This window comes from Lampris incognitus, chromosome 1 (genome assembly GCF_029633865.1).
Source record: "Lampris incognitus isolate fLamInc1 chromosome 1, fLamInc1.hap2, whole genome shotgun sequence".
NCBI classification, from domain to species: domain Eukaryota; kingdom Metazoa; phylum Chordata; class Actinopteri; order Lampriformes; family Lampridae; genus Lampris; species Lampris incognitus.
In genome coordinates, this window is record NC_079211.1 from 93446491 (window position 1) to 93518579 (window position 72089).

The 72089-nt window shown below is 43.9% G+C and overlaps 2 protein-coding genes across 2 annotated transcripts in view; both read left to right on the forward strand.

Moving 5' to 3' along the window:
* The first annotated feature begins 28448 nt into the window (after positions 1-28448).
* LOC130111223 (coiled-coil domain-containing protein 112-like) lies at positions 28449-45959 on the forward strand. Its single transcript, XM_056278324.1, has 14 exons — positions 28449-28493; positions 29657-29769; positions 30264-30388; positions 31205-31294; positions 31543-31618; positions 32732-32858; positions 34478-34597; positions 38404-38541; positions 42208-42329; positions 42585-42711; positions 43020-43187; positions 43308-43406; positions 45441-45559; positions 45929-45959. Exons 1-14 carry the CDS (start codon positions 28449-28451, stop codon positions 45957-45959), a joined length of 1500 nt encoding a protein of 499 aa, XP_056134299.1.
* A 1821-nt stretch (positions 45960-47780) lies between these two features.
* pggt1b (protein geranylgeranyltransferase type I, beta subunit) overlaps positions 47781-72089 on the forward strand; it is a 66860-nt gene continuing 42551 nt past the window's right edge. Inside the window, exons 1-5 of the mRNA XM_056292072.1 lie at positions 47781-47908; positions 48545-48663; positions 54156-54220; positions 54555-54706; positions 55234-55366. Of these exons, the coding sequence (XP_056148047.1) occupies positions 47781-47908; positions 48545-48663; positions 54156-54220; positions 54555-54706; positions 55234-55366 (597 nt within the window). The remainder of the gene's footprint in view (positions 47909-48544; positions 48664-54155; positions 54221-54554; positions 54707-55233; positions 55367-72089) is intronic.

The following is a 72089-nucleotide window of genomic DNA, read 5'->3' on the forward strand; positions in this document are numbered from 1 at the left end:
TCCGCCCCTGGTCCTGCAATGTCTACTGCGTGCACAGATTCTGTCTCTTAGGGTGTTGGGCTTTCACTATGAAGTGTATACAACCGGCACGGATATGGAGATGGTGTACGGGATTCAGATTAGACTACATTGGTTGTCTGGCTGATACTCTATCTACTACTACTTTCGGCTGCTCCCGTTAGGGGTTGCCACAGCAGATCATCCGTCTAGCTGATACTCTATACGTGTGGCAAAACGAGGATCCCGTTTGGGGTGGCCGGGAAGGTTTAGCTACCATTCATATTACTATGGACCAGCTGGGGTTACTTCACTATTTGCCAGACCAGGTGGAACGTATTTTGGTGGAGACATACACAACTGTGTTTCAAACAGTAAGGGGACGGCAAGAGAGGAAACACGCCCGGCCCGACCTAAATCAAATATGTTCTACGGCTGACGAGTACTTACTCCACAATGTGTACAACCTGTGCAGTTTCACAGAGCAAGACACAGCTACCGAACGTTATATATGGACACTATACTGGGTGGCGGACAGTACGAGGACATCACGGTTGTGCACTATGGAGGCACTCCTTCATCCTTATGGTCCAATGTTTCAGGTTGTGTTGCAAGTGTGCCTGCTTGGGATAGACATACTGTACATCCTGCTCAGGGGACTTCCCACAACCCAGCTGTATCTGCCCACAGTTTGTGTTATGACGTGTAGTGCTGCACCCATTTCCTTTACATATATGTTGGATTGGCTTCATACCAATGTGCCTACTCACCATTGTACATCCACTGTACACATGATATATACGTTCTGTTTATACAAATATGTAGACAATGTACGTATTGTTGTGGGTCTTTTATTGTACATACATCACATAGGAATCACAGGGTAAAGTGGATGGTACACCAATGTTAAACGTGTGTTATAGGTTCATAATGATGGCTTTTAATTAAGAAATGAGCACAATCCTGGTCATAGATAGGGTAGGAGTATTCTGTGATCATTGCTGGGGTCGTACTGTGCGCCTTGAGCATGAAGGTGATTTCTTCTACCGTCAACCACCCTATTGGGCCGCTGAAGACGCTGCATCAGTCCCTCGAGGGTATGTTTTTGTCAATTGGGGGTACACCCGGATCCCCGTGTTAGAGGCATTCTGTATCATATAGTCGGCTGTTGCAGAGATCAACAACTGGCGACGGTTGTAGTTGCAACCACCTTCATCTCCACTTACACCCAATAGCACTGCTACTGTGTGGAAACCGCAGGTAGTTGGCACTTTACTCACCTTCAGCTCATTCAGCCTGACGTAGGCGCCTATGGTGCCTGTGTGATGACAATTGACTGTACAAGTCTCCCGGGGTAAGCGGACGGGTACGTTGAGACTTTCTGCCATCACATACCAGACACCACTACTGTAGGATATTGAACCGGGTGCCCACAAGGCCATGGTAATGTTCATTGACAATATAATAGCAGCACCCATTGACGTGCAGCTCTATGTTGACCCCGTACAGGCCACCTACAATTGCTGTAATGGGTATAAATTGTTCTTCTTTGCAGCAGGGATTATTGTACATACCCTTTATGCCATTGCAGACACCAAGCGAGGGCCCAAGTCTCAAGGTTGAAACGTTTGACCGCTAGATGTACCATAACGGCCAAGAGCTTCAGGTGTGGAAGGTTCCACAGGTACGGTAGTCACATGTGACGCTACAGGTATAGAATGTGAGTGCATAAAGAGAACCCACAGTGCCTCTATGAGTGTACAATGAGAGATTGGACATTGTCTCATGGCTACCCTACACTGTGTCTTCATGCACACAGTCGAAGGGATGTTTGCCATGCATGGGCCTCTTATGACAGGGGCACGGATCCGGTGCGTGGCGCTAACGCCTGCCTCTTTGCGGCCAGGCGAACCATCTCCTGCACGAGGTTGTTGCGCCCTAGTGCAGCCTGCACCATGTAGTGGAGATGATCGTCGCTCGAGTCGACCCTCAGAGTACCTGTCTAGGACCTTCTGGGAGCCTATCATGAGCTCAGAAACGGTCTTGGTGTAGCTGGTCAGGATCCGTCTGTAAGTTCTCGGCCGTGGCCTTACAGTGTGTGTCGTAGGCGTCGCATCTCATACATCTCAACTTGGAGCGTGTCGATCGCCCCCCACGCTCTCCTCCTGGTGTTTGTTCTCTATCTAGGTCTCCAGCGGAACACTTTGTAACTCCCCATGGCTGAAGTCGTCTCTGGGCAGGTCCAATAGGACTGCCCTTGTCCTCGTGCTCACTGTGGTAATAATAGTAATCGTCTTTATAGTCTGGGTCAGAGTATGGCATTGACATACTCTCTTCACTGTCACTATTTTCAAAACGTATGATGTTAAGCGGGTTCGTAGGTAACTCATCAAAGGAATCCTCGGAACTCATACTGGTGTCATGGATACCCTGGTTGCTCTCACTCGCATATTCATAGTCTTTCCCAAGAGACATCTCCTCATCAGTGAAGACATTGTCGTATTTTGAGAAGATATCTGTAACCACCATGGTCAAGGTGGTCCTCACCGGGAGAGAATGATCAGAGGTTCCATCTCTCTTCCAGAGGGAAAGGGGGCCATTCAGGCCGACCATCGCCTTGATACAAATGTGTCCGTTCGTCAGGGATATAAACCTCTCTTTGCTATGATGTCCAACAGGTGTAGCACGGGACCTCTCCTTCGCATGTGTGATAAATACATTTTCTACGTGTACACTTGCCTCAGATTTGGAAAGCTCCAGCTCACGGACGAAGAAAGCTCGTACGTATTCGGCAGCCGCAGCGATGTATGTGCCCAGTTGGATCCGAAATGGGTATCGAGGTTCATAGTGAGGTGCCGAGTTATGTACAGTCATGGCGCTGCACACAATGCACCGGTTCAAACCTCCAATCACGGTGTACCCATACCGGGCCTTGGTAAAAGTATTAGGGAATGAGACATAACTCTTCCTGTACCGTTCTTTCCCGAGTATGAGCGCTAAGGTCATGCTGCCGATTTGTGAACCTCTCTGCAATGTAGGGGCAGCCTTTTCCCTGTGTTGTGCGCGTGATAGATGTGCTCGCCCAGTAAAGTATCGCCCTGCACAAAGTTGTTAACAGTGACCTTACAGAGAAAACATTTGTGTGTGTCAACCGTATGTGGTATGTGGTACATGTTGGCAGATTCGCCCAGTACACTGAGGTGTGTGGAGATGTTAGTTAAGGAACTGCCTTGTTTCGAGGTTTCCGCATATACGAGTAGTGAAAAAAATTAAACAGAAGTTTGTCGTTGATTGAAACCAGTTGTAGATACTTCAGAGCTGCCCCAGTCGTGTACACATGTCCGCGCACGCAATATAGTGATTCTCCTTGGCTGGACATGCAGAGACAGTACAACAACCGGGTCTCACACGTTTTCGTTAAATACATACGAATTTAATCAAAAACATTTCCTAACTATATACGAAAATAACGTATCTATATAACGGGCGTCTAGTTCCTGGTTCCCGGTTTGCGTTGTCCGGCTATAGTTTTCCGGTGGAAAAAAAACATGTTTTATTTGGAGGAAATAAAATAAAATAGATGGATGGATTGTATTTTTTCATTCATGACAACATGCAAAACACGTTTATTTGGTCCAACTGAGTAACGTTATGGAGAAACGGTGGTTAATGGTAGCCGTCAGTACGTGAATGACGTTATTTCGCGAATAGTGGGGACGAGCCGGGCGGTCTGTGTATTATTGATATAATGTGAATTCTTAATGTTGTAAACTGCTTATTCATTTAATTTGCCTTGGCAAACTTAACATAGCAGCCATGTATGTGGCAACACAGGTTGAATTGCAGGTAGCCCACATTTTACATAGTAGTTAAAAGGTACCGTATAGACTTGTGTGCGCGCATCTACTGCATTCTAGAACGGCAACACAAAACGTGCACTGTAATAATAATAATAATAATAATAATAATAATAATAATAATAATAAAAGTAACTTATAAAGCGCGTTTTATTGTCAGACAATCTCCAATCTGTATGGTTATGGGGGACGCCTTTGCTCTCAAGAAAATGCTCCACATCGAGATGTATGGGACATAGATCCTTCAAGCAGTATCTTTAGGGAGGAATCGAGCGACCAAGGGAACAACGAAGGGAGGACACGTTGTTATTGGAACTACACCTTCGCGCGCCAATCACTATGTCCCACGCGCACAACGGCACTACTGTCATTGCGAGGTTCCATGACAAATGCTCACAAGACAAATGCTCACAAGACAAATGCTCACAAGACCAATGCTCACAAGACAAATGCTCACAAGACAAATGCTCACAACACTAAAAGAAAAAGACAAATGCTCACAAATTGTTTTATAATCTATATATACAGCGAAAAATGATAGTATACAGATATACAAATATGAAATATGTTTATATATCGATTTAATTATGAAAATATGTACAAATACTTTCAAAACCCAATGCACTAGTAAAATATGTACAGGAAATCGATTTCCTTTGTAGTTTTATTTCACACCTCTTAATTAGGTCACTGTGATCCCTATTACATGCTTAGACCTATGTGATATTTCTTGTGACATGCAACAGACTGTTCAATAGAATATTTTTCCATGAATAAAGGTTAATTAAGATTATGTATTACCAAACAGTAATTGATAGTCTCATTATCATGATTATCCTTAAGATCACCATTTCATTTGTCAGGGAGATGTGATCCCTCTCACATGCTTAAGCCTATGTGATATCTTATGTGACATGCAACAGAATGTTCAGTTGACTTTTTGAAAAATAAAGATTGTAAAACAATTTGTGAGCATTTTTCTCTTTTTCTATTAGTATTGTGAGCATTTGTCTTGTGCGCATGTCTTGTGAGCATTTGTCTTGTGAGCATTTGTCTGCACACCTCATTATTGCGACGTCGACCTTTTCTCTGGTAGAAATATCCATCAGGATTCTATAGTATCTTTTTATTGGTGAAACAGTTACAAAAGAGGATTAGTCGGGGGAACTCTTTCATTATCATTGTGCTTGTATTTCAACAACGCCTGACACGTAGACGCGAGACCGATGAACTGTTTAACGGCATCGTTGCGCACCTTGACCACATCCTGGTCCGGGACAAAGAACGGTGTACTCATGTGCAATCCGATGCGGTTCATGATGCGCCGAGACGCAACGTTTGCAAGCGTGTACGACATGCCGATCAGGTCCACGGACATGTTCTGTATCACCACAATGACATCGTCATCCTTCATGGTGTGGGCCAGATGAATGTTGACCTGCTCCTCTGTGAATCTGTGGTTCTAAGAGTCGAGATAGCCCTTCACCTCGTGAGGCTTAAGCACTTTGATGGAGTCCAAAATGTTTCTGTCTAATTCACACACGCAACAGCCATCGCCTTCGGTCTCATACTGCACATCAGCTATGGACGGGTGCTCGCGGGCGTTGAGATTCATGTACAGCATCGGGTATTGTTTTTGTATGAAGCGATCATTCTCACTGGTCTTTTATACCTCTGGTTCCTGTTGCTCCCCTGGCTCAGGGAACATGTGGAATATAGAGTCCGCGGCCATGGCGGATGAATTTCCTCGATTCTGTGCAGCTCGCCTGTCCGGGGTTTGCTCATCTGCCCCCGGAGATCCATTGCAGGGTACGATAGAATTACTAATAGAAACAGCTGAATGTAATGCTCCCCGTGTAACCCTATTGCAACCGCTGCTGATAACAGTTTGGCTCTTACTAGGCGGTTGGTCGTTCGTGTCGTCTGTCTTGGTTGTCACTCCTAACCTCTTAATTCTTGGTCCTCTCTCGAAGCTGGCTTGAACAACTTCAAGTGATGATGAAAGCTGTTGAGAAGAAGACCCAGAAGGAAACAAAGAAGAACAAGAAGTCGAAGACGAGTGGAGTTCGCTCATTGTCAGCCGCCGGTGAGAGTGGACACGTTTCTAAGGTTTTGGCTGGGGTTATCGAAACCGACACATTCACGGTATGCGGAGGACTTATCCCGTTGTGCTGCGGCTCACGTTGGGGTGACCACTGCATATTCCGTACAAGTTCCAAGTACGTACTGGCTATAGTAAAGAGTGAACATTGTAAATGGTGCAAAGGCGCTACATCTACACCTGCGCAAGAGAGCGACTTTGATGAAGTCAGGACTAGGGCATACTTACGAGGAATGTTCCACCGTGACATTGTCGGACGCTGTGAAGCTATCCGAACTAGTATATGAGCTCACACACACCCAACCGAACAGTTAACAGTCGCATCTCCCCGTTTACCAGCACCCCTTCCTATTGCACGGTGGAGAACGTGATACACATCTCTAGTGTCGCGCTCCGGAAATTGAACGAGTTCGACAAGGAATTTGTCTGGGGCGACCATCTGATCTTTAACGCCAACGTGGACCGTAACAAGCCGGGTTCCGCAGTAAAGGATAGGTGACAGAGCCCTAGGTCATAGTATCTTCTGTGGCAGATAGAGGAAACCCCCTTGGTGAGTCATGGATCCAGGATAGGACCCGTATTCTGCATGAAAGACCAGTACGCCTTTGTGAAAGTGTCGAACGACGACAAGAAGAGAGCCGTAGTAAACATGACAAGCATGACCCTAGTTGACTACGCCGATAGACATAAGTGCTCCGAAGGGGCTCTGTGTTCAGACCGGTGTTTATTTGTTCCGATCTTCTGCACAGAGACGATTACACTGAGGCGCTAGCTAATGTCGGTTCGTGCGGGGGTGACAAGTTCCTCGTAGGGCTGTTTAAGCGTGTTCGGAGTGGCACAGGGTGAGGTGTACCCAGAGTCGAGGAAGGTGTTCATTGTAGGGAACGACATGTCATACTCCGGAGCATGTCACCCCCAACCCGGCAAGGCTGTGTTCTTGCACAAAGTCAAGAAGGACATCGGTCGAGTCAAGTGTTACTGGCACGTCCACAGCAGGTCTGCCGACAAAACCTTCCTGTACTGCTGAGTTGCGTGCAATGGCTCCGAGTACACCAACAGCGTCGTGACGCCGGAGATGGGTATGGGCTTCAGCTTGGGCACAGTGGGAGATAACAATAGCGGCCCCATGACGGAAGAGTGTAGTTTAGTCTCTGTGCCCATGAGACCAGGTTGCTTTTGCACCCTGGTAACAGGTAAGGATCTGGCTCAGACAATGATCAGGACGGGCCTTTCCACCCTGAAGGACGCGGTCCTCGATGCAGGCATCAATCTGAAGGAGAGCGCCGAGGTCGCCTATACCCAGACCGAAACTTCCTGTGATGTGTCAAACGAGGGTTCCGAGGGGCAGAGTATCAAGGAAACTGTCGAATCCCTGAGGAAGGCTGTGCTAGACGAAGCTGCCGAGGTGCAAGTGCTCAAGGATGTATTAGAGGCCATCAAGGTTCAGAATAGCGTACTAACTCAGCGACTGAAATGTCCGTACGATGCAGACACACTGTTCACGGTGCAAGGTGTAAAGGATTTCACCAGACGTACTGGGGTGAGAACTAAAACTGTGCGCTGGTATTAGGTCAAGTGAAAAAGATACTAACGTCGGCGTAACAGACCCTACGGGAGACACTGTAACATCTACACCCGAACCGATGGAGGATACAATGGCTGTCAATCAGACCCAAAATTGATACTCTGATTAAGCTTTTGCAGCAGCGTTTGCCGCATCAGCAACTGACTTTGCCTCAGCAGCAGCAGTATCACCAGTCGCAAAGCGCAACTACAACTCCTTGACGTGGATAATGTTGGTGCACGGCTTAAGAAAGGAAGAGCGTCCATTTTGAAGGATATGTGTTTTGTAGACGTTGACTCTCTCAGTCTTGTGTGCACCATCTAAACACAGCCCCCCAACTATGACCCAGCAAAGGTGAAGGCGTTGGGCAAAAGGAGCGTTGTGCGGCCCATTTAGCTGTTCAGGTGAGGGAAATAGTGAGCAAACTCAGGTGTTGGTATCTCTGATCTGTCATCAGGTAAGTTGTTGCATTCTAACAGCGCAGGGAGGGTAACCTTGGTTTACCCGTCGAGTGACTGTATAACAACATTGCTAGCCTTCCTCCCTTAACGTTAGTTTTCTGTTTTCAGGCGAACTCATATTGAAAGGAAATGCCGTTATGACAACATGGGCTGGCACCGCATCACTTCCTTGCAGAAGCAATAACCCTTCCGCCAATAGGTGGCACTATAGTTTCAAAATACTAATAACAGAAATGACAGGAGTCAGCACACTGTGCATATGCCTCAGAAGCAGTAATGTGGCTTTGCCGTAGCCTATAATGTGTACCAGTTGGGCTGGTAACCAGGTAGGTAATTGTTGTGGTTAATCCGACGTTGTGGGATGTGTGTACCAATTGTGTAGGGGCACAAAGGCCAACCTCATCTCCTGCTACATATGTCCTTTCCCTTTCACAGGTCTTGTACTCGAGGTCGCTCTCTCACGGAACCATTTCACGTGCTCTAACATCATAACACACAGCACTCTATAATGGAAGACATGAGTACTTTATTGTGTTTCATAGACGTCACACACGTTGTGTAGTTTTGGCAAAGACATTGGTCATGTGCACAGGCAGGTTGAGGTTGTGTCCAAACAGAAAGGTATTACACACCAATATGTGTGTGTACAAACTGTAGTCACCAGCTAATCACCCTGCTAAATGCGGGGATGACTAGGCGCAGGACCCTGTGGAAGCGTCTGGGGTTTGTGTGTGACGCCGAAGGCCTTTGGGTGCTTTGGTGTATATATCATACCCGCTATTACATTCCAGAACCACACCGAATTGATCCACAGGGACCACCCCAGATTGGGATTCGAGGTGCGTGTAGCGACCCTTGAGTACGTTTGCGCTAAACCGACCGTCACATCGTAAAGCGTCCCATATGGTCTTTGTGGGGTCCACCACCACCATCAATGTCCTAGGGGTTAGGCACGTCCTTCGGATATTGAGCACACGAACCCCTGGAGCGCCATGCCGTACGTATATCTGTATAGGAAAGTGGTCAGTTCGGGACTCTATGCATCTCACGGGGTATTGTGGTTGGGGGGGTAGACGTGGGTTCTATAACAATGAAGTTTCCATGTGCCTTCATGTGACGCATAAGGTTAAGGGAAAGTTGTGGGGCAGCCACACACGGTTGTATGTTAAAATCCGAATGTTACACACAGTCCTCTCGTCCAGCATGCTAAAATAAGGACAGTTGTCCAGCGCACTCTTGATAGTGTCCAGGTCTGTGCAACTGCACTGTGTGGTGTTGATGGACTGATCCACATGTAATCTGTACCTGAAGGCGCGCCGCATCATGGTAGATGATAACCATCAGATAGACAGGTGATCCTGGTGATTGTGGAGTGGGGTGTGATCCCGAGCTTTAGCGGAGACCAGTGCGATTCATGGCAAAAGGAGACATGGTTATGGGAGCTAGTTCAGGATGCTTACAAGCTGATACAACACATGGTGTTTATATAGGTGGTACACATTCCTGCAAACCACCTACCTTGGTTGCCCAACCGCAGGCCCCTTTATTCACACCTATACACATGTCCAACCGCATATAGACAGTATGGGCACTGCTATGTGATGTGTGCATCTGTGCATTTGCTGTCAATATACAATAGGTGTGGCGTCAATGCACACTGTGGAAGCTTCAAGCGGTGGTGTCATTATATGTGATATTGTATGTATGTACGTAGAGGGGCAGTCTCTGTCAGGATCCGATTACAATTGGGGTTCTCTTGGCCGACCATACAGCAAAGTGTACAGCCAGTAGAACTACCTTATAACCGTTACCACTGTTGAACCACTAACCATACCAATCTGCAAACCGCCCCACCTAGGCATTTGTGATACCTATAAGGTGATGCCACATTGAACCCAAGCAAGGGCTCAGATTCTGGTCATCCGCCAATATTGCCCAAACAACAACCAATGTTTTTCCATGCAACATTTGAACCGTGAATTGATGAGGGTGGCTTATCATCACAGCGAACCCTTCAGAAGTCACACCAGGAGGATGTGCAGACCTTCCAGAGAGAGCAGCATGGTGATACAGATGACACAGCCATGGAAATCGAGGACCTTGTTGAGTCAATGGACATCCCTTGATTTACATTTCTATTATCAAGGCCATATAGTCCTCACATAATATGGATATTGGTTGGATATCTTGTGTGTGTTTGGAGCTATATGACAGCTAACCTTTAATACCTTTCCCACACTAATAACAACCTTGCATGTGTTTGACATGCTCGGAATGTCTATGTGTGTCTCTGTCTTTGTACAGTACACCTGCGGCCTGTACCATACAAATGCTATGATGTGTATCTGTGTATTGCAAATGTGATGAAGTACTTTGAAGTGAAAACTTTCTCAAATGGTTATTCTCTTGAGGACACATAGCGAGGGTGTGCATGGCCCTTGACAGCTCAATTGGGCAATGGCACATGTTCCCGTATTGAGACCCTTGTTCATTACATGCAATGAGGTATGTTTATTTGATGCACATGCCATTAGTACATGACACAAGGCACAGGAGATGTTAGACACTCTCCGCTTGACAGACATTCTGTTCTTTACACCACGTGTCTCCGTGGTATCGGGTAAGGTCGTGTAACCGATTTACAGGTATATTCACTATAGGGCACAATGATTTTTCATAAACATGATTTCATGTCATTGCATTTACGACCGCCACGTCGATAAGCGGCAAGTGTTCACAGTCAAAGCTGACTACAACGTCACGTACAGAGAACCCGCATTCAGGTCCTGGTGTTGGTCTCTTCAGGGCCACAGTTCCCAGACATATTTCATGGTGTTGGCCATTAATCCGCAATTCACCTCGGTCCAGTACTTTGACCTGATCTTTGCTGGGACCTTTGTGATATCTGCCAGCCTCATACCCATGTTGTGATAGTCGCGGTTCTGATAGGAGGTGCCGCAGACGCCCCAGAATAGACTCTTCATGTCTTGGCACCACGCTGAAAAGGACTTGTAAATTGGTTACCACTCCGATCATCAATCGTTTGACCCCAGTCCCACTGGAACTATTGTTATAATCTGTCCCACACAGCGCCATAAAAAACAGCTTTTCCGTCCGCTCTGTGTCGTCTCAGATTACATCTCCTTTCATGCGAACGAAAAAGTGTCGCCCCGCTCGGTTCAACCTCAAGAAACGGCCGTAATTGCCTCTCGGCACCATACCGTTCATGTATGCAGTACTCAGGCGCTTGAGGTCATTCATGACCATTTTCTGTTCTTTGCCCAGAACCATCTTATACTCCGCGTCCTCATCTGAATGTAGACATGATATCTTCCTCTTCTCACCGGTAGACAAGGGGTTATCGTACTCTGAGCCCGATATCGGACTCTTCTCAGATCCGGGGCATAGCGTCTCGAAGATGTAACAGACCATCTTTGTACTGACACAGCCTTCGCCTACAGCGTGTTCCAACCCAGCCAATACGTTCCAGGTGTTTGACTCGAAGAACCTAGACAGGAAGGTGCTGTATAGGGATCCCCTGAACGTAGCCTGTACCTAGGTGGGGACGAGCATGGCAAAGTTGCCTTTGCCATGCTCGTCCAGAATGACCTCGAATGCATCGTGCTGCTTTCGAGTCATGGCCAGCAGGTATTTGTCCTCCGCAGCAATGTCGCACAGGACACGAAACCTATCTTCACTTGAAGCCAGCTCCCTAAACAACAGCGTGGGAGGGCGGTTGTCGGGAATGGTAAACAGCAGCTCCCCAAAGGTCGACATGTGCATGTCTCGATCCTCGTGGTAGCTCTTGTTGTCTATCCTCATAGTAATGCCCTCTGAACCACAAGCTGTCAGCACGGCCACCACGTCGGTGTCTCCTGTGCACACGGTCACACTACCTGTCAGAACATTAGCCAACTCCACGAGCAGCGTGTCGGCCTCTGTGCTTGTACACCGTAGACACGCGTCGCCACAAAGACGCCCACGAGACCTTCAGGTCTGTCTATTGTGCCATTGGCGTAACTGGGATCCACGTCGGACAGCTCACCCTAAGGCGGTTGCGGATCTTTGAGCGTGTTCACGAATACGCTGTCGTACTGGCACTCCCGATACTTCTGGTGGAACGACACCATGTTATCAACCGAGGTTCCCTCTATGGAGCTCATCCTTGGAACAGTCTCCCTTTGCACCAGTCACTAGAAACAACTTGTTTTTCATACCCATATCGGCCAACAGCTTCATCATTGTGTATTCCATGGCGCATAAATTATGTTTACCAGAACTGTAATGTGAGGTACAGGGGTACCGGTTTAGTCTTATCGCCCTCACGGCTGGCTTCTGAGCCCCCGCGCCGTCTTTTACGAGCAATACACACCAGCTACCTGCACTCTCGGAGATGTACCCGTGCGCCAGCCTTCTGGCCATGTTAACTATGGACACTTGCGAATCACCCTCGGTGTAGTCGGTTTCCTTGACTTTGTAGATCAATCATGAGATGTTCTATCAGAGTCCAATCTTGTTGTTGGCACAGTCGGTCAATCCATTCAAACGGTGCAAGGTGAGGGTTTGCAAGCATTGCGTGGATAGCTTTGTGTTTCAACCCCATTGCAGGCGACACGTTGTATGATAGACTACACTATTGGGTCTATTGTAGAGCCGAAGGAACGGAGAAGACCGTAGGTTCACACTTTAGCCGTGTAGGCAACTTTCTTTAATCCACGGTAAATCAGAGAGACAACCAAACCACAGCTCGACTGAGCGGAGGTGGCAAGAATAACCAGAAAACTGGCTGGACAACCATAACTTAACCCTGCGTTAACCTGCCAGGGCAACCATGACTTAACCTTTAGTTCCTGGGTTGAATTCTGTCCCCAATACGTGTCCACCACATGAGCCCCCCCAGGAATTCGCCCTAGTAATCGAAGTCAGGCAGGCGCGGGGGGACGACAGGCCGTCCGCGGCGGCTCCGGATAACAGGGGCCGGAGTGTCTCTGGGAGGCATTGACGCGGGCCTGTGGAGGTCGGCCTGAGGAGCAGAAGAGGCAGCTCGGGCCTCCACGGGGGGAGGAGGCGGAGCCGGGGGACGACCGCGACGAGGAGGTTGGGCTAACTCCAACGGCTGCGTCAAGTCCAGGTGTGCGGGTTTAACTCGGTCCACTGAAACATGCTCGGCCGTGCCCCCAAAATCCACCACCAGGTGCTTAGTTCCCCGTTCCAGGACGCGGAAGGGCCGTCATAAGGGGGTTGCAGAGGGGGGCGGTGTGCGTCGTGACGGATGAACACGTAGTCCGCTGACTGCAGACCTGGGGGCACCTGGGACACCGGAGCGCCGTGTTGGGCGGTAGGGACGGGTGTGAAAGCTCTGACCCCGTCCAGCAAGGAGGCTCGTTGGTCCACAGCTGACCAGGGACGCGTTGCATTGGGCATGAAATCGCCTGGGACTCGCAGCGGCGTGCCGTACACCAGCTCCGCAGAGGAGGCTTGTAGGTCTTCCTTCGGGGCGGTCCGCAGGCCCAGCATGACCCATGGGAGCTTGTCGACCCAGTTGCAGTCCTTGAGAGTAGCCCGAAGCGCAGCCTTCATGGACCAGTGGAAGCGCTCACATAGGCCGTTCGCCTGAGGGTGGTAGGCGGTAGTGCGGTGAAGCTTGACGCCCAGAGCCTCACCCACAGCATTCCATAGCTCTGAGGTAAACTGTGGCCCGCGGTCAGATGAAAGGTCGGAAGGCGTACCGAAACGTGAGACCCACGACCCAATAAAAGCCCGGGCCACATCAGCAGACGTCGTGGATGCCAGGGGAACAGCTTCAGGCCAGCGTGTAGTCCTGTCCACCACAGTGAAGAGGTAGGTGAACCCATGGGAGGGGGGTAGGGGACCAACCAGGTCGACGTGGACATGGTCAAATCGTCTCTCCGGCACTGCGAAGCGTTCCAGGGGCGCCTTAATGTGGCGGTGTATCTTAGCCCGCTGACAGGCAACACACGAGTCGGCCCACGCTTTCACGTCTCTCTTAAGTCCCTCCCACACAAACTTAACAGAGGTCAGGCGCACGGATGGCTTACCGCCTGGATGAGAGAGGCCGTGCACATCTTCAAATACGAGGCGTCTCCAGCTGTGCGGGACGATGGGCCCGGGCTGTCCTGTGGAGACGTCACACAGGAGGGTGACACCTGTGTCGCTGAAAGGAACGTCCTGCAGGCGGAGCCCTGTGTCGGAGGCCCGGAGACGGAGGATGCTCGGGTCCGTGGCCTGGTCAGCAGCCATCTGTGCATAGTCATGGCCTAGGTGGACCGTTCCAATCACTGCCCTAGAGAGGCAGTCAGCTACCTGGTTAGACTTACCAGCGACGTGCTGGATGTCGGTAGTGAATTCCGAAATGTAGGAGAGTTGTCGCTGCTGGCGAGCGGACCATGGCTCGGCCGTCTTGGACATGGCAAACGTGAGGGGCTTGTGGTCCACGTACGCAGTAAACTCGCGGCCCTCTAGCAGGAAACGGAAATGCCGGACGGCGAGCCAGAGACCGAGGAGTTCCCTGTCAAAAGTACTATACTTGCGCTCTCGGGGTGTAAGCTGGCGACTGAAAAAGGCCAAAGGCTGCCAAGCCCCCCCCCCACCCACTGTTCGTGAACCGCACCAACAGCATAGTCCGATGCATCCGTGGTTATGGAAATAGGCGCTGTAGGTGAAGGATGCGCTAGCAGGGTAGCCTGGGAGAGCGCAGCTTTAGTCTCGGTGAACGCACGGTCCCGCTCTGCTGTCCAGTCGACCGCCTGGTTGGGGGACATGCCTTTCAGCGCCTCGTACAGTGGCCGGATGATAAAGGCGGCTCGAGGAATGAAGCGGTGGTAGAATGTCACCATCCCGATGAACTCCCTGAGCGCACGAGCTGTTTGGGGGCACGGAAAGGCCGCCACTGCTTCCACCTTTGAGGGCAGGGGGACTGCCCCGTCCCCAGTGATGCGGTGCCCGAGGAAATCAATGGCTGTCAGCCCGAACCGGCACTTCGCCGGGTTGACGATCAGCCCATGCTGGCTGAGGCGTGTGAAGAGGGCATGAAGATGGGACAGGTGTTCTTCCTCGGAGGCGCTGGCGATGAGTATGTCGTCCAAATAGACGAATATGAAAGGAAGGCCACGGAGCACTGAATCCATCAGCCGCTGAAAGGACTGGGCCGCGTTTTTGAGTCCAAATGGCATTCGTAGGAATTCAAACAGGCCGAATGGGGTAGTCACCGCTGTCTTGGGGATGTCTGAGGGGTGCACGGGAACTTGATGATAACCACGGACCAGGTCGACTTTTGAGAAGACGCATTTGCCAGACAGGTTTGCAGAAAAGTCCTGGATATGCGGGACAGGATAGCGGTCGGGCGTGGTGGCGTCATTTAGTCGGCGGTAGTCCCCACATGGGCGCCAACCTCCATCAGGCTTAGCGACGATGTGGAGTGGGGACGCCCACGGGCTGTCAGAGCGGCGGATGATCCCCATGCGTTCCAGGTGCTCGAACTCAGACTTGGCAATGGCGAGTTTGGCGGGGTCGAGACGCCTGGCTCTGGCGTAGACCGGGGGCCCCTTCGTAGCAATGTGATGCTCCACCCCATGCTTAGCGGTGGGTGCAGAGAAGGTAGGCTGGGTGAGGTCAGGGAACTCAGCGAGGAGGCGGTTGAACTTGTCTGCCTCTGAGAGAGAGTTGGCTAGACCTGCATAGGCCGCTTCCCTCCGCGTACATGCGAAGGAGGAGAAGGTTAAGGCATCGACCAGACGGCTGTTCTGAATGTCAACTAGCAAACCGTAAGCGCACAAAAAATCAGCTCCGAGGAGGGGAAGCGTTACATTGGCCATGACGAACTCCCACGTGAAACGTTGTCCACCAAAACACAGTTCTACAGACCGCACGCCGTAGGTGTGGATAGGGCTGCCGTCAGCCGTCGCCAACTGGGGGCCCCGCTCCCCGCCCATGATGTCGACGTCAGTAGCAGGGAGCACGCTTCTCTGTGCGCCCGTGTCACAAAGAAATCGCCGACCGGAGATGGTGTCGAGGATGAAGAGTAGCCTGCTCGTATCGCCAACACTCATGGCCACTACTGAGTGTTGGCCCTCTCGTTTCCCGTCGGCCTGTAGTTGCAGGGGGAACGGCACCGTTTAGCTTTCGCACCAAATCGAGCGTGGTACATACAGAGTCCAGAGGGCTTGTAGCGGTCTGATGCTGTGGCGCCACCGTCGGGCCACGCCCGCGATGTCGGCGGGGGGCCAGTGAAGGTAGGAGCCAGCACCCCGGCATGGGAGGAACGTTGTGTAGCGACGAAGAATCGGTCAGCCTCCTTTGCCAACTCACGGGGATCAGTGATGGTGGAGTTAGCGAGCGCAGTCTGGACGTGGGGCGGCATGTTGCGCAGAAACAGCTCCATAAACAGGAAACATGGCTTTTCTTGACCCAGTAGGTTTAACATCCTGCTCATTAGCTCCGATGGTTTGCCATCTCCCAAGCCCTGAATTGCGAAGAGGCGACGTGCTCTCTCCGTTGTTGACAGTTCAAAAGTTTCAAGGAGGAGATGTTTAAGTGCGGCGTATTTACCATCGGCCGGTGGGTTGGTTATGAAACCGCTTATCCTGGAAGCCGTAGCGCCCCCCAGCGCTGCCACTACGTAGTAGTACCTGGTCTCGTCTGCTGTTATGTCTGAGCGCGAACTGTGCCTCAGCCTGCGCGAACCATGTAGCCGCGGAAGACTCCCAAAACTCCGGCAGTTTAATTGCAACGGCGTTCGTAGCCATAATGTGTGTGGTTTCAGAAAACTTATCCGAAAACCGACGTCGGGGTCACCAGTGTAGAGCCGAAGGAACGGAGAAGACCGTAGGTTCACACTTTAGCCGTGTAGGCAACTTTCTTTAATCCACGGTAAATCAGAGAGACAACCAAACCACAGCTCGACTGAGCGGAGGTGGCAAGAATAATCAGAAAACTGGCTGGACAGCCATAACTTAACCCTGCGTTAACCTGCCAGGGCAACCATGACTTAACCCTTAGTTCCTGGGTTGAATTCTGTCCCCAATACGTGTCCACCACACTATAATCTGTGTACAGGGACTGTCTAGCTGGGGTGTCATCTAACCTCTGGTGGTTGAATATAGTAGGTACCATTGGATGACTGCTCCAGGGCTCCACCCTGGTTGCCGGAATGAGCCCCGGTTGGACAAACTGCTCTACGGTTGGAGATATGAGCCATGATTTGATGAGTCAACACTGCACCTGGGCGCAAGGACACTACATGTACATGTATTCCTGTTCATTGTGGTTTCTTACCACCAACATCCTACTCTCCCTTCAATGACGCCTCTACAGGTCTTCCGATTGTTGTCTTTTCCTGGTTGAAAAGTATGTTCCTGTAACACAGGTCGGTAGTGTCTAACCGGCAGGCTGCTGTCCTTGTCGTGGACACCAGCTGAGTCTCGACGCTCACGTTCACACACATAGGAGCCAGACAGTTGAGCACCTGGGGACAAAAGCAGTTCAACCACGGGAACTTGGTGCGCATACTCTTAGAAATCGGGGGTCTTAAACAACTCCGTACGGTAACCTGGTTGGTCCCCGGCCTGTGTATTACCAGGTACGCGGCTGTGCGTTCTGCCATGCTTGGATACCTCAGCGAGAACATTACCCACGTCAGCCATAGCTGTGTTGTAACGCCACAAGGTGGCCTGGTCTAGAGTGTCGTTGTGTCTGGTCTTGAGCTCCAGCAGCGCCATGTTGTCATTTACGGTGTCGTGGGCCGCCAGGTCCACTTCGGTGTTAGAACCCCCATGTGTCGCGGATAGACGTACAACCTTGCGTACAACCATTGTGAAATGTGTAGGGTCCGAGGTTGCCGAACCTATCGGGTGTGGGCACACCTGCGACCTTGAGACCTGCGCAAATGGGAGTTAGAAACAACGCCTTTAACTGTGTGAGAACAAGGCGGAGACACGGGGCCCCCTACTCGCATATGTTTCTTCCCGTTGAAAATGTCTTTACACTGAGCGTCCACCGCTACGCCTATGCCGGTGGACATGCTATTCCTATCCCACAGGCGTCTGCAGGCGTCTGGTGTCAGGGCTTTACACATGACCAGTTGCAACAGCGCATCTTTGAGCAGCAAGCCCTTGGCCACAGGAGCATTCAGGTTTTGTACGTACTCAACCACCCAGTCCGAGCGAGGTATTAAGGATTGAGGTTCAGGTCTTTGACAACCCTAGTGAACAGATCCATGCTTATCATGTTGTGTGAGACCTCACGTTTTCTGCAGCACACAATAGAGTTTAGGGTTTTTGTGATACCTTGAACCTTGTACCAGCGGTGGTCCGCTGTAGACTTCGCATACAGCGCACTGTGTGTACATCGGAATTCGATTGCGGGGTCTTGGAGCTTCATTGTATTAAATGTTCTAGGATTGTTAGGGTGCTGACATTCCTGTTCCTTTAGGTGGAAACACAAAGGGGTTGGTAAGGTGCACGTAGTGGCGTAACATCAGTAGGGTAGGAAATAACAAAAGTGCTTGATGCAAGACGTAGGGATCTCATACAAACAATATTTATCGCAAGAAAACTAACCTAGGAGGCATCGACTCTCTGATATCTGTAAGCAAAGATATGTTTCACAACAGAATGTCAGTCATTCCTGGTACCATCCTCAGCACACGGCCCGATTTAGGGGTAAACTGGGAGCCGCCATTGCCGTCATCACATCTCTCATTGTGGGATTTTTGGTCATCCCCAACAACATGCTGTACTTCATTGACAACAAAAGCACGGTACGAGGACCACAGGCAGGCTGAACACAGACTCCACACCATCGCCTCCTTCCGAGGGAAGACCCGACTACGAGTACGCTTACATACACGCAGGGATAGCCCTGATCGTATTCGGATGCCTGGCTATGATTGTGAACATAGTGCTGAGCTACTTTGCGGCCAAAAGCAAAATGAAAATGGATGGGTCTGAGGGGCCCTACAGGGGTTCGGACCCTCCAAGAGTACCAGAACCGTGTTGGCATGCCTTGTCATCATGAACATCGAGCTGGTTATGGCTGTGATTGCAGGTTGCATGGAGTTGCTGTACCGACCTCTTATCGGCGACGTGCAGAGGTTACATAACATGGAGTGTACCATTGCCGTGTTCAACATCTTAATCTACATCATGTATGTGGTGACAATGGTACTGACGTCAACTGTCCTGAAAGGAAAGCACGAAAGGGTTACGGTTGATGTTCAGAGAGACATCCCGGAGGCTGTGACCCCACCGTCCTATGCTCTGGAGTACATGGGCAGAGGCATCAACCCTTACAATTCACAATACAGCTTCATGTAAGGCCATCCTGTACCTCTGACATTCATGTAGTCTCCTGCTCTGTACACCAAAGAAAGGAGGCGTACCGCTGAACCTCATCCAAACCACATACCATACAGGCTGACAGTTGGCTTGCCCTTGGAGGCCCTTTGTTAATCGGTATGGATATTAATATACCTGTCAAGGTGTCCTGAGTGTTATACGAAGGGCCCCTTTGGCAGGATGAGCCTTGCAACCACACAAAATATCATTTGCCCAATTCGACGCTGTTCATCAATGGCGCTGGTGGTCTCTCCAGGATACACCCCAGGGCACCTTCATCCGCATATGTGGCACATACCATTCAGTTTTGTCTATCGTGCTTTATTAGGTCCATGAAGGGCACATAACACAGTACACAGAGGTGTCTGTAAAGCGGTATGCGTTCCTGTGTGTTTTGGTGATCCCTCTGTACTATCCCTTGTACAACCATGTGTTTGTGTTTGTGTGTCTATATGTGTTACGTACCTATGTGAATAAACAACACGGGTCTGCCGATAACCATGACAGGACTGTCTTTATTGACACATATTAAACAAGTACGTTCAAGTTTAAACTGGGACATATCGTTCAGTTCAAGCTGAAAGGTAAAAACAGAGAAGTACTACGTTTTATTTCTTTATTTTTTATTGTTTTGTTTCTTTTTTGCAAGTTCAGTCAAACTCTGAAGATATTTATATCTTTACAAAAACAACCTTACCTGAATTTTTACTTTCTTCCTAAAGCCTGTGCGATTTGTCCGGTCTCACTGTGAGACAGGTTCTAAAAACGGCCGATATTACGGTCTTGTGACCAACCACCTTGGACAAAAGTCTGACAGTGTCAGAAATTTAGGGTGACCATATCACCATGTGACCCAGCAGTAACTCGTAAATTATTTGCTGCAGAATCTTTGCTGTCGCAAAACACAGACTGTTAGCGTCTGTGACCCAAATACGATGGATTCAACAAACCGAGCTAAAACGAGCTGCGGCGACTATTGAAAGGACTCTGGAAGGATTATTGAAAGGATTTCTGCTTGGCGTCAGTTTTTCTTGTTGGTTTTTTTTCCCCAGCACCTGTAAATCATATTTGTTTGTGAGACGTCCAACTTTTTTCCATGGAATATTCTGATCAAACTGGGACCAGTAAGCTGCCACCTATGGAGAAGTGGTAAACTCCCTATGAAAAAGAGAATGGACAGCCTTATTGTTTTTTATGGCTTCAGTGAAGCAACCCCAGCATCTCTACTCCACCTATGTATGTCCAAGCCATCTCAACCTTGCCTCTCTTGCTTTGGCCCTAAACCGCACAACCTGAGGGTCCCTCTATCATTACTAAACCTGAAGCTCGAGTAAATCAATAATCAATAATCTTGATTTAGTCAATCAAAAAAAAGCAATAATCTTTATAGGTGATTCTACCTGAGAGGCATTTTTAAGAAATTATGTTGTGTTATCTGCCAACTGACTTATAAGATTATGATCAGCAACAGAACCGTCTAACCTACTGGGTTTAATATAATGGCAAAAAACCTGAGCAATCAGGAGGAAAAGGAAGAAAAAAAAACATAAACAGGAAAACCTTGTTTCACCCCTCACTTTAGAGAAAATCTTTGCGTTGTCGCATGTTTTAGTTTAACTGAGTTATTACCATTAACACAGGGAATTTTCATAGCGTTACGAAAATATGTCCCAAAACCAAAGCTTTCTAGACAATAAACAAATCAAAGGATGTTTTACGCAGTCAAATGCTTTGCAGAAGTGCTGGCAAAATATGACACTTTTGTCTAGAATTAGATCACAATAGTCTATGACCAATCCAATATTATTGTTAATGTCTACCACTCATAAATTCAGATTGATTTTCATCAATTATTGGGTTTGAGACCTGCTTGAATCTTTTAGCTAAAATAATAGCAAACACTTTATAATCATCACTGAGTGAAGTTTTTGGTCTCCAATTGTGCAGCAGAAGCAGATCTTTCTTTGGTTTGGGGATTAAAACATATTACTCCTTGTGTCATTGTAGTAGGAAGAGAGGAACTCTGAATACTTTTTGAATATACCTTATAAAGAAATGGTGGGAGTAAATCAGAAAATAATTTGTAAAATTCAGCAGTGATACCATCATTAACCAGGCGATTGTTTTTGAGTGAATGGATGCCCTCCTTAGTTTCACTTTCTGATATTGGAGTTTCACATGATAAACACTCCTCTTTACTTATAGGATCAAATTCATCAAGATATTGACTTAACAAAGTGAAGTTACTTTTATTGAACTTTGATCTGTATAGATTGGAATAGTAATCATAACAAAATTTAGATATTCCATCTGTATTACCAGCAAAAGACCCATTAATATTTAGCTGTAACAAAATATTTTATTTTTCTCTTTGCTTTCCTAATTCAAAAAAAAAGCTGACATTTTCTCTCCATGTTCCAGCAATTTCAACCTGGATCTTACAAAGCCCCCCTCAGCACTCTCTATACATGTCATCTGCATTTCTGCAAGCCTAACAACGTGTTTATCGTTCACTTCCTCTGGTGGCAAATTAGAGAGGGAAGCAATTTCAGAACCCACCTTCTTCTCCCTTGCGTGTCAGCCTTTGGCATAATCACTTCCATATTGCCTTAAATTTGACCACTTTCATATTTTACGGGCTCCCAATTACAACCAAACAATCCCTCAGCTTGTGCTTTATTCCAATAAAAAGCTAATAATCCATTCCAATTCTATTGTAACAATAGCATGTTTTAGCAAAGTTTTCCAAAAACAGATACTACCATAATCAGACACAAGGCTGACATTAATGTAGATGGCTTTGTGGTCTGTAAGTGGAGTTGCCATCACCATGACTGCACACAAATTCTTAGGCAAGTTTTTAGAAACAAGCCAGCAAACTATGTGCGATATTCTACTCTCCATATATCTACAATATCAGGTCTATCCATGAACAGCATTAAAGAGGAATTTGAATTAGAACTTTGACATGGGGGCCACCTGTCAACAGCTTCGTCCAAAACAACATGAATAACGATAGAAAGCATTTCTGTAGCAATTATAAAGGGGAAATGGGACAACCCTGTTTTAACGCCGCGTTTGATTGTAAATCGGGGTGATAATGAACCTGGTAAGGTGATTGAACTATTTATTCATATACACATTTATTACTTTGGAGGTCGCATTCTCCACCTTCTTTCTCAGTTTCTTTGCTTTTGGTTTCTGGTGGGAACTTTGTCGGCGTGCAAGGAGGGTCTTTCGTTTCGCGATGGAAATTTACATTTTCCATAGGCATAATGCACAGATATGGCACAAATAACTGAAATAGAGTTTAAATGTTTTTCAACAAATAACTGAAATAACTGAAAAACATTGCCTTCACAGCGCAATTCTTTTTTCAGTATTTAAGTTTTTATACTCGAGAGCGCATAAAAGTTCCAAAAGGACCAAATAATAACTAGATGTTGTAAAATATATTGGAAAAGTGGGTCACGCCGAAAGAGTTTAAGACATACACTCAAAAAAATGATTTGTTGAATTTACCTAATATAGTTATGTCAACAATTTCCACATAACTGAGTTGTGTTCAAACTAATTTAATACTATTATTACAGAGGAAATAACTAACTTATGTGAAACCAACAAGACTGCATTATCTGGTCAAGTTAGCCTTATTTGATCTGTCAGTGTTCAGCTAACTAAACAGACATTCATTACACTGACCTAACTCACTAATGTAAATATAACACCAACTGAACAACTCCTTGTTGTTCCAACTTAACTGACTTGAATAAGCAGTACTTAAATAGTTTTCATTGTTATAAAGCTAGTGAATTTATGTTGGACTTACTAAACCTGGTTATGTCAACAATTTCCACACAATGTGGTTAAGTAAATTCAAATCACAATACCTTGGTTCTGTGAAAAACATTTATTTCCAATGAAATATGAACATTCACATATTTAAAACCACAAACTTTAACTTGTTTGAGTGTATCTGCTGCTCCGCTCTCTCCACATTGCAGGCAAAGATGAGAAAATATAATGTACCTACTCATATAACTATAGGGAGCTGCCAACATGCAAATTTGCCAAAATGTTCAACTATCCTTTTAAAATTACTCCTGCATAGCTAGGAAACCATTTTTCAACATGTATAGTTTATATTTCCCAATTTCTAAAAAAAATGTTGAGATTAAAATATTTCACTTTATGTTATAAAATTCTCAACTTTGTTAACAGTTAAATCTTTATAAAATGCACAAAGAAAACAAAAATCTCTCTTACAGGACCTGCAAAACTAAACCTTAAAGCTTTAGTGCGTAACTTTTACACACAAATGGATGTCCGTTACATTCAAGCCCTGGCCAAACGAGTTCACACAATGCTGATTAAGCCTATCACCACCAGGTAAATCTCTGTGTATTTCACTGTATACAGAGTTTTTAAACCTGGTGTCTGGGTATACATTCCCACCCTGCTGGGAGGACAGAATGTAACTAGCCAATGAGTTTAGCCTCCAAAGAATTTTCATACTACTATTTTAGGTAAAATAGGTAATATTGTTTTGATATGTCATATCCTGTTGTGCAACTGTAACGTGATAGGTTACAGGAATACTACAGGCTTACGACTCCATAATGGAATAATGAAAGCTAATGAAAATAGGAACAGAGAAGATTTGGTCATGTCGCGTGTCACTTCATATAGCGAGCCGTGATTGGCTGTCACCAATTTCACGTGGCTGACGGGGATCACATGCAGTACCCCAAAAATGTTCTAATTTTGTTCCTGTTGTGGGAAAAAATGTTCCATCTAGAAAATGTATGTTAGAAGACTAGACTAATACTTTATGTCTATCTCTGCGCAGATGAAGTGGATTATTAAACCGTTATAAAGAATCGTACTGACTACCGAACTTCTGCCGGAGGGAAAAAATGCAGCCTCCGTTTATTCGGTCGTTTTGGGAGAAGAAGAAAATGAACAGCGTCTCAGTGACGTACTCAATCCGCGCATGCAAGCGCAACACCGCCCACTTGTGGACAAAATCGTAAACAAAATAATAGTACACAGTAACACATAGTCATACAAATACACTGGTGTCGTATCTCAACACTCCCACTTATGAATCATGAGCTTACTGTATACCTTTTCATATTCACATAACAAAACAAAAAAAAACAAAAAAACTTGGTATAACCCATACCACTCACATTTCACACACCAAACATTGCCTTAGCAAATGTCTTCAGTTTTACCTTGGATGTGGGCTTCGTCATTACATCCGCAACCATTTCGTCTGTAGGGCAATACACCAATGACATCCTTTCCTTTGACTCCTTGGAGTACACACAATGGTCTGATTTGTTTTGTGTAAAACCATCACCTGTCAAACACTCGTGTAACAGTAAGTTCCAATTGCGGCCAGACTGCTTGAGGCCGTAGATTGACTTCTCTAGTTTACACACTAGTTTTTCTCCCTTCTCAATATAACCCTCAGGTTGTTCTATGTATATGTCATAGTCTATGGGGGCATGAAGATAGGCCGTCTTTACATCCATCTGGTGTAAAATCAAGTCATACTGAGCCGCCTTCTGTAGAAGCACTCGAACACTTGTTAGGTTGGCTGTCGGCGAAAATGTCTCCCCATAATCCACCCCAGCTCTCTGGCTATATCCCTTTGCTACAAATCTAGCCTTGTACTTGTCGTGTCCGTCTATATCTGTCTTTATCGCATACACCCACCTTCCTCCCACTGTTTTCTTGCCCTCTTGCAATTTCGTAAGGGTGAATGTTTTGTTGTCTCTTAGAGACTCCATTTCCTCGTCCATTGCCCTGGACCACTTTTCTGATTCTGGCGATTCCATGGCCTCTTTAAAGGTCAGAGGGACACCGCACACTGCCCTGTATGCATAATCTATAGTAGTGAGTGAGCTGTCATCACTGTCGCCCTGACTATAGTCAATCAGGTATCTCGGAGGGTTGCGTTCCCTTTGGGGGTACCTCCCACTGGCTGAGGCTTGTGACGTCACCCTTGGGTGCTCCTCGTCATCATCCTCGGGTGCTGACTGTGTACCGTCAGTCTGTACATTTTTCTGTACTCTAGGCTGAGTTGCAGCTGTCTCAACAGACTTTCTCTCTCTTACCCAATCTTCTGGGTGCAGACCTGGTGTCTGAGTCTCATTTTCACTAGTTGCCTTGTGTACAAATTTAACTAGTCTGTGTTTCTGTACTTTCTCTTGGTCAGGGTAGTAGACTAGGTAGGCTGGGCTGTTCTTGTCGTGTCCTACAAAACGCCCCCTCTCACATCTAGAATCTAACTTTTCCTTGTCCTGCTGGTAAGCATAGCATTCTGTCCCGAACTTTTGCATTCTAGCCATGTTGCACTTTTTTCCTGTCATTGCCGTGTATGGCGTAGTGCCTGTGTGCTTGTTGAAGCATCTGTTTCTGGTGGGGGCTGCCTCCTGTACAGCATAATGCCAGAGGCTCTTTGGTAGACCACTATCCATTAGCATACACCTTGCCATCTCGAATAGTGTGCGTCCTTCTCTCTCTGCAACGCCATTTTGATGGGGAGAGTATGGGCAGGACGTCTCATGTCTTATTTTGTTCCGTCTCAACAGGGTTTGAAACTCCTTGCCTGTAAACTCAGTTCCATTATTCGACCTTATGCATTTCACTGTCCCATAGGGAGCTACATCTGCCAGAAATTTCTCGGTCGCTTGCACTGTGTCACTCTTTGTTTTTAAGAAATAAACACACACAGCCCCTGTGCACACATCTGTAAATGATTGCATGTACCTGAAACCATTAATGGACTCGTTTGCCACAGGACCGGCTAAATCAGTGTTTACCAACTCCAGTGGTGTCTTGGCTTTGTCTGTAGATTTCCTGTTTTGGGTAAACTTCCCTTCTATGCATACTGCACACTCTTTGTCAGGTTTACACACTTTACCCTTTATATGCATACCATCAGTGATATCCTGTAGCTTTATGATATCGTCATAGTTGCAGTGGCCCATTATCGCATGCCAAGTTTCTATATCATGGCTCACATGGCACTTTTCAACAACACATTCAGTTTGCAAATAGTACATTTTCCCCTGTACAAAAATGTCAAACCTGGTACCATCCGGTGACATCAGGGCATCTCTGCCCTCTTCGAAGAACACACTGGCTCCGTGTGCTGTCGCAGACTTCACAGAGAAGAGCTCTTGGGGGTACGATGGAATATATAGTGCATTCCGCAGTGTCACTCTACACCGTCGCCCCTCACTGTTGAGCAGACATACCGTAGCATCTCCCCTGCCCTGCACCACACAAAAGGTGCGCTTACCGTCCGCCAGCTCCATGCAGTGTTTCTCTGGCTCGAACGAGCTGTCAAAGCTCTTGAACTTCTTCTTATCATTGACTATGTGGGAAGAAGCCCCACAGTCCACAATCAATCCTGGTTTGAACTGTTGCCGTCGCCCTGGTCCTGCTGAGCTGGTCTCTCCAGCCTGCACTCTGAAGATGTAGTTCTCTTCTTCCGCAGCATTCCCCGGTCCCTGACCTCGACCTGCTCCGTGACCACCACCGCCGCCGCCACCTTGCTCGCGTGCACACCTGGCTCCATCAGCGCGGTCCTTCTTCTTGCACACTTTGTCCGTGTGACCCTTGATCCGGCAGAAGCTGCACCACACGCTGCGTGAACAGTCCGATTTCCAATGGCCTTTGTCACCGCATCGCCAGCACACTGTTTGTTCATCATCTCCCTCACAGCGTTTCACTGGCTTTTTCTTAGGCGCTGCGTGGGCCTTCATCACCCTCTCGGACGTCTCGTCCGATGCTGTAGCATTAGCTACATCTTCTGCCGCCTCAAAGTTTCTCAATTTGGCCTTAAATTGTCCCAATGTCAACTCACTGTCGCCATGTGTCACCATTAGAGTGAATGGCTTATATCTCTCGGGTAACCCCCTCATCACCATGGCCATCATTAGTCCCTCACTCGGTGCTTCTCCCGCCCCTTTGAGAGCCGTAATGATTTGTTCAGCTCGGATAATGTATTCGGTTATCGTCTCATTATCAGCTTTCTTTAGCCCAGTCAATGTTACATACAGAGTGACAATCCGGGGTCTGCCCTTACCAATGTAATGTTCCCGCAACACCCGTAGACTCTCTCTACCTTTGTCCTTCGTTTCTCTGAAGATCAGTCCCAAGCTTGTGTTGTCCAATAAAGGCGCCAATGCGCAGTAGGCGTCCGCGTTCCGCTCTTCGTCTAGCGCCTGCTCTTCCACTGTCAAAGGTCCCACGGGCTCGGTAAGAATGGTGGTTTTCAACCCCACACCATGCATGCAACAGAGCATTCGCTCTTCCCACAGTTCATACTCATCGGCCTGTCCGTTGAATGTGGGCCACCTGCTCTTCTTTCGCTCCATCTCCCTAGGTAGCGTTAGCTTAGCGTTCCGTTAGCTTCCCGATAGCCTCTCTCGATGCTAACTAGCTTCACACTTGCTAACTTGCTACTCCGTGCTAACCTGCGCGCATCCCGCCATCCGAGGTTATCACACTTCGTGTACTTCTTTTATCAAACTACTAAATAAGCCAACGTTATCTGGGCCCATAACCTGTTAGAAGACTAGACTAATACTTTATGTCTATCTCTGCGCAGATGAAGTGGATTATTAAACCGTTATAAAGAATCGTACTGACTACCGAACTTCTGCTGGAGGGAAAAAATGCAGCCTTCGTTTATTCGGTAGTTTTGGGAGAAGAAGAAAATGAACGGCGTCTCAGTGACGTAATCAATCCGCGCATGCAAGCGCAACACCGCCCACTTGTGGACAAACAAAGTCGTAAACAAAATAATAGTACACAGTAACACATAGTCATACAAATACACTGGTGTCATAGCTCAACAATATATTTCCCAACGTAGGAGGAGGACAAAGATTCAAGAACGCTCTGTCAGATTAGGGTATATTTTCACTTGTGCAAACTTTCTTTCTTTCTTTCTTTCTTTCTTTCTTTCTTTCTTTCTTTCTTTCTTTCTTTCTTTCTTTCTTTCTTTCTTTCCAGCAGCGCTACACCGCCCTCCGCTGGTACTTGGGCCGGTGTACACTTTTCTTTTTTTTCCCCTCCGAGATCTAATGAAACATGTCCACCTTCGCTACCGCACGACTCGCCGAGAAAAGCCGCTGGGTAATTACTAATCTAAATTTTGCTTTAAAGACGGATGATAACAGACATAATCACGAGGAATTCATTCAAAACGACTGTAAATACTCCATGTGAGGGAGCGCATAGGGTGACTTAATAACTAACCGGCCGGCGTTACCAAACGCCTGCTCTCCCTGTTGCCAACAACAGCTTGCTGCTGAGGGGCACCGGCGTCTGGCCGTGGCACGCGTCTTTGTAACGAATATTGTACAAGAACATCGCGTTGCTGTAAAGTAATATAGCGTTGCTGTAAAGTAAGAACAGTTTAAATTCCGTTGCCTTGAGACGTGTTGTTGTATGTAGGAGACGTTAAAGGACACTATCGGCGTTTTCAGTAATTGCGGCACTACAAATGGTGTAATTAGCGTTAACGATGCTTCACATTACTCTCGACCCTTTTCCTTCGCACACCCTGCATAGTGCATTATTTTGGATGCCTTTTGCTCACCTTCCGGCCAGGCAGCCGTCGATTTCTATTCATTCCAGCACGGTATCTAAATTAACTTTCAAAGACTTGACTTGCTTGATATGGGTTATGCAGCACAGCGAACGTTTTGTCATCTTTATTTTCTGTCAAAAAGTATCGTATCGTCGCAGCTGCAGTGTTAAGCAAACACACAAAAGAGAAAGTATCGCTACATGTTCACTGTGACGGATTTCGGCATAACTTCTGTAACCTATTTTTCTGGACTTGCCTGTTAGTAATTTTAAGTTCCTGTTATAAGCTGCTGCCACAGTATACGCCTAATGCTGCCACAGTATACGCCTTGAGCTCTTAGGCATATACTGTGGCAACAGCTTATAACAGGCACTTAAAAATCACTGACAGGCAAGTACAGAAAAATAGGTTACACTTCCATATCCCTGCGGAAATGAAAGGAAACCAATGGCCGCCTGCATGGAAGGCAGGATAAACGCACAAAAAATACATAAAACACTACAGCATACATGTAAAATGACAAATGATGAGTAGTTATGTAAAATATTGGCCGTTTGTAGTGGATTGACTGAAACACAAATAAACACCAGTATGGCCACCCAAGTTGGACGACGGAAGAATTGGAGTCGACTAACTTCTTTTAATTTCTCTCATGATTTACACCATTGTCAATGTTTTGTTGTTGTTGTGAAATTAATTTGAGCAGGGTGAAGGTGAATTCAGCACAGCTCCTCTCTTCAGTGGCCACCATGTGGAGGAGAAGCTGGCACAACAGACAGCGACTGAGTTTATCAAGGAAGCTGACAGAATGAAACAACTGTAAGTTAACCTTCGAATCATTTTCTCTGCCTCGGTGTTCATTAGTTTCACTTGTTCAGCACCAAATTGTTTTGATGAATTGAACAACTCACCTCTGTGATTACTCCATAGTGTCTAATTTCCTTAAGGATATTTTTTCTTCACATTGATAATTAAGTTATAACTTACACTGTGTGTGTACTCTGTATACATTACTGTTACTAATGTCACTTTGTCTCTGGCGCTTTCCTTCATACAGACATTTGCACATTTATATTTTATTTCTATATTTGTATATACACATTTATCAGAGTATACCCTCTGTTTTCCTCCCCAGATTTGTAACTTTTTAAATTTTTAACATTTACATTTTGTTCCTACCTGATTTTTGCTATACTCCTTCTTGTTACACAGTTCGGAATTAGCAAAAAAAAAAATCATTTTACTGCTCATTGTATTTTCATGTGAAATATGTGAAATAAACCTTTGAATCTTGAATCTTCACTTTCTCTCAGAATTGAAAAGGTGGAGAAAGAGATAACACTGAGTGTTCAGTCAAGAAAGAATCGCTGCTGGACAGATGGGTTTGGAGAACTGGAAGAATATGAGAAGTTGCTGCGGGAAGAGAGAAACGCTGATAGTGGGTCATAATTTTAATTTGGTAGACCAATGTGTTTCCTGGGTGTGTAGAAAGGCATCTGCTGAAGCATTTATATTTTGTGGTACTGACACCCTTTATTGGAAACAATTTTATTGAAACTACTATTAGGCAGATGGCTTTTTTAGGCAGTGTGGACCATGTTCGCTGATAGAGGAAGTATTGTTGTTGAAGTTATTTGATTACTTTCTATACTGTCTTTAGTCTTCTTTATTTGTTATTAGCAGTTCATTAACAAAATGTTGAAGGCCACTGATACACCACAAAGTGAGCTTTGACACAGGCAATGAATTCATTGTCCAGGCAATTGTTATGTTTTGCAGATTTATTTCAAGACTTAAGGAGTTGTTCTTTATCTGATGTGAGGGTCTAAGGACAGGATGTTGTGTGCTGTAAAGCCCCTTGAGGCAAAATTGTAATTTGTGACATTGGGCTGTACAAATAAAATTGACTTGACTTGACTCAAACACTTACAGAGCTCTGAGCTGCCGCTTTGTCTTATAAAAAAACAAAAAACAAAAAAACTGCTGTGTAGCCCAGTTAACCTTAAATTTTACAGATTTAAATGGATTAGCTAACCAAATATGCATACTACAGCGATATTCAAACAACACAAAATTTTATTCCATTGGCTGAACATGATTCATTTCATAATTTTATACCTTTTACATTCCATGTTTAACAATCTGAAAGGTTATCTGAATATTGCAGTCTTTATAACTCATGCCACGCCTTAAAACAAAATTTTTTTAGAGCAGAAATTCTAAAGAATCTAAGAAAAGGTCTTTGTTCTTGCAGAGATTACCATAGAGAAGCAGCTGGAGAAGATCCATAATGGAGTAAGGATGTTCCAGAGACAACTAACTGATATAAAGCCAAGCCCTAAGTGTAAGTAGGACTTACCAGATTCAAAGCAACAACACACGGAAGTGAAAATTGTGTATCTGAAAAGATGTCCTTCACAGAATTCATAACCATCTTGATGGCCAACAAGCACTTACGTATGTGTCATTAAACTTCTGTCAGTGTTTCCTTCTGGGCTATTGGTAGGAAGTTATTGGAGGGCTAATTTAAATACAAATTATTTTTGGCCAAATTGTTGGAAATGTGTTTTGTGTTTTCACTTGAATTTTCAGTGATTGAGAAGCTCAAGAAAATAATGTCAGAGGTGGACATCTCAATTAATACCTTCAAAGAAGACCAGTGTTTTAGGTAAATAAAAACATGTTGAGTGATGTGACTAAATTATGTGAAATAAAAAATCAATGAAAATAGACAATTTTAGCTACTGAACAAATATGCATTTATTTCTGTCTTGTTCCATATTCAGGCCATATCAATCAATCAGTCAGACATTATTTGTTTAGCACTTTTTTCACAAAAAAATGTAACACAAAGTGCTTCACACAACAAAACTATAAAATCCCCCCCCCCACAAAAACGTGATAATAATAGGTAAAGCACTCATTATAAACAGCACTCAATAAAAACAGGAACTAAAGACATTATCATAAAGCTCATCAATTTGTAATGAGGAAACGGTAAAGGCATTATTAAGACCGATGAAGATAAAATAATAGTATGATAATATAATAATGAAATTTTAAAAAGATAAAATAATATAATACTAAAAGAGAGGAGAGATATAGAAGTGAGTAAAACCAGAAACAAAAGTTAGGGTGTTAAAAAGAAAACAATCTAGAATTTAAAAGGATAGACCAAGTAGAACAGATTAAAAAAAATAAAACTAGATAAAATTCAATTAAGAGACAAACTAAAAGGTAGGTCCTGAGTTTGCTTTTAAAAATATCAACATTCTTTGCTGCCCACAGGTCCTCAGGAAGGGTGTTCCAGAAACTTGGACCATAGTAATATAAGGATGCCTCACCATGGGTTTTTATTCTGAGTTTAGGAATAATTAAAAGACTTGAGGGTTCTTGAAGGTTCATAAGCTAAAAGCAAATCTGATAAATAGGTCGGAGCAAGCCCATTAAGAGCTTTATAAACCAATAAAAGGATCGTAAAACCAATTGAATAAAATCAGCAATTAAATTTAAGGTATGAAGAAGTACTAAACATTTTTTTAAATAAATATTTTTAAAAAAAAAGTATACTTCAGTTGTTAGTAAGCAAAACATTTTTTTTCGTTTTCTGTGATCCTCTGTGACACTCGCACAATATTTGGGCACAGTCTAGGTAGGCGGTTTCCTAAAACCTAACTGCAACTATTGATCTTTCATGTTGATAAAGATGCTCTTGATTACAAAAGAAGAAAAAAACAACAACATTGGATCGTTCTCCTTTATACTTATTTGCCCCTTCCAGCTTTGAGGAGCTTTTGAAAGAGGAGAAGATATGCTGTCAGCAGATTGTTGCCAATGAAAAGAAGATTGAGATCTGGACCCTGGCTGTTAGATCAGACCTGAAAATGCCCACAACTACTTCAGTAAAGGTCTGTCTCCCCTAGTCTTTCTTTGTGTCCCCTCTTTTCACCTTCCTGTAGCATTGATATTTTGAGAAAGAGATAGTGTGCCCAGAGCACAGATCTGCATGAAGAGCCTTAGAGCTGAAATTTGATCTCTGTATTATGATTATATTATCAATAGCAATTACCATGGCTGGCCACAGGGATGCTTATGGTGATGATACGAAATGTAAAAGGGGATTGTATCCTCAGCTTTAAAGAAGTGGGCTTCTGTACCCATCAAATACTTATTGATACAAGTATGTACCTTAAATCATTAGAAATAGTATTTAAGAGATAATAAGGTCAACAAGTAATTGCTGACAGATCAGCACTAAATTTTGTATGTTTATACTATGTTTTATGTACTGTATGCATGGCCTGTTTCTTCTTGTCAACTCGGACACCAGACTTCCCCTTTCCAATTCAACTGAAGTGAATGGTTTAGCCCTAATTTTCTTTCGTAACTGCGTCCCTTTTCTTTATTCCTTAATGTACCTTCTCCTATTTTCTCCCCTTTTCAATCTGTTTCCTTTTGTTTGGGATTTTAACTGCCCTGTAAGTATCTTTTTACTGTCAGTTTCATAGAAATACAGCTAAAACTCCATCTTCATAACTGTATAGTCTTTTGGAATGGGCTGTGTAAGGCTAACCCCCTTGTCTAGAGTCTAGACCACAAGTGTCGCACGTCACACACAACAGATGCACTATAATTTTAATCTATGCAATTGTCTGCACCGGCTCCATGCAGGCTCACGTCTCAGCTGCGTCTCATGGGTATAACCATGACCCGAAGCGTTTATTTACATTTCAAGTCTATTTTTTTTGACAATATGTACATAAACATGAGGTTAACACACAATAAAAAGACAGCAAATTCATATATCTACCTACATTTGGCAACCTAGGCTATTCCTTATTTCAAACTTCATGGGGTTTCAATATATTTTAGGGTTTTATCTTTATTTTACCATTTTAATTAACTTTATTTTTTTAATTTTAACTTCCATTTTTATTTTCTTGTTATTATCTGACCTTGTTCTTTGATTTTAGTGTTTCTGATAGCAGATCGGTGCACGCATTTTCCTTTCTCTCTCTCTCTCTCTCACTCTCTCTCTTTTATTTTTGGAATGGGCAGAGCCAGAGAGCAGCACACTCTGCTCTGGTTTAAGTGTCAATCATATGCATCAGTGTTGATTGAAAAACAGGTCAGAACTCACACATATCAGAGGAAAAGTGCTCACTGTACAGAAAGTTTGGCTGCTTCTTTGCTGCTCGACGGCATTTTGAAATGCGTGGACAATACGGAACTGGTATAGACAGTCCCTTCACGTGTCACATAAATGCTGTCATCTTGCGAGCATGACACTGACTTGACACTTGTGGCCTAGATTAGGGGTAAAACTGGCAATTGTCACAATGTACACCAGATTAGACATAAAAGCCATGAAAGAGCAACAGTTTCAAAGGCTTGTGTTCAGTATCAAAAGGACTAACCACTGCTTATTAACTGCTAATGTAATTATCTTACATCCAAATAGCACTTATTGTTACATGGATCTTCTGACCCATCCAGTACATAAAATGATGTTAAGTCTCCCTGGTAGGTGACCAAACCCACAGGCAGGAATCTCCCTCCTGAAGTTCTGGCCCTGGAGTCTTTCCAGCAAAAGACAGGTGGTCCTTATGGGGGCTGGGACCAATATGACCACCAAGTCTTCCTGAAGGTAACACCATTATCATTTTCAATTTAAATAGAAATGGCATGTCAAAAGGGGTGTCAGGGCTACCAGCTGTAGAACCCAAAAGCAGAATGAGAGACAGGATGGGGGGGGGGGAGCCAAAGAGGCACGTTTATTGTTTTGAAGACAGGCGGCCGCTGGGCAAACCGACCTCGAAGGCAGCGGGACGGCTGCGGGACAACAGCACTCGGAGGTGGCGGGCTCGGTAGGCTCGTGGTTCTCGTACAGGCGGTGGTCTTGGCAGGGTTGTGGTATTTGTACGTGGGCTTGGCAGGGTCATGGTTCTTGTACAGGCATGGTCCAGGCAATGGTAGGGAGGTCTAACCAGAGGCAGAGGGAAATAGGGGTTAGGCTTGGTCAAAAAAGGTTCAATTCTGAGCTAGAGTCATCTACGCACTTGAAGTGGTTCAACGATCTGGCATTGTCTGGAGAGCAGAGCGGCTTCTTAGCCTGGCCGAGATGGGTTGATCGGCCTGATTGGAGATGCAGGTCAGGTGTGAGCTCTGGAGAGCTCCAGATGAGATTGATGAACCAGATGAGCTAGGTAAGGCAGTGGGAGTGACCTGACAAGGGCGGGGCTGACGAGGCAGGGACGTGACAAGGGAGCTGTTTTACACAATGTTGTCAGTAACAGTGAGCTGAATTCTCAGAATACTCAAAGAGGAGCCTTACTGGGGTTCTGTTGCAGAACTTAGGAGGCTTAGTGATCTGCTAAAAATCCCCTCAACAGTACATTTTTGGGGAAACAGAGCACAACTGCCTTTACATATCCTATTCCATTCATATCAGCACCAGCACAAATGACATCTAGCCCTGTAGTCAGTCTTCTCTACCTTTTTTTTTTTTACTTACCCAGGTGACAAGGTAACTATAATAAGTATTATCTTAATTAGTAATAAAGTGATAATATAATACCTTGTGGTCACATAGGATAACTTAAAAGCTCCGGATGAACAGGTAATGAAAAAAAATGGAGCTCGAGCCTGAATCTAACCTTGTACTAACTGTTTGGTTTTTTTTTTAATACAATAAAATCAAAAGCAGAGTACGGTGGCCCTGAGGTGCAAATCACAACGACAAATAGGAAAACACAACAGCAAATCAAAAAACATTACGACATATAGGAACTCACAATGACAAATAGGGAATCACAACAGCAAATCACAAAACAATGGCAAATGAGAAAAAAACACAACCCAAAAATTACAACAGCAAATTGGAAAACACAGTGGTTAATAACAAAACACGACAAATTGCAAATCAAATTAACAAAAGAGAAAACACAGCAACAAATCAGAAAATACAACAACAAATCGGAAATCACAACGACAAAATGGAAAACCACAATGACAGTAATGGTGCGTTCCATTTGAAATGGGAAGTAGGAATTTTTGAAACGCCCCCCGAAGTTAGTTTTCCAACTGAGAAAGTTGGAAGAACCTCACCAATCTGGACCTGAAAATCCAAGATGGTTGCTCCGCACATGAACAAAAAGTTAAAGCTGTAGTAATATACTGTTTATTAGCACTTCTGTTTTATTTGTGTATCATTAAATTGGTCATACAGTACTGTCCAACTTCTATCTGTGGACATGTTGCTACGGTGTTTGTATGCGCAAAATACCCCATAATGCGTTATTATCAATTGGTACTGCTAACAATGGCTAACCTGGCAAGAACTGGTATTTGGAGGCATACATCTTGGTTTTCCGACTTGTACTGGAATGGGGTCAACTCGGGTGTGACGTCATTTCCAGCTCCGACATCCTAGGTAAATGGAATGCAGTATAACTCCTACCGGAAAAGGTAGGGGCCTATTGACAAGGATCGTCGCTGATTGGATGTATATTGTGCTTGAAATATAGTGATTCCAGTCTTACATGAAACCTGTGATCCATCAGATTATGTGACCCTGCTATTTCAGATAGGATATGGCAGTCAGATCGATGCAGTTAAATTTTGGTATAAACTGGTTAGCATTAGGCATTCTGTTCAAGACGGTTAGATTTTGATGTGGGTTTGATGTGGTTAAAATTGTGGTTAGCATCTGGGGGTAAAGCTGAAATAGTGCATTTTAAGGGCAGGGTCACATAATTTGACAGGTCACAGATTTTGGTGTAACACTTAAACTGTGTTTACCTGCTGCTCTCACGTGTAAACATGAGCATTACTGATGATTAACGTTAATGGTCATCAGATTATTTTGATGCAGGGCATACATGTGAGGTGATACTTGATATGCTTATAACTTTTCACAGCAACATGAGTATGCACACTCTGAAGACACGTTTTAAAGAAGCAGGGTTGCATAGAAGAAATAACTATCCCCAGCTAGCTTAAGTGAGACGTACTCTTCGTTTTGTCATGAGGGCAATCAACTCCCATATTTTCGTAACGTGTGTGTGGTGTTAGTGTGTGTGTGCGTGTGTTAGTTAGTGTAGATAGCGGGATCGAAAACTAAAGCACTTATGATCCTAATTCTTTTTGGAGGTGGTAGGTATTGTTCCAGAGAGTAAGGGAAAAATCCCAGAAAATTAAAATTATGCATAATTATGCATAGATATGCAGAATATGCATTTTTCTAAAAATGGCTAAAAACCACGGTTCTCGGCATTTCAGGTGATTCTGAGCATCTTTGATTTTTTCACCTATATAAAAAAAAATTTCTGGGACTTCGAACTATGTTTTGGCATTATGCAAAATATGCATTTTTGCAAAAATGCACTTATGATCCTAATTTTTTTGGAGGTGGTAGGTATTGTTCCAGAGAGGACCAGAAAAATAGCAGAAAATTATAATAATTATGCAAAATATGCATTTACTAAAAATGGCTAAAAGCCACTTTTCTCGGCATTTCAGATGATTCTGAGCATTTGGGGGGAGGGAGTTGGAGTGGGGGGGGTAAACCACTTTTTTCAGCATTTCAGATGATTCTGAGCATTTGGGGGGAGGGAGTTGGAGTGGGGGGGGGGGTTAGGGGCAGGGGGAAGGCGGTTAGCTGGCAGGATGAAGAGGAGGGAGATTTAGACGGGTGGATAACCAAACCGCTACATTGTAGTGGGGTTCTTCTACTACATCTTAATATTTTTAATTTCCCTCTCCGGTTCCTTTGGTGTTCTCCTTAGTGTGGCCACATGAAAGCTACTTCCTCTTAAAGAGATGGACAGTGCGTCCAATCAGCAACAATCCTTGTTGATAGGCACCCACCTTTTCTGGTAGGAGTTAATGTAGTGTCTTCTGATTTGTGGTTGTGTTTTCTGTTATGTTGTTGTGATTTCCATTTTGTCATGTTTTCTGATTTGTGGTTTCTCTTTTGCCATTGTGATTTCTGATTTGTTATTTTCTGATTTGTCATTGTGTTTTCTCTTTTGTTAATGTGATTTGTAATTTGTCGTGATTTGTTATTTGCCATTTTTTTTCCTATTTGCCTTTGTGTTTTGTGAGTTGCGTATTCCTATTTGCCATTGCGTTTTGTGAGTTGTTGTGTTTTTCTTTTTGCTGGTGTGTTTTGGGATTTGCCGTTATGATTCCCCTTTTTTGTGTGTGTGTGTGGTTTCCTATATGCTGTTGTGTTTTGAGTTGTTATTTTGTTTTCCTATTTGTTGGGATGTACACTTCAGGGCCACCATAGCAAAGGCTAGACATAATCAAATGCCTAATGACTAATTAGGATTTTTATAGACAGTGTTGTCAGACTTAGCCTGTATGGATATAATATTATTTATAGATTTAACCTACCCTCTTTAGTTAGGTCGTTTTTTTCCTATTTGTTCTTTTCTATTTGATATGAAGGCATGGATCAAGCACAGTGGTCAACCAGCCTACAGGAGAGAAGCCAAGCTGTATCTGCCAGATAAAAGCCTGGAGGAGATGGTGCAGCATGAACAATGGTATCAGGAGCTGATCTGCTTACAGGACAAGAAGAGAGAGGTAAACAGAAGAGAACAAAACCTGTTCAATCCTTATTGGGGAAACACAGAGGCCTGATATTTGCTGTAAGAGCATACAAGCACTGTTTCCTGTAGCCAGAGATAAAGGAAGAGCCATCATTCCTCTCCCCTCTCTCTCTACTATTACTACTACTACTACTTTCGGCTGCTCCCGTTAGGGGTCGCCACAGCGGATCATCCGTTTCCATTTCTTCCTGTCTTCTGCGTCTTCCTCTGTCACACCAGCCACCTGCATGTCTTCCCTCACCACATCCATAAACCTCCTCTTTGGCCTTCCTCTTCTCCTCTTCCCTGGCAGCTCCCTATTCAGCATCCTTCTCCCAATATACCCAGCATCTCTCCTCCACACATGTCCAAGCCATCTCAATCTTGCCTCTCTTGCTTTGTCTCCAAACCGTCCAACCTGAGCGGTCCCTCTAATATAATCGTTCCTAATCCTGTCCTTTTTTGTTACTCCCAGTGAAAATCTTAGCATCTTCAACTCTGCCACCTCCAGCTCCGCCTCCTGTCTTTTCGTCAGTGCCACTGTCTCCAAACCATATAACATAGCTGGTCTCACAACCATCTTGTAAACTTTCCCTTTAACTCTTGCTGATACCCTTCTGTCGCAAATCACTCCTGACACACTTCTCCACCCACTCCAACCTGCCTGCACTCTCTTTTTCACCTCTCTACTGCACTCCCCGTTACTTTGGACAGTTGACCCCAAGTATTTAAACTCAAATGCCTTTGTCACCTCCACTCCTTTCATCCTGACCATTCAACTGTCCTCTCTCCCTTTCCGGCATAGGTATTCCGTCTTGCTCCTACTGACTTTAATTCCTCTTCTCTCCAGTGCACACCTCCACCTCTCCAGGCTCTCCTCAACCTGCACCCTACTCTCGCTACAGATCACAATGTCATCCGCGAACATCATCGTCCATGGAGACTCCTGCCTGATCTTGTCCGTCAACCTGTCCATCACCATTGCAAACAAGAAAGGGCTAAGAGCCGATCCTTGATGTAATCCCACCTCCACCTTGAACCCATCTGTCATTCCAACCGCACACCTCACCATTGTCACACTTCCCTCATACGTATCCTGCACCACTCCTACATACTTCTCTGCAACTCCTGACTTCCTCATACAATACCACACCTCCTCTCTCGGCACTCTGTCATAAGCTTTCTCTAAATCTACAAAGACACAATGTAACTCTTTCTGGCCTTCTCTATACTTCTCAATCAACATTCTCAAAGTAAACATCGCATCTGTGGTGCTCTTTCGTGGCATGAAACCATACTGCTGCTCGCTGATCGTCACCTCTCCTCTTAACCTAGCTTCTATTACTCTTTCCCAAATCTTCATGCTGTGGCTGATCAACTTTATACCTCTGTAGTTGTTACAGTTCTGCACATCGCCCTTGTTCTTGAAAATCGGTACCAGTATGTTTCTTCTCCACTCCTCAGGCATCCTCTCACTTTCCAGGATTGTGTTAAACAATCTAGTTAAAAACTCCACTGCCATCTCTCCTAAACATCTCCATGCCTCCACAGGTATGTCATCAGGACCAACTGCCTTTCCACTCTTCATCCTCTTCATAGCTGCCCTCACTTCCTCCTTGCTAATCCACTGAACTTCCTGATTCACTATCCCTACATCATCCAACCTTCTCTCTCTCTCATTTTCTTCATTCATCAGCCCCTCAAAGTATTCCCTCCACCTTCTTAGCACACTCTCCTCGCTTGTCAGCACATTTCCATCTCTATCCTTGATCGCCCTAACTTGCTGCACATCCTTTGCAGCTTGGTCCCTCTGTCTAGCCAATCGGTACAAGTCCTTTTCTCCTTACTTAGTGTCTAATCTGTCATACAACTCACCATACGCCTTTTCCTTTGCCTTTGCCACCCTTCACTTTGCTTTACGCTGCATCTCCTTGTACTCCTGTCTACTTTCTTCATCTCTCTTACTATCCCACTTCTTCTTTGCCAACCTTTTCCTCTGTATAATTTGCTGTACTTCCTCATTCCACCACCAAGTCTCCTTGTCTTCCTTCCTCTGTCCTGATGACACACCAAGTACCTTCCAAGCTGTCTCCCTTACTATTTCTGCAGTGGTTGTCCAGCCATCTGGCAACTCTTCACTACCACCCAGTGCCTGTGTTAACTCCTGCCTGAACTCCACACAACAGTCTTCCTTCTTCAACTTCCACCATTTGATCTTCGGCTGTGTCTTCACTCACTTCCTCTTCTTGGTCTCCAAAGTCATCCTACAGACCACCATCCGATGCTGCCTAGCTACGTTCTCCCCTGTCACCACCTTGCAGTCTCCAATCCCTTTTAGATGGCGCCTTCTACATAAGATATAGTCCACCTGTGTGCACTTTCCTCCACTCTTGTACGTCACCCTGTGTTCCTCCCTCTTCTTGAAATATGTATTCACCACAGCCATTTCCATCCTTTTCGCAAAATCGACCACCATCTGTCCTTCCACATTTCTCTTCTTGACTCCATACCTTCCCATCACCTCCTCATCACCTCTGTTCCCTTCACCAACATGTCCATTTATGTCGGCTCCAATCACCACTCTCTCCTCCTTGGGTACCCTCTCCGCCATGTCGTCCAACTCACTCCAGAATTCTTCTTTTTCATCCATCTCACACCCATCTTGCGGGGCATATGCGCTAACATTCAGCAATAAACCTTCAATTTCCAGCTTCATACTCATCACTCTGTCCCTCTCCCCTCTCTCCTCTCTCTTCTCTCTGCACTGCAAAAATGTATTAATGTGTGTTTAGAAAAAAGAGCTGCATTCAGTGATTTGGCAATCCATAGAGTTGGGACAGGTTTAACATAGGCCGTGTTATAGGTTTATAACCCCTTCAAAGATCTCAATAATATTCTTCTGTCTGTGCTATGATTGGTTGAGTACTGTCGTCATACAGAAGAGACGGAGGATGATTGCTTGTTCTACTGTCATACAGAAGCGACAGAGGAGATAGCTAACGTTAGCCGATGGCTACGTTAGCCATCGGTGTCAGAAAGGAAGGCAGTATTCACGCTCAACCAATCATAGCCATCTTTCAAGGGGGTTATAAACCAATAACGTAGGCCGTGTTATACGGCCTATGTCATAGTTCAGTTCTGATGTGTCTGTGTGCAGCTTTTTACAGTGAGCTGTAACGATAGTGCCCCCTCAGACCGGTTGTGGTAAAACCATCATTTGATTTCTGCCTCCTAAGTTCTGCTTTTATTGAGGATTTTGTTTTAAAGATTGTGTTGACAATTGACAAAAAATCGTTGGATGCACTAAAACCATGAGCACACTCCTTCAATTGAACATAATACACCTTCTTGGACATAGGACATACGAAAACCCCTATGCATGGATAATTTCCCATCTCGGTGTTTTCATATTTCTCTTTCTAAGTAACATTTTGGTAATCGTGTCTTCTTTTCCATGAGTTTGTGGCTCCTGCACATTGGTTTCCTTTAGGATTACAAACACTGCAAACCAGAGGCAAGTGGATAGCAAGGTGAAAGTGAAGTGCAATAACTTCAGTCAAAAACATCTCTCTTTAAAAGTATAATAAAATTAGGAACTATAAGAACCACAATTCCTAGTCTGTTGTTTGGTTCCCATATTCACCTCTTTTTTTATTACCAGGCCATTCTGCGGTGGAAAGCCAGCAGGCATCAAGAACGCCAGACCCGAATAGAGAGCCAGGAGGAGGTGGAAGAAGCAGAAAATAAGGAAAGGGAGGCCAAGACACAGGCCCGGAGACACAGGTGAGTCAAGGATAGAACAGAACAGCAGGAATAGTGAGCCGGGCTACAAAAACCACCAACAGATTGCGGCGCTTAGAAGGAGGATGGATAGCGATGCTTACTTCAAGGTTGGACAAATAAGCAAAAGTCCTCGGTCGATCTACCAAAGTCCCATTTAAACATCTCACTGGTAAAGGGAGAGTAAAAGGTAGCTGTTTGAAAAGTAGACCATCATTATCTCTATAGTTTTACCTCTATTCAACTCTTTCATTTCAGGGATGAGGAGGAGAGGAAAGAGGCAGCACGGCATCTGGAGAAGTGGAGGGAAAAGAAGAAGAGGAAAGAGGAGCAAGAAGATGAAGAGAGGCTGGCTAAGGAGATGCTGCAAAGGAGACTGGCAAAGGTGTGTGTGTGTGTGTGTGTGTGTGTGTGTGTGTGTGTGTACATACATGCAGGTGCGGGGTTGCTCCTTTATGTACATGTGCAGCTGAATGTTTGTTGTGATGCTTGTACCAAGTTGTGTGTATCTGTTTGATATTGTGTGTATTCATATAAAGTTATCATGCTTCAACAGAAGCCCCATCATCAGGAAATGTACATTAGCACCTGTGGTTACATGTTTGGCCATATGTTGTTTATTGGCACATGGATAGTGCCTTAGTTAACAGCGTAGCATAATATTTAGTGAACAAAGTGTTTTAAATCTGTCAGGAGGAGCGTCGTCGTCAGCTTGAAGTGAAGCTTACTATTGAGGAGCAGCTTCGACTGAGAAGAGAGGAGGAGGTGGAACAGGAGAGGAAGAAGAGAGAGGAGGAACTGAGAGAGATGGAGAAGAAAAGTAGAGAGGCAGCTGTGGTCATCAGACAGTTTCATGAAAGGGTAAAGCTTCTGGGAATGACAGGGATATGGGCTACTTCAAGCAACATCAACATCAAGCAACCCATCACTATATAACAAATGACTGGACAACACTCTTTAAGTGTTTCTGCTGTTTTATAGGATCTCCACAAGGTGGAGGTAAAGCTCCTGGAGAAACAGCTCGAGGAGCAACAGGAGACAGAGAGACAGAAGAGAATTGCTGCCAAGATCAAGAAGAAGGTAAGAATTGAATAGGGGATAACCAAGGCGTGAACATAATCCACATGATTCAGACACTTTAGGAAAACCACTGAAAAAAATTATGGGATTCAAGTTTCACCCTCCTGGTAGAATGGTCCTTTTATGGGTGAATCTGTTTTAAAAGATGGATATCTAGCCATTGTTTGTCCATATGTTTATGCCTCCGTGCTGGCAACAGCCATGTCCGACGGAATTATGTTTTCGGGTTGTCCATATGCACATCCCATTCTCGTGAATACAATATCTCAGGAATACCTTGAGGGAATTTCTACAAATTTGGCACAAACATCCACTTGGATTCAACTGATTAGAATTTGGTGGTCAAAGGTCAGGGTCACTGTGAACCCACAAAACCCATTTTTGGCCATAACTCGATAATTCATACGCTAATTGTGAAAAGTTGTACACAAATGAAGTGATAACATTTTATATTCAAAAGGTCAAAGGTCAGCTTCACTGTGATATCATAATATTCTGCAAAAACACTTTTCTGGCCATTATTCAATGCCATAACTCAGGAACAGAAGGGGAGATTGTGACCATATTTCGCATTTGCTCAGATACTGAATTGATGACACTGTTCTTGGATGCCTGCTTTTAAACTGTGGTGATTGTATAGATCTTCTGTGCTGCTCATTGGTTTTGCTGATATTGAGCTTCAGTTAATTATCGTTGTGCCATGTGGCAAAGCTCTCTTATCAGTCCTCTGTACTCCTCTGTAAAAATGGTCTCTAAGTGAAGACAGGATGTTTCTCACTGGAAATTATTCACTGGAATCATACATGTCACCAAAAAATACACTTAATGCCTTTTTATTAAATTCCTTCAAAGTCTTCACTACAAATATTATGAGTCTGGACAGACATGGATGTAAACTGCAACTTGACTGGCTGGTGGAGGCATACAGCCATGAGGCAGTATTTCTAGTTTATCTTCTACTCTTTTTTATTTCACTTGTCTGAAAGAAAGACAAGACACACACACTCTAAAGTTAGCTTATTTTTAATATGGGTGGCCCCATATGGGTTTCATTTATAAGAATATGAATAATCCATTATAATTTCATAAATTGTATCACATGATCTCTTTGTACAATGTACAATAGGAATAAAGATTGTAATGAAAAATCATTAATTTTTTTCTTTGTTTTGTTCGTTTCGTTGAATTAAGCTGCACTGCAAAACAGACAAGCTTATCAAGGTATTTTATCTTGTTTTAAGTCTCATGTGCTTATTTCAAGATATTGCTAGTAAGCTCCACTGGCAGATATTATTGCTTGTTTCAAGAAAGTACAGTTGTTGCATGATAATATGACTTGTTTCAAGATATTTAGTATAAAAAACAGAGATTATCTATCTCAACTTGTTTGTTTTTAGATTCCCTGTTGAGTGAAAATTCATTAAAATAGGTGTTATATCATGAAATGATATAAGATTCGAGTATACTTTCTTGAAACAAGCAAAATTATTGAGCAGTGGGATAAGAACATTTTACGAGCAATATCTTGAAATAAGCACTGTAAGACCTCGAACAAGGTAAACTATATTTATAAGCTGTTCTTTTCTTCTTCTTTTTTTAGAAGTGGTGGCCTTGTGTTCTTTTTTGTCAGTTGTTGTAGTGTTGTCTTTTCTGATTTTGTCCTGTTATGTATGTAATGTTGTGTTTTGTACAGACTCCAGGAAGAATAGCTGCTACTCCAGCTGCTGAATAAATGATAGGGAGTGTTTTATGTCCCCACTTACGGCATATGTTTTTATTTAAGCTTTTATTATCCATGTAAATATGCATTCTGCAGAACGCTCTACTGGGAATTTTCAACTTCTGAGTATAAAAAAAAAAAATCTCCATTGGACATACATGCATCTCAGGTTCTGGCTGACTATAGCATCAACTGACCTTTTGTCTTCATATGGTAGCTTGATATTGCCCGTTGTTATTAATATAAAACAAAATAAGCTATCTTATAATTACTATATAATATAACAAATGTAATAATATTTGTCCCCTATTTAGGCGGAGAGCAACATCAGCCGAGACCCCTCCAGACTGACCCAAGCCACCAAAGGCTGGAAAGAGCGAATGAAACATATTGGGCCCTCTGGAGGGGGCGCTGCTCTGCACATGTTTCACAGGTCTGACTTAAGTGAAGTTATTTGCATGTAGGAGCAAGGTAGCTGACCAAGTGTTGAATCATGTTTATTTTATGGTTTGGTTGTAATTTTAAGCCCTTGTTTTACAAGAAAAATAAATGCAATTGCAGCAACTTAAACTGATCATAAAAAGCATATTATCAGGTATTTACTGCCACAAATATAATTTCACTTAACTTGACATGATGATGGGTTATGGCAGTATATTGTGATTGTGATAATCAAATCTTATTCTAAAGAAATTGTTAGATTTGTCTTCCTACTTTATGTATTGTTGAGTAGTAATCCAAGAGTAACGAGCATTGAAGTCGAAAAGGTTAGAAGCTGATTTCTTTTGTTGTTTTATTTCAGAGCAATTCCCAGCTGGAGACAAGGCCTATGATATCAAACAATGGAAACAAGCTCTAATATCAATTTATATTTCATAAATCATTCAAATACATGATTTTTGGGGGGTTTTTTGCAAAAAAATTTCTACAATGGATCCTGCTTAGTGTTGCTTTCTGCTACTAATATTTGCACAATGTTTGTGTTTGTCAAGCCGATGACTGTTAACAAAATAAAACTTTTTTGTCAGGGTTTTTTGTCGCATTCTCTTTGTTCTTTTTCGATTTATTTTGTAAATGGCGATACTTTCCCCAGATCATACGGGATACCTAGTGGAGTGTATAATGTGTATCGTCCATATGTAAATGTAGACTAAAATTCAGTAATCCAATGTAGTTCATTCCCAGTCATAATTTGATGTGCACAATGTTGGAAAAAGGAGAGAGAAAAAGAAGATCACACATTCCATGGGTTTGCCCAAGGTTGGAATTACTATGCTTGAGACAAACCCAAGCAACACCCCTGAAAGTTGAATCAGTTTATCTGGACACAAAGTTTAGTGGGAGAAACGTTTTGTCACTCATCTAAGTGACTTATTCAGTCTCAACAGACTGCAAGTATCCCCAAGCTTATAAACTGCACAGTTGCTTAACGACCAAAACCAGCGATATAACACAGGTTTCCCATGCAAATTGCTATGACCATTAACTAGAGTTACAATGACCACATGTACTATTCACAGAGGATTTGGGAATAGCTGCAATCACAGCGTTGTAAGACTCTTACCCCCCTTTTCAGGGATGGTCATTCCCCATTCATGTAGATGGTCTCTTTTGACTCCTCATTCAATACACCTGCAGTCAGGTGATATTGAGTGTGCATCGAGACACTTCCATTTCCCAAGACACAGGCAGAATTTATGGAGCAGCTGGCTGTAGATCCCAGTAAGCCATTTGTGTTTTGGCTTTTTTTTTCCTGACAGAAATTAGCCCAAAACATGTATGACAGTGATTGACATGATCAGGTTTCCAGTCTCTGTCAGAAATCAGCCCATATTGGTTTCTTGGTTGGTGTGGCTGCGGTGACTCGAGGAGAGATAGCTCAGGAGGTACAGCAGGTCATCTGGTAACTGGAGGGTTGCTGGTTGGATCCTCGACGCCTCTTGGCAAAAATGTTAAGGAATCCCTGAACAAGACACCTAACACCTATCTGCTCCCAATGGACTTCGTGTGTGTGTGTGTGTGTGTGTGTGTGTGTGTGTGTGTGTGTGTGTGTGTGTGTACATACATGCAGGTGCGGGGTTGCTCCTTTATGTACATGTGCAGCTGAATGTTTGTTGTGATGCTTGTACCAAGTTGTGTGTATCTGTTTGATATTGTGTGTATTCATATAAAGTTACGTTGCTTCAACAGAAGCCCCATCATCAGGAAATGTACATTAGCACCTGTGGTTACATGTTTGGCCATATGTTGTTTATTGGCACATGGATAGTGCCTTAGTTAACAGCTTAGCATAATATTTAGTGAACAAAGTGTTTTAAATCTGTCAGGAGGAGCGTCGTCGTCAGCTTGAGGTGAAGCTTACTATTGTGTGTGTGTGTGTGTGTGTGTGTGTGTGTGTGTGTGTGTGTGTGTGTGTGTGTGTGTGTGTGTGTGTGTGTGTGTGTGTGTGTGTGAATTGAATGTGAATGTGAATGTAAGCAATTAATTAATCGTAAAGCGCCTTGAGCGGCTGTTGTATTTACAATAAAGCTCTAAATACGATGCAATCCATTTCACAGTCTCGGCTGTAGGTGGCGGTAAAGAGCGTCATTGCTGAAAGCTTCTATAAAATGGAACAAAAGAAGAACGAAATGCTGCTGGGTGCAAATGAAAAGATGGCGGAAGAAGAAAGCCAGCTAGAAGAATTTGAACAAATAGACTTTTTAAGAGACCGGCATATACGTTTTTTTCAGAGGTCGCTTCAGGTATTACCCGAGAGATACTCCTCCCTGGAAACAACCAGGTAGGTTTGGTGAAATGAATGCGCTTAACTAATTTGTTGAAGAACTTGGTTGGCTAGCCAACAAGCTAGACGTGTCTAAGGTATTTTGAATGGGAGGCTAATAAATGTTAGCTTACTCGCTAACTAAATGTAAGGGACGACAGCTGTCAAAAAATACTGAATACGGCGTGACATCAGGGTGCATGATATCTTCTTAACCGATGTCAGAGCTGAACGATGCCAACCATTTGAATGATAACAAGCCACAGTCGCTTGTTGATTGCCTTTTTCTCCCAAGTTAACACACCTCTCCAAACTTACCAGACAGTTCGGGACTTAAGTAGTTAAGCTAGCGTTAACTAGTTTGCTTTCTTATGTTTGTGACTTACATTTATTTTCTAACTATTTAAGAGTCAAGATAACGCTATTTTGAATAACTCTTGGCTAACAAATTAATTGTTTTGAGTTGAGTATGTTAACCTTGCAGTCAGTGTTGGCATAGACTGTTTGCAAGGTATCTGCTGTGTGTTGCTTGTCTGTCGTGACTATGCATAGAACGTAATTGTTTGTTTGGCTGTGTGTGTTTTAACGGCAGAAGGTCAGGATTTTACTGTGATTCATTTGTTGCCACGTTTGGTCCTCTGCCTCAACTTTCAGGTTGACTATCGTGTTCTTTGCGTTGTCTGGTCTTGACGTGTTGGATGCCTTGGATGTCATTGATAAGAACAACATGATTGAATGGATCTACTCCCTGCAAGTCCTGCCTACAGAGGACCGTAAGTAACGTGTCGTATTAACACTATCAGTTTCTCGGCAAGTAAAAATGTGAATATGCAATTCTTAATTAACACAGAGGACACCCTGTTTACATTTGTTAATTTTGCCATGGAACTCCTCCTTAAATTGAGCTAGAGCCCAGCCTTGAATAGCATAAACCAATGTGAAAGCAGGAATTGCACATTCCAACTGTTGGGATGACATTCAAATTGAAAATGTAAACATAGCAGTTAAATGGCATCAGAATAAGAATCAACTTTATTGACCAAGTTTGCCTGTGCACACAAGGAATTGGACTCTGGTTCACAGCCACTTCTAGTACTTGCATACATCACTCACATGCACAAAAAAGAGAAAACAAGAAAAACAAAAAAAGAAAAAACAAGAAATGGAGCAACAAACAGGAAATTGGAGGCAAGCATATATGCACAACAGGTATGTCACTACTATAACGGAGTTTTGTTATGGTTGAATAATCAACATCCTATGCCCGTATATTATACCATATTGTTTATATTGTGGGAGTGCAGGAGTGAGGAGACGGAGAGGTCGAGTCAATTCCGTTTACTCGCCACACAAAACGACACCGATACAGCACAATCTCTCGTGGCAACCAGCTAACCGCTAGGCAGCTGCAAACATGTCTCCCCCCGGAGACCCTAAGCAGTGCCTACGTCAGCACTCTGCATGTCTGCCTTAAAGGAGCAGCAGCTCTTGGTGAATCTACCCTCATTTGTGTATCACCACACAGGCCCCCCCAGAATTCACCATCACGAAAAAATGCAACACAAAAGTACTCAGCCAAACACAAACAGCCAACAGGCGAACAGTCCTCAGTGAAATAGTCAACGTCTCGGGGGGCGGACCAGGCGGCCAAAACGGCTGCGTTGAATGGGTATGGGGGTGGGGGCAGGGGACAGAGCTGGAGCCCGGACAGGGGCCGAGGCTGGGCCGGGGGCACAAGAAGGGAGGAGTCCACGCCGCAAGGGCAGGGCCAGTTCGACCGGCCCACCCAGGTCCAAATGGGCAGGCTTGAGACGGTCCACCGAGACCCGCTCCGGCTTGCCCCCCATGTCCACCACAAAGTTCTTAGGCCCCGCTTCCAGGATGCGGAAGGGCCCGTCGTAGGGGGGCTGCGGGGGGGTACGGTGGCTGTCGTGGCCGATGAAGATGTACCTGGCCGACAGCAGATCCTTGGGGACGTAGGACTGAGGGAGGCAGTGGTGAGATGTAGGGATCGGAGCGAAAGCGTTGGCACTGTCCCGGGCCACAGCCCGATGAGAAGCTGCTGACCAGGGGGCCACAGCGTCTGGGAGAAACTCACCCGGGACACACAGCGGCTGGCCGTAAACCAGCTCGGCAGACGAGGACTGGAGGTCTTCCTTGGGGGCAGAGCGAAGGCCGAGCATGACCCACAGGAGGCGATCAACCCAGTTGCTGTCCGTGAGACTGGCACGAAGAGCGGCCTTCATAGACCGATGAAACCGCTCACAAAGTCCGTTGCCCTGCGGGTTGTACGCTGTGGTGCGGTGGAGCTTCACCCCCAGCCCCTCCGCGACAGCAGTCCAGAGCTCCGACGTGAACTGTGGGCCCAACAGGAACCTGAAGTGTCAGGAGGCGAGGAAGAGACCCAGGAGCTCCCGGTCGAAGGTGCTGTACTTCTGCTTGTTGTCCTTAAGCTGTTTGCTAAAGAAGGCAAGGGGCTGCCAGGTGCCGCCCACCCACTGCTTGCACACTGCCCCGACCGCATAGTCAGAGGCATCGGTCGTGAGGGCAATCGGGGCAGTGGGGGACGGGTGTGCCAGCAAAGCGGCATTGGCCAGCGCAGCCTTGGCATCGTCGAAAGCTTCGTCCATCCCCGGGGACGAGTCTACCTCGCCCTTGGCTTCCTTGCCCCGCAGGGCCTCGTACAAGGGCCGCATGCGGTGAGCTGCGTGGGGAATGAACCTGTTATAAAAGTTCACCATGCCCAAGAACTCCTGCAGGGACTTCACAGTGCGGGGGCGTGGAAAACTGGCGACGGCGTCCACTCTGGCAGGAAGCGGGATGGCTCCTTGCGGGGAGATGCGGTGGCCGAGGAAGTCGATGGATGACAGGCCAAACTGGCACTTGGCTGGGTTGACTATGAGTCCATGCGCACTGAGCCGCTCGAACAACTGCCGGAGTTGCTTCAGGTGCTCCTCCGCAGATGCGCTGGCCACGAGAATGTCATCCAAGTAAACAAACAAGAACGGCATATCCCGTAGCACAGAGTCCATCAGCCGCTGGAATGTCTGCGCCGCTCCATTGAGACCGAAGGGCATCCGCAGGAACTCAAAGAGTCCAAATGGCATGATAACCGCTGTCTTGGGCACGTCCCGAGGGTGGACTGGTACCTGGTGGTAGCCCCGCACCAAATCTACTTTGGAAAAGATGGTGGCCCCCGCCAGGTGGGTGGAGAAGTCCTGTATGTGCGGGACGGGGTATCGGTCAGGGCTTGTGGCATTGTTCAGGCGACGAAAATAGCCGCAGGGGTGCCCACCGCTGTCAGCCTTAGAAACCATGTGCAGGGGGGAGGCCCACCGGCTGTCCGAGTGGCACACAATGCCAAGGCGTTCCATGGTGGCAAACTCCTCCCGGTGCTCGCGAGCTTAGCATAGTCGAGGCTCTGAGCACGTGCGTAGACTGGGGGGCTGTCGGAGGAAATATGGTGCTTCACGCCGTGCTTGGCCACCGCTGACGAGAACGTAGGTGTGGTGAGGTTAGGGAACTCTGCGAGCAGTCGTTGATGCGTATCTCTGGTGGCGAGCATGTTTGACAGGCCGAGCATCCCTGCACCTCCCAGTGTGCACAGGTATGTAGCGGAAGAGACGGCATCGATCAAGCGACAGTTCATAACATCCACCAGCAGCCTGAAGGCGCACAGGAAGTCCACTCCCAGGAGGGGAACCGACACCGCGGCCATAACGAAGTCCCAGCTGAAACGCCGCCTGCCAAAACACACCTCCACATACCTGTTGCCGTAGGAACGTATGGGCGCGCTGTTTGCGGCATCCATCGGGGGGCCTTGACCACCAGCCATGGTGTCCGCGGCCGATGCAGGCAGGATGCTACGCTGAGCGCCCGAATCGACCAGCAGCCGCCGGCCAGATAAGGTGTCCTTAATAAACAACAGCCTGCTGTTCTTGCCGGCGCCTCATAGCTGTTATGGAGCGCTGGCCCTGGCGTTTCCCTGGACGCTGAAGCTGCATGGCAGGCGACACTGCTTGGCCCTGGCACCAAACCTGTTGTGGTAATAACACAGCCTGCTGTCACGTTGGCGGCGGGCAGCCACCGCAACCGCGGTGCCTGCTGTGTCCTCCAGAGGTGGGGGCGAGGTCTGGGTGGGGAGCATCGCATGAATGAACTGCTGCCGGAAAAATATGGGTGAAAATGAAGGAGGGGTCCACCGAGCCCAAAACGGCCAACATCTTCTCCAGCAGCTCAGAAGGTTTGCTATCGCCGAGTCCGTTGAGTGACAACAGGCGATCCGCCTTCTCCATCTCCGACAGCTCAAAGAGCTGCAAAAGGAATGCCTTGAGTGCGCTGTATTTTCCCACAGCCGGGGGGGGGCTTCAAGTAGTCCCATAGCTCGGGCCGTCATCTGGGCATCCAGCGCCACGACCACATGGAAATACCTCGTAACGTCCCACATTATTCCTCCCAGCTCGAATTGGACTTCAATGTGCTGAAACCATGGCCGGGGACTGTGCTGCCAAAACTCGGGCAACTTCACCGTTGCTGCTGAGATGCTAGCGCTAACATGAGCGCCTCACCAGCGCACCAGCCCGCTTCCCCCGTCAGCATCGCCTCCATGTCTCACAGAGAGCAGCTGTTCCTCCAACTAAGATCTCCAAAAAACTTTCCATGTTTGTGAAAACTAATCGGGTTTGAGTAACCGGACACACGGAGAATAAACAAAAACAAAGAATTACTAGAGTGTTGTACCAATGCTGCCAGCCGCGGTGCCATCTTGACGGCATCAAGCATAAATAGCATGTTAAATAGCCAACCACAGCTGACGCCAGCCATGCCCCAAACTGGCATTATCACGAGATGACGTTGTGTTTGTGGTTCTTTGTTGATACTATGGAGATGTATGGCTCATTAGAGGTAGAACTATCCAAGTTCCACAATCTTGCTTGAAGCACTCATCATAGCAGTCCCATTTAATGTGTGATGCTTCATGCCTTCTCCCTTCTGTGAGGTGAAGGACTACAGAAAAGCACAGATCAGAGTTCTTCCATTGTTGCTTTTTCTGCATTCGAGTCATTAGTTTGAACAAGACTGCGACTTTTACATTTTATTAAAGAAATATTGTATCATTTAACTACTGTTTTTTTGGGTTTTGGATGGGTCTCAGCATCCCCTGTATTTCTGTGTGTGAGGAACCTTAATATTAAATGACTTTTTGTTTTTTCATGCGGAAGACTCTAATAAGGCACTGTCTGCCAGCTGTACCAGTCGGTTAATTATTCAAGATATCAACAGAAAAGTATGTGGTCTGAATAGTGCTTGATTGGACTCAAGTGCTGCTTCCATATGTTGGGTGTCTGGCTTTTTTCTTATCATTAGAGGTGGGATTACAGCTGGTAGGCACTACATCTATTTGTGTCATTAATTGAGTGAAGTCGTGTTATCTGTGAAGCTGTTAAGACTTGAAATTGTTGATGACTGCTGTGTTGCCCCAAAAGAACAAGTGACAAATTAAAATAATCTTTGAAGTCATATGAATAATGCTGAAATCCCTGTTTAGTTAGATACAAATTTTGTACCGTTCTACTGTGTAGCACTTTCCTACTCCGTAGGTATACTGAATTTGACTGTTCTTTCTTAAGCATGTTGTTTACATTAGTGTGTTGAAAATGGTACGATCTTCTATTGTGCCCTTTTAAATGGCACAGTATCTGGGAAAACATGGAGGGGAAAAATTATCCATTAACTTCACGTGTTTAACAAGAAACACATGAAGACAGGCCTATCGCAGGCAGCATTGATGACGTTACATATGACGTCATCGTCAACATTTGGGCGTCATCGTGACTTGAATTTACTATGTTACAATTGTTCTTATTGTTTTTGTGTTTATGCTTTCAATATAATATTACACGCCTTGGAAAGTATATATTTATGTATGCACTGAGCATATTTTGGACATGGGGTCATACTTCCTCTATCGTTTTAACTGTCCCCACTAGATGGCAGGATTAGACTTGTTCTTGGCAAGGCCTCGTGGTTACACGCTGACCAAGTCAATGTGGCACAAAGCTGCAGGTCAGCAGACACAAAGGGACCTTGGCTGTAATGTGGTTAGATGATGTAGTCAGCAAGCAATAAGATGGTAAAGAAAAGTTAATTAGGTTGTACCATTTCTGTTTTCCTCTGTTAATATTCAGAATCTTACAATATATTAACATTAATAGTGTTTTGCAAACTGTCCTCTATCTGCTACAACCTCTTCAACCTTTTCCAGAATCAAATCTAAGTCGTTGTGGCTTTCGGGGATCATCGCACATTGGACTTCCTTACATGTCTAAGGTATTCCACTTCATACTCCTAACTCATCCTTTTGTGATCACCATTCACTTCCCTTTTTTTGTAGTGGCCCACAAAATTCATCCTTGGTCACCACACTATGTTGATCTGCTCCACCTTGTCAGTTACATTCTGTTGAATTGCGTTCGCATGCTGAAGTGTCCCACTGTGAAGGAGTAGGAAGGAATCGCATAATTATATTCTGTCCATGTGAACCTTCTCTGAGGCATCAATTTTATTTTTAAAAGTTATTTTGGCCAGACACCACCTCCACTTCCTGCCTTTTGCCTTGTTATGTATGAGGTTTGATTTTGGATACGCTCCTTTCATTCTCCAGGGCCCAGGGATACCACATCCGTATGACAGTGGTCACATAGCAATGACATATACTGGGCTAGCCTCTTTACTAATACTGGGCGATGACCTGAGCCGGGTCCACAAACGGGCCTTGCTGGCAGGTCTCAAGGCACTACAGTTGGAGGATGGCAGGTTGGTCCACTGCTTTAGACACACTCGCACACTTGGACGCACAGTTGGATGTATATTCTGCTACAAAATGCTGTCACTTTCACTCACTGATATCTAAACTTATGCAAACTTCAATAGTGAAAACAAAGTGATCCATTCTAAGTAATAGTTAATAATGACGCTTAACTGAAAATAATTAAAGCAGACGAACAGGAGACCAGTGCCCATATCTTATTTATTTGGATCAGGCAGCATGTTATCGACATAAAAACTTTTAACAACTGATCCTTTTAGATGGACATTCAAACTTATATTATTGTCATATACTAGCATTCACTTGTACAAACAAACCCACTGACTTACAATTTGTACACTATATCTGACTGAAAATTTAAAAAAAAATAGACAAAAGGGTTGCAACTCAGTAGTGTGACTTTCACTGTTACAGTGGGTAAAAACAGATTGTTGTTTGTTGCTGTGAACTTTACTTTTCCTGATTGCAGATCTTTAGCTCACATCTCTCTGTGTCTCTGTCTGTCTATTCTCAGTTTCTATGCAGTTCCTGAGGGCAGTGAAAATGACATGCGGTTTATCTATTGTGCTGCCTGTATCTGCTACATGCTGGATGACTGGTCGGGCATGGACATCAGGAAGGCCATAGAGTACATCAGGAAAAGTATGGTGAGCAGGCTCAAATATTAGATGTACATGATTGGGCACTGATGTGAGGAAAAGCAAAGGTTTTGCATTCTCACCTGGGGTTGCTGTGGGACATAGTGTCTCCTACATGTTATCATAGGAGCAGCTCCAGAAGTGCTGCTTACTGAAATCCCTGTTTAGAAGTTTGGTTTCCCCATTTCTGCCTGTGGGGTAAATTTGTCTGGGTTAAAGGAATAAAATAGGCAACTCTTATTTAAAGGAGCCATACAGTATATAGGAAATATAACCAAATATAAGTTTCCGTTAACGTTCCTTGGCCACTTGATGTTGCAGTAGTAATTAAGAGAAAAAAAATGGAGGTAATTTTAGTTTTGGTTTTAAATCATCCTTGTTTTGCTCCAAAGGGTTTTCTTGTTGGTTGTACCGCTAAAAATATTCTTTGGATACTCTGTTGGACAAATAAATTCTAAACATGGCTTTCTTTGTGCTTCCTAGATGAAAATTTGGCCAAAGTATTCTTATTTAATTGTAACTCTTGTTTTTTAGCAGTACCCCTGTAATATGAAAGACTGAGCACCCTGCATCAGGGAGCTTGCACCTTTTCCAAAATAATTTCATAGTTTTAGTTTCACAAAGTTTTAGCATTACATCATTGTCTTAATTCTGTTGCCCAGTCATTCTCGCCAAACCAAGAACATAAAAGGCCATTTCACGTTTATGATGTCAACCTTTGATGCGATTTAAACTTTAGACTGTAAGTGTAACTGAAATATAACTTAACCCTTGCTTAAGTCACATTGTTCATCTCTCTAAGGTGCATGAGCTGTATTAAACAGATCAGTATGAAGGGCATTGGGTCTCATTCATCAATCACTTGTACATACAAATTTGTTCTTAACACACACATGGAGTTTTTTTAGCTCTCAAAATTGTCTGACAGCCAGATGGTTATTTGTAATTCCTTTCCCCTAACATCTGTTGTCTACCTCGTGCAATGAGCAATCACCCAGGCTTGTAAAGACATCTGTGTTAGCCAATTGGTGTCTAAATTCAGGGGATACCCAGGTTCTAAACTGGTCTCTGACACAAACTTCAGGGCGTAAAAAAATTTATGGGTGTGTAAGAACAAATTTCAGTCAGTTGTCAGTTATGAATGAGGCTCACTGTCGTCACATGTAATGTATGTTGATTTTAGAAGTGATTAGGAGCTCCTAGCACACTCCTTCACAATCCAAACTCTCAGAGAGGAGATGATTGTCTTTTTGTTAAGATTACATTTTACTCGAAGTTTGACATTTAACACAATCCTGGGATAAAACCTGATTTAAAAAAAATAAATTATTCCATCATTTCTTTGCTTTTGATTGACACACACACATACATACATACAAGGGGTAGACAAGGCTTTTATCTTATAGTGTGTATTAGGATTTGAGCATGCCCTTGTCCACATGCCACACTGTGGTTTGTGGTATAACGTTTATAAGAGTTTATTACCCACACCCACCTTGTGCTAAATTACTGTGACCTGATTGGAGCAAGTACATACCAAGCCAAAGACTACATGTTGTTTAGCTAATCCCAACTGATTGTCACTGTCAGTTATTTTAGCTTGACTATTTTGGCTTGAATTATTGTGATACAGAAACATTGCAAAATACCTGTAGACTTAGTTTAAAAGATATTTGTTTTCATTGGGTTTTAATAGCAAAATTAATTCTAATAAGATGCATTTCAAGCAAGAGACCTACTTTACTAGGATGATGAAAATGCCTCGCACTTGTCACAAAGAAAATGGATCATAGCAAACTCTCTTCACATTAAGGATCTCAAAGCCAGGATCTAGAGAATGCTAATTTGTTATAATCTGCTTACACCATATGGACCATATGAGTGCCATACCTGGGACCATTTAAACCTTAAAGTGGCAAATTTAGATGGCAGTTATGCTATGCAATGGAGGAGGTAAATATTTTCCCTACTTATCAATGGCACTCAGTGAAAATATATAAACATTCAACTTTGGGGAAGGTGTATTTCCCTTCTTTTGAAAGGACATGCTAATGATCCCGGTACATATCCAGCAATTGAACTAAGCTAGGCAAAGCGTAATGTTCAACCTACCTTCAATCTACATGCACAAACATAAAAAAGGGTATCTATGAGTTTCTAATTATGCAAGTAGGGCACAAAGTAAAAGACCCAGAAGCTGAATGCAAATCTCTTCAGTGGAAAAAAAAAAACCTTTCCCTTTCAGGTAAACACAAGGACTCACTGATTAGAATGCGTTAACGTTTTTTTTTTTTTAGAACAAAAGGGCCCATGGACAGACAATGTACTAGCCTTGGTGTAGTTATTTTTCCCATTACCAGGACTAAGCTGTTCTTGTAAAATGATGGGTCTAAGACTGAAGTATTGTAATTTTTTTTCTCTAGAATTATTGCACTTTGCACACCATGACCATGTTTTTTAATTGGTCAAAACTGCCTAAACTTGTAGCTCCACCTGCAACCCTGCCCCCTCCATGTTATGCAATTAATGACTGCCCAAAGATACTGAAACTGAAGCTGGTGACCGAGCAACCCTTTACTCTGTCATGAAATGACACATTCTTTCTCCAATCTGTCACTCTCAGCATCTCACTCAGTCAGTTCCATACATTCTGTAATCAGCAATTGTGATGTCTTCATGACTGGCAGCCTCTTGTTTTGATAGCATCTCATTGTAGTATTGGATATCAGGCTGTAAACCTCTGCAGACTTTTATGCCGTCATTGTTTATAATGGAAATCCCATATTCTCAGCTGATTTTGAACACCAATTGTTTTTGCACATTGAACTGAGATGTCAACTGCTTTGCTTGACAGCCTAGCAGCGTTCGAAATTAAGGAAGTACCGTTGTCCCAGGGACAATAAAAGTAGCACCTGGGACACAGATATGGTGTCTGGCACAATAGAGAAACTTATCATTACGAATGAAAATATAACGTTAATGCGTCTTAGAATATATATCGTTTTAATTGTTAGGTGTTCAAATTAAAAAAACGTGAGGTGGCACCGGCACAAGCTCTATGGTATGTCACACAAGCACTTACCAAGAGAGACCCAGGTGAAGGCGCAAAAACCCACAGTCATCAAAATGCTCAGGTGGCTAAACGACACTGGTGACAAAGCAAGGAAATCCCCTGAAGAAAGCTCTGGCAGACTGTGTTTCCAGCACAGACACGGAGAGTCTGACAGCAGCTGCTCATGGCCCGACTCATTTCAAAACAAAACTAGGTTAAAACCTAGTATATGGCCGATTGCATTTATTAAGCGGTTGTTTTTGCGTGACTACATTTTTAAAAGTGGCTTTTTTTTTCTTACGATATTGGAAAAATAAATGCACCGTACAGGGAAATATGTGTATACAGCAGACCAACAGTCAAAGAATCCAATCCAACAATTCCAGCTCGGTACATAAACATAAAAAAGAAAGAAATATAATAACTCAAATAACTAACAGTTATTCTAATACAATCAGGGGTTTCCCTTCATAATGTAATTTATCGAGTATAACTTTTTGGTTTTTCATGCTGATAGAATTTAAGTCCGTCAATTTAATAAAAAAAGGTGGATATTTGGGATGGAATTATCAAATTTATGTTTGTGGAGATGAAACTTTCCCCAGTAGTAATACAAACTTAGTGACATATTCAGTGTTCCTACAGCCATCATTGTGATAATAGATTATCACATCTTTCAGAGAAAAGCTGTAGTTCATGTTCACATAACTAATAAATGGGATTCTATGTCTTCCTAAAAGGATGATGCTTTAGAGCAATTATAAAAAAAAAACACAAGTAACAGTTTCATTTTGTTGTTTACAGAAAAAAAAACACGTATTGTCCACAATCATACATTATGAAATAGTCGAATTTACAGGGTAGATTCCATGTAAAATCTTGAAATTTAACTTCTCTAGTTTTGTTTGTCACACAAAATCTGAGGGGAAGTAACCATGCTTTCTTCCAATTACAAACCCCAATTCCAATGAAGTTGGGACGTTATGTAAAACGTAAATAAAAACGGAATACAATGATTTGCAAATCCTTTTCAACTTACGAAGACAAAGCTAGGCTAGTGGTGTAGTGAATCAAACCTACGAAGACAAGATATTTAATGTTCAAACCGATAAACTTTGTTTTATTTATTCATTTAAATTTATTTCTGATTTTTCCCTTTTTTTCTCCCAATTTAGTGGCCAATCGATCCCTATTTTAATTCAAACACCCTCCCTCGTACTGCATGCGTTCGCCAACTGCACCTCTCCGGCCGGCAGTCTCGAAGGAGACCGCCTCCCCACTTTTGTGACAAGGCGACTCCAGGCCGAACCACTGTTTTTTTCCGACACACCAGAGACGCATTCACGTGACGAACACAAGCCGACTCCGCCCCCCTCCCGAAGACAGCGTTTGCCAATGATTGCTGCTTCATCGAGTCCGGCCATAGTCGGATCTGACGAGACCGGGGCGCGAACCCCAGTCCCCAGTGGGCAACTGCATCGACACAAAGCCGATGCTTAGACCGCTACACCACCGCGGACCCAAAACTTAGTTTTACTTTTGGCAAATATTCACTCATTTGGAATTTGATGCCTGCAACACGTTCCAAAAGAGCTGGGACAGGGGCATGTTCACCACTGTATTACATCACCTTTCCTTTTAACAACAGTCAATAAGCGTTTGGGAACTGAGGACACTAATTGTTGAAGCGTTGTAGGTGGAATTCTTTCCCATTCTTGCTTGATGTACGACTTCAGTTGCTCAACAGTCCGGGGTCTCCGTTGTCGTATTGTGCGCTTCATGATGAGCCACACATTTTCAATGGGAGACAGGTCTGGACTGCAGGCAGGCCAGTCAAGTACCCGCACTCGTACTACAAAGCCACACTGTTGTAACACGTGCAGAATGTGGCTTGGCATTGTCTTGCTGAAGTAAGCAGGGATGTCCCTGAAAAAGACGTCGCTTGGATGGCAGCATATGTTGCTCCAAAACCTGTATGTACCTTTCAGCATTAATGGTGCCTTCACAGATGTGCAAGTTACCCATACCATGGGCACTAACACACCCCCATACCATCACAGATGCTGGCTTTTGAACTTTGCGCTGATAACAATCTGGATGGTCCTTTTTCTCTTTAGCCCGGGGGACATAACGTCCATGATTTCCAGAAACATTTTGAAATGTGGACTCATCAGACCACAGTACACTTTTCCGTCAGTCCATCTCAGATGAGTTCGGGCCCAGAGAAGCTGGCGGCGTTTTTGGGTGCTGTTGATATATGGCTTACGCTTTGCATGGTAGAGTTTTAACTTGCACTTGTAGATGTAGCGACGAACTGTGTTAACTGACAATGGTTTTCCCAAGTGTTCCTGAGCCCACGTGGTAATATCCTTTACAGAATGATGTCGGTTTTTCATGCAGTGCCGCCTGAGGGATTGAAGGTCACGGGCATTCAATGTTGATTTTCGGCCTTGCCGCTTACGTGCAGAGATTTCTCTGGATTCTCTGAATCTTTTGTTGATATTATGGACTGTAGATGATGAAATCCCTAAATTTCTTGCAATTGTACGTTGAGAAACTTTGCTCACGCAGTTGTTCACAAAATGGTGAATCTCGCCCCATTCTTGCTTGTGAATGACTGAGCCTTTCGGAGATGCTCCTTTTATTCCCAATCATGACACTCACCTGTTTCCAATTAACCTGTTCACCTGTGGAATGTTCCAAACAGGTGTTTTTTGAGCATTTGTCAACTTTCCCAGTCTTTTGTTGCCCCTGTCCCAGCTTCTTTGGAATGTGTTGCAGGCGTCAAATTCAAAATGAGTGAATATTTGCAAAAAACAATAAAGTTTATCAGTTTGAACATTAAATATCTTGTCTTTGTAGTGTATTCAATTGAATATAGGTCGAAAAGGATTGGCAAATCATTGTATTCTGTTTTTATTCACATTTTACACAACGTCCCAACTCTATTGGAATTGGGGTTTGTAATATTCTCTTATGATGGACCTCCAATAAAATTTGCCTCTGGGAATTATTTTTTCTGTTGTGGAAGATTTCATATATGTGTTTGTTGTTGCATTTTTTTATTTATTGTTTTTATCTGTTAATTCAAGGCCACCTTAAGTGATTTTGAGAATAATATTACTCTTCTGCCAGTGTGTTAAGTGTTTTTTCATTGATTGCAACACACCAACTGGTATAGCTTTAATTATAGAATGTAATTCTTTATGCTTGAAAGGAGAATCATTAGTGCTCACAAGCTATTAATAGGAAAGTAAATTACCGGAGTCATCAAACATATTAGGCAAATTAATACCTCTTTGATGCCATATAAGGAGAAGTGATTTGCCTCTGATTACGTCAACATTATTCCAAAGGTACGCTTTGTATTTTATAATATCTTTTGCCGGTATGTTTTCAAACATTGTTACATCACAGTTAAATAATGGGAGCAGTTAAAATTTAGATACGTTCAACCATGGACCTGCTGCTTCAGAAAATCTTTTTATATAATTAACTGTACGTATCACTTGACTCTCGTCTCTTAAAAAAATTGTGGTGCCGTCTGCCAGTTGAGAGATCTTAATTTCGCTATGGAAGATGGTAATAACCTTTGAAAGCCAGGATGACTGTCAGAACCGCCAGTCGCATGGGCTAGCAATTAGCTTAGCTTGCCCCGCTTCCGCCTGCTGTCAGACGGCCTTCGGTGTTTCCTCTTCGGGTGCAGCTCCGGTCAGGGCTGTGGTCTTTGGGCCCACAGGACGCAGCAGACCAAGCTCCCTCAGCTGATCCAACGCTAGCTCTCCCAGCCAGACACCTTCGACACAACTCCTTGCACTCCACATGACAACACTAAAAACACAGTCAAGGCTAAGCGAGACATCCCTCAGTGTTCTCTGAACTGCTGGTCTGCATGGGCTAGCAGTTAGCTTAGCCTGCCCCGCTTCCGCGTCCTATCGGACCGCCCTCGATGTTATCTCTTCGAGTACAGCTCCAGGTAGGGCCATGGTCCCTGGGACCACAGGACAGAGCAGACCAAGCTCTCCCAGCCAATCCAGCACCAGCTTTCCCAGCCATCAAACGAAGACATGTAGATGTGGACAGAGACACTGCATGGATGGTACTGGGTGAGGCCGCCACAAACGTGAATTCGTGCCGCCATCTTCCCACACCGGTAATGGGTGAGGCCGCTGCAAACGTGAATTTGCGCCGCCATCTTCCCACACTAGTCTATGAAAGTATGTGAAAAGGATAAAACTACCACTGTCCATTTAGTCTGCATAATCCAAAAGATCCAAGACAAGTCTGATGTTAAACTTATGTAATGGTTCTTCGTGAACCCAGTTTGTGTTTCACTGATAATTTGATCCAACCCTTTCTTCATTCTTGAAGCATAGACGGAAGACAGCAATTTATATTCAATTGTTAAAAGTGATGTAGGATAGGGTGCCCATTTTCAACAAGTAGGGTATCTTTTTTGGTTTTGGCAATAATTTTATGACACTTCATTGTGACAGACATCTCTCCATTATCAGTACAGTACTTTGAACATGAAAAATAAAGGTTCACGTAAAACATCATTGAAGTGTAGATAAAATTCTCTGGATAAAGTATATACTCCCAATACTTTACCTTTTTTTCATAGATAGATAGAATGCTCGTTACAACCATAAGAGGATTGAGACTTGACTTGGACGTGTGACCAGACTTGGACTTGCCCCTCAAAGAATTAAGACTTGACTTGGACTCTAGCTCTGAGACTTGACTTGGATGTGCAGAAAATGACTTGTGAGCATCTCTGGCGTACTTCTCTGAACTAATATCAAGAAATAACCACAATCCTAAAGTTCTCTTTAGGGTAATTGATTCTGTTATTAATGGTCCTTCCACTTCTCTTTTTGATCCCGATGTTGAGTTGTCGGAAAAATGTCTCTCATTTTGTAAATAAGGTGGAGAATATCAGGTCCCATATTCAGCCAGACTTTTGCATACATTCCATTACCCATGTTAATTCCGTCTCTCCTACCCAGTTTCAACCACTTGCAATTGCAGTGTTAGAGTACAGTCTCCAATATGAACTCCTCGTCTTGCATCTTAAACGTCATTACCACTGAGCTGCTCAAGGAGGTATTTTCAACTGTCAGCCCTATTATTCTGCAAATTCGTTGTCATTTAAATTTATTTATTTTCTTATCAAACACCCTGAAACATTAACGGTACAAAACATACTTTTCACATGGTAGTCTACAGGTACAGTACATAAACGGAAAACAAAAATGGAAAATGAAAGCAAATAGAACAGCACAGCATGATAGATCCCCCTCCCCACAACACGCCACCTGACATACATTAAGGCTTCTATTACATATTACCATCTAATGATCACCGCCATTAATAAAACTGAGGAAGCTACCCCACATTTCAGTGAATTTAGACACAGAATCCTTCAGTTTGGCTAACATTAGTTCATATGAGGCTGTAATCATCATAATCCAGTCCTTATATAACACGCTGTGCTTGTTATATAGTTCCATATATGGTTATTTCCACTTCCTTAGTATAATTCTGGCTGCATTAAGAAAGCAAGGGATAACCCCAAACTGTGCCTTTGTAAGTCCAGCTGGTAGTACAGATATGTCTCCAAGAAAACAAAAACGTGACGAGCTTGGCAAGGGCTGATCCAACCACTCCTTAATTGCCCCAACCACACTGGTCCAGAATGGGGAAACCAGAGGACAGTTCTACATGAGGTAGAAAAGTACCCATAGAACTGTTACATTTTCAGCACTCATTGCTTTAAATTAGACCAAGCTTTTTAAGTCTGACTGGAGTCCAATAATATCTATTAATTATTTATAATGTATAAATGTGCTCTTGCTATTCCTTACTGGCCAACCCATGTTATGGATTGTATTCAGACCGCTTGTTCATGCTCAATGTCCAGGTCCCTTTGCCATATTATCATGAGAATCTCACTTTTACCATACAAAGCATTTGCTGCCATTTTTTAAAATACAGAAGGTGATTGTACAATATTTGGAAACTTTAAGAACCTTTGCAGTACATTTTCATCCTGTCCTGTATTTTAACCCGTAGACTGTACACAACTCCGTAATTGGAGGTATTTCCAAAAGTCCCCTTTATCAGTTAAATTATATCGATCCTTTAGCCCCTGACAGGAGTAGAACATTCCTTCCCCAAATACATCAGCAACTGTGGCTAAACCTTTAATGTGCCATGCTTTCCAGCATACTGTTTTCTTCCCTATCTTACTCGCAGGATTCTCCCATAAGGATGAGTAACCTTGTTTATATTGGAACAGGCCAAACATTTCGTGGACTTTGTTCCAAACCTCCCGTGAATGCTGATTATGAATTAATATCCCCTTCAGGAGGAGACTTTGATGGTTTTTGAGACAGAGCATCTATAAATCTAAAAGGGGAGGTAAACAACTTCTCTATCGCCATCCAACCCAGATGTGAACCACTTTCTGGCCAGTGTTTACATAGCTTAACCATTTCAAAGGCAATCCTGTAAAGTTCTATATTTGGCAATGGCAGTCCTCCTCTCATTCTAGTAGTAAACAACCTAGTCTGACTAATTCGGGGTTTCTTCCCATTCCACAGGTAATCCCTAACTACCTTGTTGTACTACTTAAGCACTGACAGGAAAATGTAAAGGAAGCATCATGGAAATATAGTTGCTCTTTGAAAATACCATCATTTTAACTGTATTTTCCCCCACAGAGATAAATTTAACATTTTCCACTTGGCAAAGCTAGTCTTAATATTTTGGAGCACTGAATTTATATTAATTTGAACAGTCTCCTGAACATTTGTAGTTAATATTATGCCCAAATATTTCATCCCTGATGATAGCCATTTAAATGGAAATTCTTCAATGTCAGCAGGGGAGCAACCCAAGGAGACTGGCATTACCTCTGATTTTTGCTAGTTGATTTTTGTAGCCCGAAATCTCAGGAAAAAACTCTCAACAATGTCCATGACACCCAGAATAGAGGAAGCTGGGTTTGATAGTAGTGAAGCTGGGATTGATAGTAGTAACAAAATGTCTGCATACAAAAACAGTTTATGCTCCCTCCCTCCCGCTAGCACTCCCTTAATTCTCAAATCATCTCTGATTGACACTGCTAGTGGTTCCACAGACAGCGTAAAGAGCAATGGGGAAAGAGGATCCCCCTGTCTGTTCCCGCATCCCAGATTAAAGAAGGGGGATCTAATGCCATTCATAAGAACTGCTGCCTGCCGTGCTGAATATATTACCTTAACCCATTTAATAAATCCTGCCCCAAAGTCGAAAGCCTGCAAAGTATACGTCAGATATCCCCATTCCATCATATCAAATGCTTTCATGGCGTCAAGCGAGAAAGCAGCAAATCGAACATCTTCTTTACGATTTGACCACATAAAATGGAGTAGGCATCTAAGGTCGTCAGCTGATGATCTACCTGTAATAAAACCGACCTGGTTATCATTAATAACTTGTGGTAGAACCTTCTCAACTCTCATTGCTAATATCTTGGTCAAAATCTTGCAATCTACCTTCTCCAGACTAATTTTGGCTGAAAGCTACTTGGCTCATAGGGGTTCTTGTCTTTTTTCAGCAGTACAGTGATTACTGCATCATTAAATGTTGGCGGCAGCTGTCCCTCTGCCAGCGTTTCTGTATAAACTTCGGTCAAAATAGGTGCTACTATGTCAGTGTTCTTCCTATCATACTCGGCTGGAAAGCCATCTAAGCCTGGTGATTTACCGGACATTGATAATATTGCCTCCCTAACTTCAGACTCGTCTACAGGCGCATCCAACATCTCCACTTGGGCTGGGGACACCATAGGAAGAAGGTTTTGAAAAAACAAAAACTGATCTTCATCTACAGATACCTCTGACATATAGTTTTCATAAAAGCTTTTGAAGACCTTATAGATTTCCACATTATCTGTTAAAACTTCTCCCTTATTAATCGCTGGAATTAAAAAGCTGGCATCTTTTTGTTTCAGTTGTCTTGCAAACAGCTTGCCATATTTCTCTCCACTTTTGTAGAACCTTGTTTTTAATCATATATCTCATTTAGCTGATATTTGAAGTCACAGATTTTTTTTAACCGGCTGTCACTGTAAAGTTGTGACGGCTCATTTTCAATGTTTTCAATCTGTATTCTGCAAATTCTTAATAATACCGTGGCTCTTTTCCAGACAATTTTTAGCATGACATTGTTCACCTATTGCTGAAGAAACCTAATTTAGATCTCCTGTTCCTAAGTAACTACAGACCAATCTCCAGATTGTCTTTTCTATCTAAGGTTCTGCTCTATTGATTTCTTTTACGAACACTAACAGTATTTTTAACAGTTTCCAGTCTGGTTTTAGAGCACTTCATAGTACTGAGAGAGCGCTAGTTAAGGTCGCTAATGACCTACTGCTGACTGCTAACAGAGGTGACTGTTCGATTTTAGTTCTTTTAGACTTAAGGGCGGCCTTTGACACAGTCGATCACAACATCCTCTTATATCGCTTAGAGACTTGGGTTGGCATCAAGGGCTCGGCTTATTAGCTTAGCTTATTACTTAGCTTATTACACTCTTAGCTCACCAACAAAACTTTTTCTATTGTTCTGGGTAACTCTACCTCCTTGAGGGCTCAGTTGAGTTGTGGTGTCCCTCAAGGCTCATTTCTTGGCCCCCTTCTCTTTTCTATATACATGCTGCCCCTTGGCCAAGTCATTCAAAATCACGATGTACTCTACCATTATTATGCTGATGACACTCAGTTATACATGCCGTTAAAACCCACAGATCCCAGCACCGTAGCAAATCTCACAACTCCCCTCTCTGACATTAAATCCTGGATGTCTGAAATTTTTCTCAAATTTAAGGGTGATTAAAACTAAACTGATTAAAAGATGATAGAAACATGCTATATAAATAAAATTATTGTTATTATTATAATTTCAGCATCATGCTGGTTTCTAGTGCTCTTCAGCTCCTTACTATGTTTAAGAGCTAAGCATCTTACCTTGAATTTAAAATATTCCGAAGTACTTCTATTAACATTGTAATGGTCATCAAACATCTATTTGGCTACATTCTTAATGCTAACATTGAAGTCACTATCGTTCAAGAGCATGTTATTACATTTCAGTATCCCCTAGTTCCATTAGTTACACGGGAGCAATCCAAGTCTAAAGCAATTAGCTTATCAGAATCAGAATACTTAATTTATCCCGAGGGGAAATTGAGTTCTATTACAGACACTCACGCTCTAATAACTAAAAACTAACAAGATGCAAGATAAGAAAATAGAAACCTAAACAAACAGAAATAAAAGATAAATAAGAACTAGAAATAAGAACAAAATATATCAACAAGCATGGTGCACATAACACCCTATCTATACTGCACTACCGCAGCGCACAACAAGCAGCACAAACAAAACTTGACAGGGCCAATCCAATGACCATTAACTCAGTGTCTGACAGTCTGAGTCTGAGGGAGGAGTTGTAAAGTTTGATGGCCACAGGCAGGAAGGACCTCCTGTGGCACTCTGTGGTGCTTTTCGGCAGAATGAGTCTATTACTAAAAGTACTCCTGTGCCCAACCAGCATGTCATGGAGTGGGTGGGAGACATTGTCCATGGTGGCACATATTTCAACAGCATCCTCCTCTCAGAAACCGCCGCCAGATAATCTAGTTCCACCCCCACAATGTCACCGGCCTTGCGGATCAGTTTATTGATCCTGTTTACATCCGCTACTCTCAACCTGCTGCCCCAACACACAACAGCAAACAGGAGAGCACTGGCCACCACAGACTCTTGCCACATCCTGAGCATTGTCTGGCAGATGTTGGAAGGACCTCAGCCTCCTCAAAAAGTCGAGACGGCTCTGTCCCTTCTTGTAGAAGGCATCAGTGTTCTTAGCCCAGTCCACTTTATTGTCTCTATACACCCCCAGGTACTTATAGTATTCCACAGTGTCCACACTGACCCCCTGGATGGCGACAGGTGTCACTGGTGTCATGTCCCTCCTCAGGTCAATAACCAGCTCTTTTTGTCTTAGTCACGTTGAGCTGCAAATTGTTGTGCTCACACCACATGACAAAGTTTCCCACCACAGCCCTGTACTCAGCCTCCTTGCCATTACTGATGCATCCAACTATTGCAGAGTCATCAGAGAACTTCTGAAGATGGCAGGACTCTGTGTGGTAGTTGAAGTCTGTGGTGTGGAGGGTGAAAGGGAAGGGAGACAGGACTGTCCCCTGCGGAACCCCAGCGTTGCTGACCACTCTGTCTGACACATGGTGTTGCAAGCACACATACTGTGCTGCCGGATGGTGTTGAAGGCACTGGAAAAGTCAAAGAACATGACTCTCACAGAGCTTGCTGGCTTATCTGGGTGGACAAAGGCACGGTTAAGCAGGAAAATGATGGCATCCTCAACTCCCAGTTGGGGTTGGTAGGTGAACTGGAGGAGGTCTAAGTGTGGCTTGACCGTGTGCCGAAGCTGCTCCAGAATGAGTCTTTCCAGAGTCTTCATGATGTGATCTGACAAAGGTGCATAGTAATGAGAGACATTTTTGACATATTGCAATATTTATGAAGAAGTTGGAAACATATCAATTCTTGACTTCAAAGTGTGATTCTTGTTACACCACGTAATGTTGTTGTTTTTTTTAAAAAAAAAAAAATTTTTTTTACCTTGTCTATTGCTGTTGGTCTGACAGTCACCAAATGTAATTTTGTTGTGTGCGCACAATGACAATAAAGTATCTTATCTTAAAGTCTTTTCATTTGGGTTAAAGAAGCACCAAGCACCTGACAGTGAGAGTTCTGTACAAAGGGATGAGATAATGGTATGTGACAGTCCATAAGGAAGCCTTGCAGGGTAGCAGTCAACTGTGTCATCGGGGGGATATGTTAAAATCTCCACATAAGAGGGTGTACAATCCTTGATATTTGGTTTGAAGGTCTTTGACTTTATTTGTGATCAGCCCAAAAAGACCCTTGTCTGGGTTGTAAGACTTATGGCCATATATATTGCCTATGATGAAAGTAGTATTATCTATCTTACCAACTATCAAAATCCATCTTCCATCGATTGATTAAGAGCTCTCCAAAACATCACCTTTGAATTTGTGAAGAATTATTACTCCTACAGAGTGGTTGGAGCCATGACTGCAGTAAATTATGTTTCCCCATTGTGATTTCCAATATTTCACATCTGAGTCACATGAGTTAGTCTCTTGAAGTAGTATGTCAGCATTGCTGTGTTTACATTGTAGAAAATGTGCCTTCCTTTTAGTGTCATGATGAATACTCCTTGAATTAAATGAAATAACTTTTAAGGATTTGAACTTGGACACCATAAGACAAAAATAAAGGAAAGGAGAAAAAAATACAAATTTTAAAAAAGTATTTAAGTTTGACGCTTTAAAGAGCAGTAACCTACCTGAGAATGAGATAGTAGTAAACTTGTATTATTGTATTCCATATAAATACAGTATGTTGTTACTGCATAGGCTACCAGATTGTTACAACAGTCAGAACTGACAATAATCTTAGCCTAACAGCGTTTCTTAAACTTAGGCAGGGTATCACCTTGTCCTATAACATTTAGGTGATTTTATTTTAGTCAGGGTTTTATTTCAGTCAGGGTTTCACCCAGTTCTATAACATATGAATGGCTTCCATTTTTTGGTCACTCTAAATATCCGTCTTTACGTTCATGATTGCAGAGCCTCCCTTGAAAGTAGCTTACTTAACTTCGTCTCTGGCTTTTTTAGTCAAAGGCCCGAGCTTTTCTCTTGCAGCTCTGTCTTCGGGTGACAGATCCTCAATGATCCAGAGTCATTGTCCTGCAGAAATTTCAAATCTCTGGCTTCTCCCCAAACAATGTCTTGGTAATGGTGCATAGAAAAGAGCACAATTGTAGAGCACTGAGAACGGTTGTTTCTCCGCTGCCCAAGATAGTGTACAGTGTTGACAACTTTGCTCATTTTGTTGCGTATCAGCAGAGCCACTTTGCTGAGCATATCAATTATCACATTCTTGATATCTTCCCCTTTCTCCTCTTTCGCTCCATGCATCTTAAGGGACCATCTGCGGCTGTATCTTTGACAATCTGCCACCGATTCCTTCAAGGTTTTGTTTTCCAATCTTAGTTTACAGACTTCTTCCAGACTTACCAATTTTCTCATTTTGTTGACTGATGTTGGTCATAAGTTGCTGGACTGTAGAGAAAAGTGTTTCCAGAGTGCGGGAGGTAGAGTTGGTGATCGTTTCAATGGATTATGCTTTTTTGAAGGTTTCATCTTGTTTCACAGAAAAAAGCATTAATTGCTAAGACAATGTCCAATTCTGTATTGCTCTTTCTTTTCTTTTGTGGGAGGTGGATGTTTGTAAGGAGTTTCGGGGAGATGAGCGTCAGTAATGTCAATGCAGGGTGAGGCTTCATACCCACCATCTTTGAAGCCACCGCTGCCATTAGCAGCCATTAGTCAGTTTAACTACACTACCGTTCAAAAGTTTGGGATCACCCAAACAATTTCGTGTTTTCCATGAAAAGTCACACTTATTCACCACCATATGTTGTGAAATGAATAGAAAATAGAGTCAAGACATTGACAAGGTTAGAAATAATGATTTGTATTTGAAATAAGATTTTTTTTACATCAAACTTTGCTTTCGTCAAAGAATCCTCCATTTGCAGCAATTACAGCATTGCAGACCTTTGGCATTCTAGCTGTTAATTTGTTGAGGTAATCTGGAGAAATTGCACCCCACGCTTCCAGAAGCAGCTCCCACAAGTTGGATTGGTTGGATGGGCACTTCTTTGAGCAGATTGAGTTTCTGGAGCATCACATTTGTGGGGTCAATTAAACGCTCAAAATGGCCAGAAAAAGAGAACTTTCATCTGAAACTCGACAGTCTATTCTTGTTCTTAGAAATGAAGGCTATTCCATGCGAGAAATTGCTAAGAAATTGAAGATTTCCTACACCGGTGTGTACTACTCCCTTCAGAGGACAGCACAAACAGGCTCTAACAGGTACTATTTAATGAAGATGCCAGTTGGGGACCTGTGAGGCGTCTGTTTCTCAAACTAGAGATTCTAATGTACTTATCTTCTTGCTCAGTTGTGCAACGCGGCTTCCCACTTCTTTTTCTACTCTGGTTAGAGCCTGTTTGTGCTGTCCTCTGAAGGGAGTAGTACACACCGGTGTAGGAAATCTTCAATTTCTTAGCAATTTCTCGCATGGAATAGCCTTCATTTCTAAGAACAAGAATAGACTGTCGAGTTTCAGATGAAAGTTCTCTTTTTCTGGCCATTTTGAGCGTTTAATTGACCCCACAAATGTGATGCTCCAGAAACTCAATCTGCTCAAAGAAGTGCCCATCCAACCAATCCAACTTGTGGGAGCTGCTTCTGGAAGCGTGGGGTGCAATTTCTCCAGATTACCTCAACAAATTAACAGCTAGAATGCCAAAGGTCTGCAATGCTGTAATTGCTGCAAATGGAGGATTCTTTGACGAAAGCAAAGTTTGATGTAAAAAGAATCTTATTTCAAATACAAATCATTATTTCTAACCTTGTCAATGTCTTGACTCTATTTTCTATTCATTTCACAACATATGGTGGTGAATAAGTGTGACTTTTCATGGAAAACACAAAATTGTTTGGGTGATC

What these genes read in the sequence shown, in the direction of transcription:
- LOC130111223 (XM_056278324.1), top strand. Translation starts at nt 28,449, where the DNA reads ATGTCCACCTTCGCTACCGCACGACTCGCCGAGAAAAGCCGCTGG. An exon ending in TCGCCGAGAAAAGCCGCTGG is followed by an intron (nt 28,494 to 29,656) that starts GTAATTACTAAT and finishes TAATTTGAGCAG; the next exon opens with GGTGAAGGTGAATTCAGCAC. An exon ending in TGCAAAGGAGACTGGCAAAG is followed by an intron (nt 42,712 to 43,019) that starts GTGTGTGTGTGT and finishes TAAATCTGTCAG; the next exon opens with GAGGAGCGTCGTCGTCAGCT.